Source organism: Hordeum vulgare, chromosome 2H, assembly GCF_904849725.1.
Source record: "Hordeum vulgare subsp. vulgare chromosome 2H, MorexV3_pseudomolecules_assembly, whole genome shotgun sequence".
Classification (NCBI taxonomy): domain Eukaryota; kingdom Viridiplantae; phylum Streptophyta; class Magnoliopsida; order Poales; family Poaceae; genus Hordeum; species Hordeum vulgare.
In genome coordinates this window covers 429,372,427-429,444,515 of record NC_058519.1, presented here as the reverse complement: position 1 = coordinate 429,444,515, position 72,089 = coordinate 429,372,427, and the positions used below count along the sequence as shown (strand labels likewise).

The 72,089-nt window shown below is 47.9% G+C and overlaps 1 protein-coding gene, 1 long non-coding RNA gene and 1 pseudogene across 2 annotated transcripts; all 3 read right to left on the bottom strand.

The window, feature by feature from the left end:
* Window positions 1–44,257: 44,257 nt before the first annotated feature.
* LOC123430200 lies at window positions 44,258–46,776 on the bottom strand. The gene is made up of 2 exons (XR_006622887.1): window positions 44,968–46,776; window positions 44,258–44,890 (listed from the first exon to the last, which is right to left on the bottom strand). It is a non-coding gene; the product is annotated as an uncharacterized LOC123430200 (long non-coding RNA).
* Window positions 46,777–63,655: 16,879 nt separating this feature from the next.
* Window positions 63,656–64,577, bottom strand: LOC123427897 (annotated as a pseudogene).
* A 317-nt stretch (window positions 64,578–64,894) lies between these two features.
* LOC123426525 (vacuolar protein-sorting-associated protein 11 homolog) lies at window positions 64,895–70,490 on the bottom strand. Its single transcript, XM_045110366.1, has 5 exons — window positions 70,105–70,490; window positions 69,375–69,548; window positions 68,929–69,252; window positions 66,517–68,295; window positions 64,895–65,589 (listed from the first exon to the last, which is right to left on the bottom strand). Exons 1-5 carry the CDS (start codon window positions 70,342–70,344, stop codon window positions 65,233–65,235), a joined length of 2,874 nt encoding a protein of 957 aa, XP_044966301.1. The 5' UTR covers window positions 70,345–70,490; the 3' UTR covers window positions 64,895–65,232.
* Between the last annotated feature and the right edge of the window lie 1,599 nt (window positions 70,491–72,089).

The window sequence follows — 72,089 nt, the reverse complement described above, 5'->3', positions numbered from 1 at the left end:
TGACCGTTGCCCTCCAGGGGGGTTACGATGTAGAGAGTGGAATCCAGTCGGTAAGTTTGATACGCTCCGAATGCTCATCTCCGACTGGATGATGGAGGAATCGTCACCGACTGGATGATGGGAAGTCCTTAATTCAGTCGGAACTGACTAAGGGCCTTATCCCTTATGAAGGGTAGTCCTTGGGTAGGACCCACAGGGCAGGCCTATGACCCTACCCTAGGACTATAACCCCATCATTAGTCCCCGAATGGATTGGGGTTGGAACGACGAAGCGATGCTTGGAGTACGGATCCGACTCGTACGGATACGACTTTGGCGTTGTTTGCCTCGATCCATTTTATCCTCTTGACCAGTGATCCGAGTGGATGTATTTGTGAAACGAACCGTCAGGGACCGAGTGCTTCCGTGGTATCTTTTGACGTGACCAGTCAACTGACAGCGGCGGATTTTCCGGCATCCTCAAATTTCGGTTGCCGCGCGCCCAGTGGGGATGACGACATCGTAATCGAGTAGTATCTGCCGCCTCAATTTCCGCGCCTTTATCTCCTCCACTAATATCGCAGCAACCGATCGGGGGATAAGATTTCAGGGCCACCTGCTAGTGACCCAGTCGGAACCTTATTTAAATCTCTACAGCGAGGGTTTTTCGTTGCACTCGCCTGATAGCTCGCACTTGCCCCGCTTCTCTCGCGACCTCCTGCGCATCCCAAGCTCCTTCCTTCTACTCCTCCCCCGCGGATCTGCAGCCTCCACCATGACAAAGGGGCAGACGAGCAAGCTCGAGGCGCGGAAGAAGAAGAAGGCGGCGGCTCCTGCTCAGCGGCGGCAGCGAGCACTGTCGGCGGGTTGGATCCAGGGGAATTTCCTCCCCTCCACGGTGACGGAGGAGGACATGCTGGAGCTGGTGGAGCAAGGCATGATCGAGCACAAGACGTGGAGGTTGCCGGCGGTGGGCGAGACGGAGTCGGTGCCCCAGGAGGGGGAGCGCGTCTTGCTGCTCAGTCACGTGCACTGAGGCTTCTCTCTGCCTCCTCATCCCTTCTTCAGAGGTATAATGAACCACTTCGGGGCGCAGCTCCACCATTTTCCTCCCAACGCAATAGCTCATCTCTCTGCCTTCGTCGTGCTGTGCGAGTGTTTTATCGGCTGTCCTCCCCATTGGGGGCTCTTTAAGCACATCTTCTCTGCTAGATCTCAAACCATCAAAAGACTTAGCCAGTCAGACGACAAAACTCACCTCCTCCACCTCTGCGGAGGCTTAGGCTTCCAAAAGAAAAGTAAAAGTAGCTATCCCGCTCTTCAGCTGTCCGAATCTGTTAGGAACTGGCAGTCGACTTGGTTCTACTGCCAGGACGTTGCTTGCCCGAATGCCGCAACCGGACTGCCACCTTTTAGCTTAGACCGACCGGCTCCGCCTAGGCAGCTTGCGCTCACGAAGATGGAGAAGATCCAGATCCAGCCTCTGGTCGATGCGTTGGTAGAGGTCGTCCGAAAGGGGGTCACTGGCATAGACTTGCTGGAGATTTTTCTAGGTAGGCGTATCCAACCTTTGCAAGCTCGACATCACGCCATGTGGCACTACACGGGGCCTGAGGACTCCACTCGGACTAACCCCGAGTGCGTGACCGGGGAGCTTGTGACGTCGTGGGTTCACAACATCACAGGCGCCTGCGATAACCCCAGAGGAGCCCGACGAGCGAAGCCCTTCCACGCGGACAACCCTCCTCCGAATGAGGTGAGTATAACTTGTCGAGTGCACACAATTGTCTTAGATTTATCAGTTTTTCTTGTATCACTGTCTGACGTCTGATGCTGTCGACTGTATCTCGTGCAGGCGTGGACCAACTGGTTTTCTCCTGTCTCGAACGGGAATCCGGCTGAGGAAGAGGAAGGCAGCCAGGAGGGCAGCGTGGAGAGCGTCGAGTACGTCTCCGACAGTGGGGAGACGGAGGAGGAGTCCGAAGAAGAAGAGGGGGAAGGTGAGGAACAGAACTCGCCACCCCCACCACCAGAGCCTCGAACTAAACGCCGCCACGAACACGTGGCTCCGTCGGTTCCTCCAGCGGCCTCGAGTGCCCCGCCAGCTCCTCCTGTGGTTCCGAGTGCCTTGCCAGCTTCTCCCGTGGTTCCGAGTGCTCGGAGCACAAAGAGGACCAGGGACTCTGCTGTTGAGCCCGCGGGCCAGCCCTCTAAGGTGGCCAAACCGAGTGGATCCAAGCCTCGGAAGGCTTTGCCGCGGATGAGGATCCCCGTTCCCGTCGCCTCGGCATAACTGTATTGTTCTTCTATCTTCTTCCAGTATTTGATTGAACTCATGCTTATTGGTCGAGTGGATTTTAATCGACAGAGCTGCCACCTCCGCCACTTCTCTGCCACGCCAGGGGGACGATCCCATGGATACGGACAACGTTGTCACGTCCCAGCAAGGTACGTCGTGGCGACTCCGAGAGCTTACATTATTGTTTCGCGAATTATGTCTTTGGTCTTGCCCTTTTTTCTGTGGTCTCACGTCGTTTGGTCAGGCTTCCTTCAGAGGTGATTCATGTGGAGGATGACGACCAGAAGAGGTTCGAGCAAGCTACGGTGCCTATCCTTGAGGCAGTTCCGTCTGTTACTACTCCCGCCATGGACGCGCCGCCAACCAAGACGATGTCGTCGACTGAAACGGCGCTTATCGCTGCTGAACCGACTGGAGCAGGACTCGGGATGCCCAAGGAGTCTCTTGTGGTGCCAGGTCCGTCGACTATCCAGTACGACGCCCAGCGCCTCCCGGAAGATCAGGTGGGAGCTGCCAAGGGGGGCATGGTGCAGGCGGAGTTGATGGCGGGTGATGCCAAGAGAGCGTACGACTCCATCACGTCTGTGTACAAGCGAAGCTTGGAACTCCGGGACGATATCCGAGTAAGTGGGCTAGTAAGTATTTGCTTTCCCCTTGTAACCCACTGGGTGTTTAAGGAAGATACTCGGATACAGAATGATTAGTTTGCAGTGGGTTCACTCTTAGTGAACCCAGTGGGTGTAGTCCCCGAGACTTCTGTCGAGTGCTTGCACCGGCAGTTGTCTTTATATAAATTTTCTTTAACTTGATCAGATCAAAACTAATCTGTTCGAATGTTACCGGTGGGGGCATTCCGAGTGCACCTACTGGATTAGTCCCCGAGAGTAATTTTACTCAGGTCGGGTAGTAGTAGCCTCATAGGCTTGTTTTTTGTTATGTATCTCAATAGGGCGGACCTGTTTGAGGTTCATGCCAGTGGGGTCACTCTCAGTGAACCCACTGGGTGTAGTCCCCGAGACCACTGTCGACTGCTTGCATCGGCAGGGGTCTGAAGAACTTCGAGTTTTTATTGTTGTCCTTGTTGAATTGGACTGATCATCTCTTGGCGTTGACTTGCAGAAGACTTGCGAGATGGGATCAGCATACAACACTCTGAAGGCTGAAAAGATTTAGTTTGCTGCGGAACTGGATGCAGCAATGCTTGCCTTGGCTGGTATGAAGGGTGTTCTGGCTGAACGAGAGAAGTCCTTGGAGGAGTCCCGTGAGGCAAACAAGGCATTGGTGGCCGAAATGGAGAAAATGGGGAAACAAAGAACCGAGTTGATGGGACCGATGCAGGTGATGAACAGGCGGTGCATAGCACACGAGAAGTACGTCAGTGACTGGGCAAGGAAGATGATTGTGCTTCTCGTTGGTAAGTTCTGTTTTTCCGAGTGCTTCTTGACTGTGTATTTCATTTTGCGCTTACTTTTTGCTTGTCTTGTCTTTGCAGATTTTTGCATGGACGCTGAGGCTGAAGTAGCTGACGTTGAGCGGTCGGTTCTTCCGAACGTTCCACTCAGCGAGGACGCCAATCGAGACATGCTCCGAGCGCACATTCGCCTGGGCAAAGTGGGAGCTTTCATCGGTCGACTGAGAGAGGTCATCGGCCGAATCGACAAGGAGCTGTGGCCTAAAGACGAGTCTCGGCAAGAGATGGAAGGGTTGAGACTCGGTTGGAGGAGGTCCCGAACCGAGTGCAGGCGTGGAAGAAGTCTGCAGCGCGCTGTGGTGCGGACGTGGCGCTGTCGCTGGTCCGAGTGCACTGCAAGGAGGCTCGCGAAGAGAAGCTGAAGGCGTTGCAAGTCGCCAACACCAAAAAGCTTCGATTCGAAGATTTCATGGAGACCTTCCTTGAGAGCGCCGCTCGCATCGCAGACGGGATCGACCTCGACACTTCCGTGGAGCCTGCTAGTCCCAGTGCCAGTCCTGACGATGCTTGAGAAAACTTTTACCTCAGTATGCCAAGTGTTAGTTGTATGAAACTTGGGCCACTGCTGTTGGCCGTCACATTCGTGGTTCGGTGTGGATAAGCTTGATCTACACCAAACCAACTTTCTTTAGACGAACTTTGAATTTGAATCGAAGCTTTTGCTCTTCCTTTGCCAAAGAGTTGTTCACACGATTTTGGCTCGTGGTTTTTGTTTGGCGTTTCTTGGTGAAGCCAATGGCAAACATGCGGAGCATGTAATTGTCAGTTGTCTTGACATCTGCATGAGCCTCACTGAGGGTTTGCTGAGTCTCCAAGTGGATCTGGAGGATACACTTGAAGGCAATTGTGTACTTAGGCGATTCGTGATCGCGGCTAAGTCTTCGAGTGCGATTGTAAGGTCGTACTCGGAGCGAGTTGTTACTCATGTATTTGTCAGTTGTCTTGACATCTACATGAGCCTCAATGAGGTTCTGCTACTCATGTAATTGTCAGTTGTCGTGACATCTACATGAGCCTCAATGAGGGTCTGCTAAGCCTCAGAGTGGATCTGTAAGATACACTCGAAGGAAGCTTTCTATTTAGGCGATTCTTGATCGCAGACAAGTCCCCGAGTGCGACGTTTAGTGCACATTCGGAGAAAGTTAGTACTTAGGCAATTCTGGATCGCGTCTAAGTCCCCGAGTGCGACGTTTAATGCACACTCGGAGAAAGTTTGTACTTAGGCGATTATTGATCGCAGCTAAGTCCCCGAGTGCGACGTTTAGTGCACACTCGGAGAAAGTTTGTACTTAGGCGATTCTTGATCGCAGCTAAGTCCCCGAGTGCGAGTTTAGTGTACACTCGGAGAAAGTTAGTACGTAGGCGATTCTGGATCGCGTCTAAGTCCCCGAGTGCAACGTTTAGTGCACACTCGGAGAAAGTTTGTACTTAGGCGATTCTTGATCGCGGCTAAGTCCCCGAGTGCGACGTTTAGTGCACACTCAGAGAAAGTTTGTACTTAGGCGATTCTTGATCGCAGCTAAGTCCCCGAGTGCGACGTTTAGTGCACACTCAGAGAAAGTTTGTACTTCGGCAATTCTTGATCGCAGCTAAGTCCCCGAGTGCGACGTTTAGTGCACAGTCGGAGAAAGTTTGTACTTCGGCGATTCTAGATCGCAGCCAAGTCCCCGAGTGCGACGTTTAGTGCACACTTGGAGAAAGTTTGTACTTAGGCGATTCTGGATCGCAGCTAAGTCTCCGAGTGCGACGTTTAGTGCACACTCGGAGAAAGTTAGTGCTTAGGCGATTCTGGATCACAGCTAAGTCCCCGAGTGCGACGTTTAGTGCACACTCGGAGAAAGTTTATACTTAGGCGATTCTGGTTCGCAGCTAAGTTTTTTTTTTTGAGACCGGAGTCTGCGAACGCGGAAGAATTTTGAATCTGCAAAAGCTCAATCTGCTTTGTATTACTTCAACGATACTTGTTCTTTACATTGCTTCAGTCGACGGTCACGTGTAGAAGCGCTTCAGGAGATCTCCGTTCCATGCTCGCGGCTCGTCCGTTTCCCTGTCGAGGTTGTAGAGTCGATATGCTCCGTTGTTCAGCACCTTGGAGATGATGAAGGGTCCTTCCTAGGCGGGAGCCAACTTGTGAGGTCTCTGCTGATCCGCTCGGAGCACCAGGTCGCCTGCTTCGAATGTATGACTCCTGACGTGTCGCGTGTGAAAACGCCGCAGATCTTGTTGATAAATGGTTGAGCGAGTCAGTGCCATCTCGCGCTCCTCCTCTAGAAGATCCACTCCGTCTTGCCTTGCTTGCTCTGCTTCAGCTTCGGAGAAGAGTTCAACTCGTTGAGCGATGTGAAGCAAGTCACTCGGAAGGACTGCCTCTGCTCCGTAAACGAGGAAGAATGGGGATCGCCCTGTAGATCTATTTGGGGTTGTGCGGAGACCCCAAAGCACCGAAGGCAGCTCGGTGACCCATGCGCCGGCGGCATGTCCCACTTCTCGCAGGAATCGAGGCTTCAAACCTTGCAGAATAAGTCCATTCGCTCGCTCTGCTTGCCCGTTTGTTTGCGGATGCGCCACAGATGCGAAATCCACTCGGATACCTTGGCCTGTAAATAAACCTTTGAATCTGTCCGAGTCAAAGTTTGTTCCATTGTCGGTGATTATGCTGTGAGGTACCCCGAATCTGGAGATGATGTCCCTGACAAACTTGATGGCCGTAAGGGCGTCGCTTCTTGATGGGCTTGGCTTCAATCCACTTTGTGAACTTGTTGACTGCCACCAACAGATGTGTGAATCCCCCTTGGTCTCTCCTGAATGGACCGACTGTATCTAATCCCCATACTGCAAACGGCCAAACAAGAGGGATTGTCTTCAACGCAGATGTTGGTTTGTGGGACTTGTTAGAGTAGAACTGACAGCCTTCACATCGGTCGGCCATATCTTTCGCCATTTCATTCGCCTGCAGCCAGAAGAAGCCAGCTCTGAATGCTTTGGTGACGATTGCCCTTGAGGAGGCGTGATGACCGCAGGTTCCCGAGTGAATTTCCTCCAGGATTAACTGTCCCTCCTTAGGGGAGATGCATCGTTGAAGGACGCCTGAAATGCTTTCTTTGTACAACTAGCCATCAATGACAGTGAACGACTTTGACCTGCGGACGACCTGTCTGGCTTGGACTTCGTCTTTTGGTAATTCTTGCCTCAGGATGTATGCAATAAACGGCACAGTACAATCGGGAATGATAGCAAGAATCTCCATGCTCAAATCAACCACAGCAGGGACTTCGACTTCAGTCGGATCTGTCGAGCTCTTTGGTTGTACTGGTTCCTCTGTGAAAGGATCTTCTTTAACTGAGGGAGGTGGAGGTGCTCGAGGCAGACGTCACTCGGGACTGGTCTCCGAGTGGATCCGAGTTTTGCCAACTCATCAGCTGCTTGGTTTTTCAGTCGCGGAACATGGTGGAGTTCCAGACCTTCAAACTTTTTCTCGAGCTTCCTCACTGCATTGCAGTATGTGGTCATGGTGGGGTTCCTGACGTCCCATTCCTTCATCACTTGATTAACCACCAAATCCGAATCGCCATAGACCATCAGGCGACGGACGCCGAGTGTGATGGCCATGCGCAGTCCATAAAGGAGAGCTTCATACTCTGCCTCATTGTTGGAGGAATCAAAGTGTATCTGCAACACATACTTGAGTTTGTCACCCTTTGGCGATATGATCACAACGCGAGCGCCGGAGCCATTCAACATCTTGGACCCATCGAAGAACATTGTCCAATGAGCCGAGTAGATGTGGGTCGGTTGCTGTTGCTCTACCCATTCTGCTATGAAGTCAGCCAGAGCTTGAGACTTTATTGCTTTCTTGGCCTCGAACTTGATGTCGTAGTATAACATCTCCATTGCCCACTTCGCCACTCGATATGATGCATCTTGATTGTGTAGGATTTCCGACAACGGAGCATCAGAAACGTCGGACACCGAGTGGTCTTGAAAATAATGAGCCACCTTCTTTGCAGTCATGTAAATCCCGTAGATAAGTTTTTCATAATGGGGATACCTCTGCTTGGAAGGAGTCAGGACTTCGGAGACATAATACACTGGCCGTTGAACCTTGTATGCTTTGCCTTCTTCTTCCCGTTCGACTGTGAGAACAGTGCTGACGACTTGATTTGTAGCCGCAATGTACAAAAGAAGGGGTTCTTTACTGAGCGGAGCAGTAAGAACCGGCTGGGTGGAAAGTAGGACTTTGAGGTCGTCGAATGCGATTTGGGCTTCGTCTGTCCACTCGAAAGTATCTGATTTCTTCATGAGTCAGTACAGAGGAAGTGCCTTCTCGCCGACTCGACTGATAAACCTGCTCAAAGCCGCTAGGCAACCTGTGAGTCTTTGAACATCGTGTATTCTGACCGACCGCTCCATTCGGACGATGGTCCCGATCTTTTCGGGGTTGACATCGATCCCTCGTTCGGAAACGAAGAAACCGAGTAACTTTCCGCTGGGAACGCTGAATGAACACTTGGCTGGGTTGAGCTTCATATCGTACCTACGAAGGTTGGCGAATGTTTCCGCCAAGTTAGTCAGCAGGTCGGAACCTTTGCGTGACTTGACTACGATATCATCCATATACGCCTCCACATTCCGACCGATCTGGTCAAGGAGGCATTTTTGCATCATGCGCATAAAGGTTGCTCCTGCATTCTTGAAACCAAATGGCATAGTGATGTAGCAGAAGCACCCGAATGGGGTGATGAAGGCTGTTTTTAAGTCATCGGGGCCATACAGACGGATCTGATGATAGCCCGAGTAGGCATCAAGGAATGACAAACGCTCGCAACCCGCAGTCGAATCGACAATTTCATCGATGCGGGGGAGCGGAAAATGGTCTTTCGGGCAGACCTTATTGAGATGCTTGAAGTCGATGCACATTCGGAGCGACTTGTCTTTGTTGGGCACCATGACAACATTGGTGAGCCACTCGGAGTGGTGTACCTCGCGAATGAAGTTGGCTGCCAAAAGCTTAGCCACCTCTTCTCCGATTGCCTTCCTCTTGTGCGCGGCGGACCGACGCAGGCGTTCTGGGACAGGCCGAGCGGCGGGATCCACATGCAGTCGGTGCTCAGCCAACTCCCTGGGTACACCTGGCATATCAGCGGGCTTTCATGCGAAGATGTCCCAGTTCTCACGGAGGAATTGGATGATCTCGACTTCCTATTTAGGATCGAGGGTGGTGGAGATGTTCGTCGGGGCAGCGGTGTCGTCCGTCGGGTGGATGCTGACCTTCTTCGTCTCTCCCGCCGACTGGAATGCGGACTCCGAAGCTGGCTTCTTCGAACGCATCAAGTCAGCGGGGTCGATTGTTTTCCTGTACTCGTCAAGCTTGAGGACAACCATCTGCTGATCGGCGATCCTCGATCCCTGCTGCAGACACTCCTCGACCCGCTGCCGATTGCCTGTGATAGTGATCACACCTTTTGGGCCTGGCATCTTTAGCTTCAGGTACACGTAACATGGTCAGGCCATGAAACGCGCATACACCGGGCGGCCCAGAATTGCGTGGTACGCACTCTGGAAGTCCACCACCTCGAACGTCAGCTTTTCCTTGCGGAAATTCTTGTCGGAGCCGAAGACGACATCCAACGCGATCTGGCCGAGTGACTTGGCCTTTCGTCCAGGAACGACTCCATGGAACTGCATGCTGCTCTCGCTAAGTTTGGACATCGGAATGCCCATCCCCTTGAGAGTGTCAGCGTACATGATGTTCAAGCCACTGCCGCCGTCCATGAGGACTTTGCGCAGTCGGACTCCTTCCACCACCGGGTCGACGACCAGAGCTTGCCTCCCTGGGGTGGGTACGTGCGCTGGATGATCCAACTGGTCAAAGGTGATCGCAGTCTGAGACCATTTGAGGAACGTAGGGTTGGTCGGCGTGGCCATGTTCACCTCCCTGTTCACCAGCTTCAGTCGACTCTTGCTCTCAACGTTAGCAAAAATCATCAGTGTTGCATGGACTTGGGGGAACGGATCCTCTTTGTCCTCCTCATCCTATTCATTGCCCTTTTCACTCGGTTTCCCTTCGCCGAACCCCTGGATCAGGAGGCGACATTGCCGAGTGGTATGCTTCGGATATATGGCATTGCCCTCTTCATCCATCTTCGTGAGAATTGGATAAGGCTGGTCCAGGATGGGGTTTCCGAACTGCTTCTTCTTGGGGGTGAACTAAGCCTTCCCCTTGCCCTTGAACTTGGCATTGGTAACGGCTGCAGCCTCTGCCTGCGGAGTGGACGAAGCTTTCTGCTTCTGCTTCCGAGTGATGTTCCCATCTCCATCGGCGACTTCTTTGTGCTTGCCACTACGAATGCGGTCCTCTTCTTCGCCATTTGCATAGCGTGCCGCTATCTCCATCATCTCACTCATGGAGATGTCACCTGTTCGACCGAACTTGAGGTACAGATCTCTGTACCGCACGCCTGCCTTGAAGGCGCATACTGCTTGGTGCTCTGTGACGTTTTCCACCGTGTGGTAGAGGGTCGTCCAACGCTGAATGAAATCGCGCAGGGGCTCATTCTGCTTCTGGACACAGTGCTGGAGCTCCACGAGACCAGCAGGGCGTTTGCACGTCCCTTCGAAGGTCCTGATGAAGACTTGGGCCAGATCTGCCCAGCTGTAGATGCTTGAGGGAGCCAACTGGTTCAGCCACGCTCGTGCCGAGCCGTCGAGCATCAGAGGGAGGTGTTTCATGGCGACGTGGTCGTCCCCTCCTCCGATCTGGACTGCCAGTCGGTAGTCGTCCAGCCACGTTTCTGGCTTGGATTCTCCTGTAAACTTGCTGATCCCCGTCGCCAATCGGAAGTTGGGAGGGATGTGAGCCGAACGGATGGCTCGACTGAAACACTCGGGACCAGAGACGATGGTCCTGCTTCCACTCGGACGATCCATATCGTGACCATCGCGGTGGGCCCGGCCCCTGTCGACCCTCCTCTGGGCGATATGCCCTCTCGCGTCGGGCCTGGGATCATAAGTGTCACCGACTAAACGCCGATCATCACGATGTTGGGGCCCATAGGGCCCACCCCACGAAGGGTGCGTGAACGGCGACGATCTTCAGGATTCATGGAACGGCTGCCTCCCCTGTGTCGCTGATGAGAACCGGGGATGTGAACTGACCGATGCGTGTTCGCGTGAACAGAACTATTGTGGATCTTGTTGTGCGACTGGGAGACCACCGAATTTTGCTGTTGTGCCGTGTGCAGTAGGGCACGGATTTGCTCGATCCCTCTGCCAGCCTCTGAATCAGTCGGCTGGAGGGAATCGGCTATCTTGGCGGCAGCAGCCAGGTTGAGGACGGGTGTGTGAAACACCTCGACGTTGCTCCGCCGAGTGTGCCGATTGGCAGAACGGCGGGGCTGACGGCGAGCGCCGGATGTTTCGCCGACCTCGTGCTCGTTCCGGCCAGTTTGGCGGGGACTTTCATGGGAGTTGGCCATGTGCACTTCAGCTGCAGGCCCGCGACCCAAGTACTCAGAAGGAAACTCAGTCGGAACTGAGTCCGAGCGCTGAGACGGTGGCGCAACCACAACGACTCTAGGACCGCCACTTGTGAGGATGCGTTCTGCCGCGCCTGGGCGTGTTGCACCCAACGCTGGAGCCGCGGACGGTGGGACCGCTTGTTGCGGCGCGTGACGGCGGCATAGGTCGACACCGGAGCCGACTACTGGAGAAGAAGAATACCGCGGGCGCCGGTACGGAAGTGCGTAGCCCCGCGACTGGGGAGCGCCTCGACGTCGAGAGGGGCGTCCCGAAGCCATGCCGAATCGTCGACGATGAAGGAGAGGGCGCCGAAGAGGATCTCATGACCCATGCTCAAATCTCCACCGGATGACATGACGAAAAGATGTAGTCGCAAACTCGCTGGAAGTCGCTTAGACGCCTGCCCCACAGTGGGCGCCAACTGTCGTGGTTATAAGTCTGACAGTAGATGTGTAGGGTACGAAAGGATGGGCAGAGCCTTAGCTACGGCGAGGTTGTATGAGTTCAGGCCCCTCTACGGTGGAGGTAGAAGCCCTACCTCTCAGTGCTCTTGGGAGCTTGTAGTCGAGTGGAATATGGATTACAGTGAATTGCTAACCCCTGCACCAGTGGGGAAGGGTGGCTTATATAGAGTGCGCTGCCCTTCACAATGGTTCGGTGCACAGGGGTGGAGTGGTGGCGAATAAATGCCTACGTTACAGGTAACGTATGTCTTAAATGCTAATAAAGGTACATGGAAACGTATGACCGTTGCCCTCCAGGGGGGTTACGATGTACATAGTGGAATCCAGTCGGTAAGTTTGATACGCTCTGAATGCTCATTTCCGACTGGATGATGGAGGAATCGTCACCGACTGGATGATGGGAAGTCCTTAATTCAGTCGGAACTGACTAAGGGCCTTATCCCTTATGAAGGGTAGTCCTTGGGTAGGACCCACAGGGCAGGCCTATGACCCTACCCTAGGACTATAACCCCATCAAGAAGAAAAACTATTCCAATTAAGTCCTTTTTATTATTGTAAAACAAAATAGTTGCTGGAAAAATTCACCTCAAGGTCTTATTAAATACTACATATTTTTAGAAGAATAGCAGTGGAAAAATTATATGTTTACACTCGTAAAATGTTTTTATAATAATCTTTGAAATAAGATTTTAAAAAATAAAGAAAAATGGGCTAAGTTCCTGGCCTGGCTCGGCCTGGAACTGGGTCAGCCCAAGGCCAGCCGACAGCCTGCCCAGTCGGGCGCGCCGTCAGGTTTGAACCTGACGTGCGGGGCCCTGCGGTCAGCGGCTGCGGGCAGCGCGGGGGAGGGAGCTGGGCCACCGATAGGTGGGGCACACCTGTCGGGGTCATCTCCTACCTCTGGGCAGAGAGGAGGAGGACCACGCCGGCGAGGCTGCCGACGTTCTCAAGCCCCAACGAGGAAAGAAATGGTCTCGGCATGACGCTGCCTACCTGCTGGTGGTTGGAACAATGACGGAGAGGCACGGGTTCGTCGGCGACGGGGAGGCCGCGGTGGAGGAGTTTCGAGAGGTGGTCGAGGAGGTAGCTGGGGGCACGGAAATGCTCGGTGAAGTTGGGGGAAAGCTTCCCGGGGTCGAGGGGATCAGTTTGGTGGGTCGAGGAACGTAGGAGCCGTCGTGTAGCCGGAGATCGACCGGAGCTCCAAGGCGGAGGGGCCTCGGTCGTTCTCGAGCACCGGGGCTCTACTGGCTTGCTTGGGTGGCTAGGGAGGTGCTAGTGGTCGTGGTGAAGCTGTCTGAGGGGTGCTGGAGCGAAGGGGAGGGCTATAAATAGGCCTGCGACGGTGAGCCGATTCGAGAGCGCTGGTGACTCACCGTGGCGCGCATGGGGGTGTAGGGAGGAGCTGGGGTCAAAACCACGGTCTCAGGACGTGGTTTTGGACAGCCAGAACCATCTGCAACAGAGGAAGAGAGATAGGAGTCGAGCATCCGTGGCCGCGCAACCTTGGCCGGTTCTAGTGCGCGCGGGCACGTGTCGCACGAGCTCTAGCGCGGGAGAGGAGGGGCCCGGATGGTTGCTCGATGCAGAGGGGTTGTCGGGGAAGAGGTTGGACACCTTGGGGGAGGCTGGAACTGGCCGAGAGCGTCGCCCCCACCTCGGTGGCTTCCTGTAGCGCGCCCAGAGCGCAGTTTTGGCATGCCACGGCATGCTAGTGCGCTCTGAGGCACTTTGGACATGTATAGCATGTTCTGACACTAACTGGGAGTGAGGCTAGCCATTTGGCTCTCGTGGGAGCTTCGCCTGGTCAAGGGAGACAAGGCATACTGGTGCTGTCAGCTTTGAACTGAAGCTTAGATTGGGTTTTTTAGCATTTCCACTTTGAACCAGTGAGGGGCTAGTTGATTGGGGTTGGGCATTGATATTGGCCACCTAATCAATGAGTTTGGAGCAAAGGGGTTGGGTTTATATGTGGCTAAGAGGCTTTTACCCATCTGTCAGAAGGTGCTCGACAGTGGTTTGAGGGGGTTGCACCCTGCCACTGGTGCTGCAACTTAACATGTTTGGGTTTGGTGCTAAAACATGGGGTTTCATCAAGTTTGAGCTCCATTGGACAAGTTTAGCTTTGTAAACTTGAAAACACCACTATTTGACCAGATTTGTCCCTTCCAAAGAGAGTGTGGGCAAACTAAGTCCCACAAATCCCATTTTTGGTGTGGAACCCTCATTTGAGGTATTAGGCACTCCTGCAAAGTTTCAGCATCATTGGACAAACTTTGCTATGTAGAGTTGTTCTAACTTCAATCTAGGCAGAAGGGGTTTTGGGTTATTTGGGGTCCTTAATCAACTTGGATAAAAGTGATACTTTATGTGGACACCAAATATGGCTTAGGGATACCACTGGAATTTTCTAGGATTTTATTGAGAATATTTCCTTTGGAAATATTTCAAAAGGTCAAAACAAACATAAATGGTTTTCAGGGTTTTACTCAAATAATTATAATATAAATAGGGGTTAAAAATCTTATGTATGGCAAATATATGTCCTTCTGATCATCTCCAAATTTAATCAGATTTTTCTAAGGCAGAAAATTATTTTTCTATGTAGGAATACCATTTCTAGACTCGAAAATGGACATGTAAATAAATTAAGAAAACAATTCTAAAAATAATTATTTTGTGGTTTTAGAATACTAAAATAAGTTAAAATCAGATCACCAACTTTGGGTAGAAACCAATCTTGCCATCAAGGGCAAGTAGCGCAACTCAAAGTTGGGTTTTACCCTGATCAGAAACAAGAAGGAGGTTTTGAAAATAATTCAGTATAGCGAAATGGGGTTTTTAACATCACATGATCAAACACACAAGCATACAATGACAACCATGGCACTCACATCATTAGTTTTGAAAAAGTTTTAACAAGCTCGGATTTTTGCAATACACAGAAAGTGGTAGTAAAAATGGGGTGTGACACTAACCCTCTCCTACAACCTTGTAGATGTGTAAGTGCATCTAGTGCCCCTTAGTGATTTTGGTGGTTTGAAGACTTATAGGTTAAGTATCTAATGTGTTTATAAGTGTACACATGATCTATAAGTCATTGAGGAGTTTGAGATATTTGAAGAATATCGACCCCTAAAAATATATGTGTTCAGTTGAAGAAATTGGTCTGAAGCTGAAGAAATGAATCACGAGGAATCTGCGATGAAATTGATATTCCTCATGAAGATATTGATATCGAGAAGATCGGTGGTTCCTGAAGAAAATCATTTTGAAGAAATTGAAGCGTGAAGATTTACGCTTTCTGTTTTTACTTTCTTCGCATTTGATGAATAGGAACACCGTACTGTTAAAGGGGGTCAAAGTAACGCTATGGAATGAATTTCCTCATGATGCTCAACCCAAGCCAAATCCTACCAAAAGCCTCAAGTGAGGAATATGAGTGAGATGAGGACTCTCACAGTTGAGGGTCCCGACCGTTTCGATAGCCACGCCAAGTCACTGGTCTTATCCACTCCAACGGTCATATTATTTAAGGACATTAGTGTCAAATCATGTCGGGATGCTCCCAGGCTATAAATAGCCGCCCCCCACAACCACTAGCTGCTTGGCTGCTCTGTTAGAAACTGACACTTGTCATAAGAGCAACCCAAATTCCTCAGAGCCTTCGAGAGTAAATCATCAGTGAGGAAATACACCCACCGAAACCACAAACCAAACCTAGTGATTGAGCATCACTCAAGAAGTTGTTCCTGTGTGGGACTGAAGCCTTTTACCTTTGAGGACTGTGCATCCTCCAGACGGTTAGGCGTCATGGTCTAGAGCAATCCAGCAGTCAATTGTGGATCGCCGGGTGACCGAGTTTGTGAGGGTTTGGAAGTCTCCCCTGAAGACTTACCACGAGTGTTGGGAGAGAACTGTGTGTCCTTAGCTCAAGGAGAATACAGTAGGGACTGTGTCCCGGGACTGGGTGTCCTTTGGTTTCAATACCAAGCCGCTCCAAACCAGATGTACAACTGTCACAGCAGTTGGAACTGGGTCATCAACAACAGTCTTCACCAAGAATCGGGTTCTAATTCCTCAACTCTTTACATTCTCTGTATTATGTGTTGATGACATTCACTCTGACTGTTTGAAGAATTTGCTGAAGACTTTCTCTGAATTTCCTCAACCCCAAATTCTTCACTTGAGTTAATCATCATCTGTATTTTGCGTGCCTGCTTACTGTGCAAACTGTTTTCATAATCTTCACTCTGTAATACTGCTGTTGTGAACGTTTGCACGACTGATCCTTAACTGTTTCCGCTGTAAGTTAGTCATCAGTGAGGAATTTCCTAAAAAGGAATTTCCTTAGTGATGAAATTCTAAAAATCTCCTATTCACCCCCCTCTAGTCGATATAACGCACTTTCAATTGGTATCAGAGCAAGGTACTCCCTTGTTCTGTGTGATTTTGGTTTAACCACCTGGAGTTTTAGTTATGTCGACTGCAAGCATGTTTAAGGTGACTGCAGCATGTCCTACCTACGAGGGAAAGAACTTTCCCTTCTCGAAGAACAAAATGCAAATGCATCTACAAGCTATAGACAATGATCTCTGGTATGTTGTGGAAAATGGTGTCCCCATCATTTCTGCCAGTGTCACTGCAGCTGATGTGAAGAAATTCAAGCAACTCGATTCTCAAGCTAAGAACATCATCTGTGGTCATCTGAGCCCTGGCCAGTTTGGAAGAGTAAGTGCCTTAGGCTCTGCAACACTGATCTGGGAGAGACTGTGCAAGGTAAATGAAGGAGTATCAACCCAACGTGACTCTCGTGTTGATATTGTTCGCAATCTCTTCAATCGCTTCAAGAGACATGAAAATGAAAGCTGCCAAGACACCTTTGATCGCCTCACTGACATATCAAATGAACTGCAAGCACTGGGAGCACGAGACATCACTGATCACGAAGTTGTGAAGAAACTGCTGAGATCTTTGGATTCTTCATTTGACACTCTAGTTCTGATGATTCAAGAAAGACCAGACTACAAGATGCTAGATCCAGCTGATATCCTCGAAACGCTAAATACTCATGAATTCCAGCTAGAGGAAAAGAGAGATCTATATGGACAAAGCTATTCCAGACCACGTGCACTGAAGGCAAGAGCAATTTCCTCATCTGAAGAAGAAGACACAGATGACAGCAGTTGTGACCCTGAAGAATTTGGTCAGGAGCTTGCAATGCTTGTGAGGAAATTCCAAAGATTTACACGACGAGGCCAGTTCGGTAAATCATCAAGAAGAGACATGAGGAAATCAGAATCTGCATGTGAGGACTACAAGAAACGGACCTGTCACAAGTGCAAGAAATCAGGTCATTACATTGCTGATTGTCCCCACCGGGGAAAGGAATCAAAGAAGAAGAAATACAAGGATGACAGTTCTGTTGACTCAAAGAAGAAGAAGAAATCTTCAAAATCCTCATCTTCAAAGTCCTCCTCACACAAGAAGACTAGCTTCAGAAAGGCTCGGGCACTTATTGGCAAGGAAATGGATTCCGAGGCAGAATCAGAGGAATGTGATGAAGAAGAAGGCTCTGGAAAAGACTCAGAATCCGGACAGGCTAGTCTTGCACTAGCAACCAATTTCGTCAGCAAGTCAATCTTCAATCTTGAAGAAAATGAGTGCACCATCCATACTGATGACTATGCTGACGACTTCTCTCCAACCTATTGCTTCATGGCAAAAGGTTCAAAGGTATCAAATAATTCCTCCTCCTATGATTCAAGTGACTGTGAACATGATGATTACAAGAAACCCAGTTACAGTAAACTTGCCATCATTGCCACTAAACAACAAACTGCTCTTGAAAAGCTTCAAAAACTGCTAGACAAAACTAATGATCTGTTGAATGATGAAATGAATCTTAATCAAATCCTCGCTGATGACATGAAAAACCTTCAGTCTAGATTTGATAATCTTCAGGATCGTCATGATACACTCCTCACTGATCATGAGAAGCTTTCCTACGAATTCCTTCAAAGAAAGCTTGATCTTGAGAAGCTAAGGATGTCTCATGATGATCTTCGTATGGAAAATGATTCATTACTAGCTCAACAGATTAGCGCTAGTCAAGTTGAATTTATTCCTCCATGTCTTAAATGCATTGAACGTGAAACTGCTAATTCCTCACCAGAATCATCAAATGCTACAAATTCTTCAACTGCACCTGCTGTGTCTATTTCCTCACTTGAGGAAAACACAAATGTTACTGATGAAAATGCAGGGTTGAAGGAATTGTATGTGACGGGCATGTACAAAAGCCTCAAAGGATACCAAATCCTTTGTGATGTGCTCAAAAAGCACATCCTGAACAGGAACCCGAGGAAAGAAGGAATTGCCTTTGAGAGAAAACTAAATGCTGATGGATCTTATTGGAAACCTGAGCAGTATCCCAAAACCTCATGGGTTGCTGCTACTGGGCCTCCTTTTGACCCATCTAATCTAACTGGCTTCTCATGTGAATTATCCTATTCCTTGGATGAGTCTTTTGATTCCAACTATAAACTGTTCAAAAATCAATCTGGTGAAGTATTTGCTCGATATGTTGGAACTAACTACAGGAATGGCCCTCCTCTGAGGAAAATCTCGGTTCCCAAAAGTTGTCTTGAAAATCTTCAAGTGAATGTTCTCATGACATCACCTCTGAAGAATCTGAACCCCAGATCAAATTTCTCAGGAGGACCAAAGTCTTCAAGGGGATCAAAATCCTCAACTGGTCAAAACTATGCTCGTACCCGTGCTTATGTGTCTAACATGCAGGGAAACTACAAGGAATATGATTATGAGCGCTACTCCTCAAATCATTATGTTCATAAATCCTCAAACCAGTTCTCTGCATACTCATATGAGTACTTTAACCCCCTACTGTTAAGAGAAGTGCATTAGCTTCAATGCCACCTTTCTCATATGGTGCTCGCAGGATGATGAACGCTTTGCCACCCCTTCAGATGTGGGTCGTGAAGAAATCAAACTAATCACTTCTGCAGGTCAGGTCTCCAGATGAAAATCATCATTTGAAGAATTTGCTGGAGACCTGAGGAAATGCTTGATAGGACGCAAGCTAATGATTGATGAAATAGAAATATTTCACACGTCCTTACATTTCTGTTATGATGAAATCACTGAACTGATGAAATTAGTATCATATCCTTCAAATCTGAAGCATATGAGATGGTAAGCTGTACTAATTCATCTGCAGGATGAAAAACCCAAAAATACTGAGTGGGTTCTCGATAGTGGCTGCACACATCACATGACTGGTGATAAAAGCCTACTGATGAATATGCCACTAACTCCATCACCTCTGAAGCAAATCACATATGCTGATAAAGGTAAAAGCAAGGTATTGGGACTAGGCAAAGTAGCTATTTCCAAGGATAGGCATATGGACAAAGTGATGCTTGTTGAATCCCTTGGTTTTAACCTCATGTCAGTCTCGATGCTTTGTGATCTTGATATGATTGTTATCTTTGGTAGATATAGATGTGTAGTCATTATGGAATCTGACAGATCCAAAGTCTTCGAAGGTGTAAGAAGAGGGGATTTGTACATTGTTGACTTCTCTACAGGTCCTCAACCAGCCACTTGCTTACTAGCAAAAACCTCAGAAGGATGGTTGTGGCACCGAAGACTGGGTCATGCAGGCATGAGGAATTTGCACACACTTGCAAATAAGAAGCATGTCATTGGCATCGAATCAGTCAAATTCCTCAAGGATCATCTCTGCGGTGCTTGTGAATCTGGGAAAATGACCAGATCCAAGCACCCCTCCAAAACCATCATGACCACTACACGTCCATTTGAATTGCTTGATATGGATTTATTTGGACCTACACACTATGCAACACTAACCAATGCAGCATCTCTATATGGCTTTGTCATAGTTGATGATTATTCCAGATACACTTGGGTGCATATTATAGTGTATAAAATGAAGTGCAGGAAATCTTCAAACGATTTTCTTCAAGGGCCTCGACGAACTTCGGCATCAAGATCAAACATATCAGGAGTGATAATGGAACCGAGTTCAAAAACATTGGTCTTGATGATTATCTTGATGAACTTGGTATTACTCATGAATTGTCTGCTCCTTATACTCCTCAGCAGAATGGTGTCGTCGAAAGGAAGAACAGGACTCTGGTTGAAATGGCAAGAACTATGCTTGAAGAATATCAAACTCCTCGTCGCTTCTGGCCTGAAGCAATCAACACTGCATGCCATATCATCAACAGGGTATATCTTCACAAATTCCTCAAGAAAACCTCATATGAACTCCTCACTGACAAGAAACCCAATGTAAGTTATTTCATCTTCGGTGCAAAATGCTGGATTAGAGATCCTCATCATAGCTCAAAATTTGCACCTAAGGCACATGAAGGTTTTAGGCTTGGTTATGGAAAGGACTCGCACACCTACAGAGTCTTCAACAACTATCACAACAAAGTTGATGAGAGTGTAGATGTGCGGTTCGATGAAACTAATGGCTCGCAAAGCTTAAGCCTACTGAAGACATTGTCCCCACTGAGGAAATTGGTGAAGAAACGATCCCCATCACTGATGAAAACCAAGAAGATGCTCCTGAGGAAATTGCAACAGCACCACTTCCTCAGTCCAGACAAAATCCTCAACCAGCTCATCCGAGGATTGCAAATGAAGTAGAACTTGACAAAATCCTCAACGACATTAACGCGCCAGGTCCTCTCACTCGCTCAAAAGCTTCACACTTAGTTAACTTTTGTGGGCATTTTTCCTTTGTATCCATCACAGAACCCTCAAAAGTAGCTGAGGCTTTTCTGGAACCGGAGTGGATCCAAGCCATGCAAGACGAACTTCTTCAATTCAAGCTGAATGACGTATGGGAGCTCATCAAACGACCAGATCCTCGCAAGCATAACATCATCGGCACCAAGTGGATTTTCCGAAACAAGAAAGATGAGGACGGTCAAGTGGTGAGGAACAAGGCACGACTTGTAGCCCAAGGCTACACCCAGGTTGAAGGAATAGATTTCGATGAAACTTTTGCACCTCTTGCTAGACTTGAAGCTATTCGAATTCTACTTGCTTATGCTAATCATCACAACATCACCTTATATCAAATGGATGTGAAAAGTGAATTCCTCAATGGTAAGCTTGAGGAAGAAGTATATGTTGCTCAACCCCCAGGTTTTGAGGATCCAAAGAATCTAGACAAAGTCTTCAGACTCAAAAAGGCTATGTATGTCCTCAAGCAAGCCCCTCGGGCATGGTGTGATACATTGAAGGAATTCCTCATGAAGAAAGGCTTCAAACCTGGTTCACTCGATCCAACTCTTTTCACAAAATCCTATGATAATGAGTTGTTTGTATGTCAAATATATGTTGATGATATCATATTTGGCTGTACTGACAAAAGATACAGTGATGAATTTGCCTACATGATGAGTGAAGAATATCATATGTCCATGATGCGGGAGCTGAAATTCTTCTTAGGTCTTCAAATTCGTCAACAAAGCAATGGAATCTTCATATCACAGGAGAAATACCTCAAGGATGTTCTGAGGAAATTCGACATGCACGAATGCAAAGGTGCCAAGACTCCGATGCCTACCAACGGCCACCTCGGCACTGATGAAAATGGTAAAGACTTCGATCAGCAGGTATACCGTTCTATGATTGGCTCCTTATTGTATCTATGTGCATCTAGGCCAGATATAATGCTTAGTGTTTGCATGTGTGCACGTTTTCAAGCAAAACCGAAGGAATCACACCATAAGGCTGTGAAACATATTCTTCGATACTTAGCTCACACACCAACACTAGGATTATGGTATCCCAAGGGCTCCAATCTTCATCTGGTAGGGTATTCTGATTCAGACTATGCTGGTGACCGTGTGGATCGCAAGTCAACATCTGGCACATGCCATTTCCTCGGAAGATCACTAGTTTGCTGGTCCTCAAAGAAGCAGAACTGCGTATCACTCTCCACTGTCGAAGCTGAGTACATTGCTGCTGGTTCTTGCTGTGCTCAATTACTATGGATGAAGCAAACCCTCAAGGACTACGGCATCAACATGAAGAATGTGCCTCTCTACTGTGACAATGAGAGTGCTATGAAGATTGCCTACAACCCAGTGCAGCACTCGAAGACCAAGCACATCCAGATTCGTCATCATTTTCTTCAGGACCATGTCCTCAAGGGCAATATCCTCATTGACCATGTGAAGACTGATGATCAACTGGCTGATATCTTCACTAATCCCTTGGATGAGAAAAGGTTTTGCTAGTTGCGGTGTGAGCTAAATATCTTAGAATCTTCAAATGTTTTGTAAAAACATGCACACATCCTAACACTTATGCAAAGTTGATGACTTAGATGTGCAACACATGATGAAACGATTTTCTTCAACCAATGAAGAAAGTCACTCTGAATTGGAAGAAATTAACGAAGAAATTGATTCTCAGGGCCCTACGACAATTGTACGCGGCGTCTGTAATCAACATTCTTATATGGTGGGTAACGCCACCGCCCAATGTGAAATTCCTCAAGTTGATTTTCTTCAAATGATCAATTTCCTCACAATGTATTTTTCTTCAAAACAGTTGTTCTTCATTGTGATGATCTATTACAAAATCTTCAAAAATACTTGATGACTTTCATTTGCCTAGGTAGACTGTGATTTCTAGTCCTCAACAGCATTCACTTATTGCTATTTCTTCAAGTTGATGTTTCTGCTAAGTGAATGTGATCGGACCCTACTTTCCCTCTATGCTATACTTATCCAGTCTATTCAATTCTTCATATGCGTTCTACTTGAAACTTTGTTCAAAATCCTCACTGCATCCTTGTCAGCTGATGATTTTGTAACAAAAATCCTCAAATCTTCAAAAATTGTTTTCTTCAAAGGAACAGTAACTGAACCCCCACTTCCCACGATAGGATAACCACGATCTCCACTATCTCCACCGCATCGTACGGGAGCTACACGTGTCCTGCGGAGACGTAGAGGCAAGGGCTATTCGGTCCGAAACTTTTGCGCCAAACAGTAACTTTCGGACTATAAATAGGTCCTTATCCCCCTCGGTATCTTCTTCTTCGCCTCATCGCTCTCCTGCCATCACACTCTCCATCGAACCCTAGCGCCACCGCTGGTTGTCTTGTCGCCGGCAAGGAAGAGCTTCACTGCATCAACCTTTTCACCGCCAGGATCATGCCGGAGTCGGAACATCTACGTCCGCCGCCGCCGTAGACGTCCTCTGCTGCCAAGTTAGGGTGCATTGGACACTCGACCGAAGAGCCTCTCCAACACCACCTTTTGAGTTCTTCGTTCGCACCTTCCAGGGTAAATATATCCCATTTTTACAGCAGATTAGATCTAAAATTTTACCTCTCCCATGTGGAATCTGTTTTCCTCAAGATACGATGCGCACATGATTCCTCAAACACTATCTATCACCACAATCATTGATGAACTAGCTAAGCATCTAAGTTTTTCACGAGATTCCTCAATTGTGCGAATTTTCGGATCTGTACAACTCTAGAACCCAAGAACAGTATGCTTAGGCAAATTCCTCAACCACTGGTTATATTCCTCAAACTGTCAAACTTTTTCATTTTCTTCAAATCTGAGAACGCATATGACCTCTCCAAATTCCTCGCAACTATACTCTGTTCACAGTTACACACATGTCAGCTGATGAATCTCTTGGTTCTCATCACATTAACTCATTTGCAGCGTTTCTGGAAGAAACTCCTCAAGGCTCATCAGAATCCTCAAGAGTTCAAAATCATCAGCAAATTCCTCGTCTGAAGAAAATGGAGGAAGAGAGGAAACAGAAGGGAGGAAAGAAACTGGAGCAGAACACAACTGCTGATATTCCTGATGACATATACCTGGACTACTGTACGCCTGATGAAGAACCTGAGACAATGGCCAAGAGAAAGATTAGGCTGCAGAAAATTGAATGCAGATGGGCAAAGGAGTGGAAGGAGTACAGGTTTGTGACTCCAAAATATGCGAAGAAATTCGCTTTGAAGCCTGCTGGCAGAAGGGCCCCACTTGAGGATCATCAAGAAGCACATCCCTCTAGCCTTATGACACTTGATGACTACCCAGATGAAAAAGAAAGGCATCTGGCCAAGCTCAAGAAGCAAGCTGAAACAACAGTGAAGAAATTCAATGAATCCTCAGCTGCTGCCTCCGGTGCTGCTCATTCCTCAGCAGCAGAAACTTCAGGCTCAGAGATTCCTCAAAAGCAGTCTGCGCCATCAAAGCCAAAGGCTCCAAAGCCTCAAGAGAAGTCTGCACAGGCTTCTGTCACAAAACCCTCAGCTCCAAAACCCTCGGTTCCAAAACCGTCAACACCAAAACCCTCAGCACCCATCTCATCTACACCAAAGTCCTCAGCTTCACCTCCAAAGCCAGTATAGAAGAAAGTCGTGAAGCCTACGACAACCAGCTCCAGCTCCTCACTCCCAGCTGCAACAAGCTCGGAGAGAAAGTCTTCAACACCACTTGTGAAGACTTTGGCAACTACTGAACGTGCACCTCTGCCCAGCCCCATCAAAATCATCACAGTCCCGTCTGCATCAGAAGGAAGTGATGAGTATGATGATGAAACCCTGCAAGCCATCATCAGAAACAAGCAAGAACGGGTAGCACAAGCATCAGGCAGTGCTATTCCTCTGGCCATGGACCCCAAGGTCCTCCTCGACTTCATCAATGTATGGTATGAGGACCCAAACACACCCATTGATGATTTGAAACTTCCTCCTGGCATCAGCCACATGGTGGCCACCTTCATAAACGAAGCCAAGTGGAAGGAACAGAAGGCCAAGCAGGCAAAGATTGCAAAGGCCAAAAAGGAGAAATTCCTCAGGCAAAATCTCCTCAAGCTGACGCCTGAAGCACTGGTTTCAACCCAGGCAGAGCTGCAAGTCTTGACTGACAAGTGTGACAAACTGTCAGACCGCAAAGGCATCAAACGCAATTTCATCAAGCTAGCCACTAGTGTTGTTGATGACTACAACAAACGACACCCACCACCAGCACCAACTCCTCAGCCCCTGGTTGAGCAGCCAGAAGATGCATCTCCTGATGAGGAGGAAATTCCTCAAGCTGAGGAACAACACCAAGAGCGTCGTGCTGATGAGCCGGCCATTGAAGAAATCATCACCGAGACCGCTCCTGATGAAACTGCAACCCCTGATGCAACTGCTCCTGATCCAGCTGCTTCACCAAAGCAGGCTGATGACTGTGTTCCAGCTGGTTCTTCACTACCAGCTGAAGAATCTGTAGAGAAAACACCTTCACCAAAAGCTTCAAAGGTGAAGAAGTTAATCCCGTCTGCATCAGACGCGAAAAAGACAAGAGATGCTGAGAAGGAAGCAAAGAAGAGAAAAGCTTCCTCAGCAGAAGAAAAGATTGAGGCAAAACGCCTCAAGGAAACTGAAGAATCTGCCCCTCTGGACCCGGTGCCTCTAAATGTTGCACCTTCATATGAAATGGTCGTCATTGGTGACCAAACTACAAGGGAAGATGAGGAAATGAAGGATGATGCCTTTGAGGAGCATACTGATGAGGAAATCCAGATTGATGACAGTCCTCAACCTCATATTCCTCAGACAGAGACTACTCAAGCTTCAGCTGCAGCAGCTGATGAATCTGGTTCTGCAACAAAGCCAGCTGAAGAAGAACAAGCTGATGAAAATGCACAGTCTGAGCAGGCTCTTCACTCTGAACAGGCTGATCAAACTCCTCAAGCTGAGAAGGAAGCAGAAATTCCTCAGCCTGAAGCTCAGCCAGAGCAAGAAGTACCAGCTGATGAAATTCCTCAACATGAGGAAACTGCTGAAGAAAATTTTCCCGCCCCTGACAATGACTTCATTGTGCTCAACCCAGAGACTGCCATGGTTGTTTCCCCTCCCATTCCTCAGCACAATATCAAGCCAGTTCAGCGCCAGCCATTCTCGAAGCGGCCAAAGTTTCAGAAAGAAAATTTCTTTGAGGAACGCATGTATTTCATCGGAGAGAATCCCTATGACAGGCCTCAAATGAGGCATCTGAAGTTTTGGACAAGGACTCAGATGAACTACTATGCTTCTGTGCTCTGTGGACGCAACAAGATATTCCAGCACAGGCACATTCCTCATGCTGAGCTTGAAGAAATTCCCTGCATGGAACCAGTCCTCAGTGTACTCCACGATGCAGGTTTGCTCCCTATGTGCTCAGATATATCAGACTGGAATAGTCAACTTATTCTTCAGTTCTATGCAACTCTGCACATCTCTGGCAATGCTGATGACATCAACACTTGGGTGTTCGACTGGATGACCCAAAACACTCACTACAAGGCTCCAGCGTCTGAACTCCTCAGAGAACTGCCCGTACCAATTCCTTCAGACGGGGCTGTGAAGCTTTATGGTGAGCGTGAGCTGCCAAATGGAATGATGGAAGTGCTCATGAAGCCTTTGGCTGCATGCAAACCCTCAAGAACCACATTCCTCATCCATGAGCTCAAGTACACACCCCGGTCTGTCTACCGCATTCTCTGCAGTGTACTCGCGCCAATCAAAGGCCATGACGATGAAGAATATGTCGTCGGCCTCATGAAGAATATCCTCTTCAACATCATTCACGGTATTCCTATGAATATCCATGATTTCTTCTTGAGGACTTTGGCTGACAATGCAATGTGCCCCTATGATCACAAAATTTATGCACCATGGATCATGAGATTCCTCAGGACAAGGACTGGCATCAACTTCCACGCAGATTTCCAGAACCATGTTGGTTATATGCCTCCTATCCGTGTCAACAAGAAGACTTTCGAGCCCATTGAGGGAAAAGGAAAGTCTGCGATTGACGAAGGTAGCAGGCCCCTTGATGGCCAGTTTAAAGAGCCAGACGCATATTCTTCATGGGACGATACTGAGACTCGTCCACCCAGCCCTGTTCCTCCTCGCGTGCTAAACACCAGAGAGCTTCTTCTCAGTCTTCATCAGAAGGTAGATCACAACCACAAATGGGTCAAACGCCAATTTGGTGCCATTGTGAAAACCCTCACTTAGACACAGAACTCTGTGAAACTTAATCATCACTATCTGCATGAGGTTTTCGATCGCACCTGGGCTACTCTTGCCCATCTGAAGACCCAGACTGAGCTTGAAGAAATGAACTTTGAGCAAGACTTTGAGTGGTCGTGGCCTCCCAAGAAGAAGTTCAGGCCCATTCCAGTGCCAGATCTTGAAGACAGCTCCTTCTCGTCATTCCGCACCGCCGAATCTGATGAGGAACAACTCGACACCGCAACAGGCCCAAGGAAGAAGACTACACCCAAGAAGCGTCAAGGATCTTCATCAACCGCCAAGAAATGAAATCTTCACGGGCGTTAGTCCTCAGTTTGTCCCTTTTTTATCACTTGATGACAAAGGGGGAGAAACTTGAGAGTTAGTCTTCAAACGAGATTTATTTTTGGGGCTTATGAACTATATTTAAGTTACAAACTCTTGGCTCTTCTGAAGTTTTTATGTAATGAGTTGTAACTTAAGCCCGATGGTACTCTCACGCTTTTGAACGTTTTTCTTTGCATGCTTATTCCTCAAGTTTTAATGCACGCATGCTGGAATTCGTCAGATACCATTTGCCATCATGCATCTTCATTTTCTTCATATGATATGTTATATGTATACATGATTTATAAGATTCAGGGGGAGATCTCCATGATATAAATCATCAATGTGCATATGCTATAAAAGCAAAATCCTCAAGGTATGCACATCTTCAGGGGGAGTCTTTGTGAATCTTGTTTTCAAATTCCTCAATTAAGTATTTACACTTCATATTTTTGATCCCTGTTGAAGACTTAACCTAATTGTCATCAACCACCAAAAAGGGGGAGATTGTAAGTGCATCTAGTGCCCCTTAGTGATTTTGGTGGTTTGAAGACTTATAGGTTAAGTATCTAATGTGTTTATAAGTGTACACATGATCTATAAGTCATTGAGGAGTTTGAGATATTTGAACAATATCGACCCCTAAAAATATATGTCTTCAGTTGAAGAAAATGGTCTGAAGCTGAAGAAATGAATCATGAGGAATGTGCGATGAAATTGATATTCCTCATGAAGATATTGATATCGAGAAGATCGGTGGTTCCTGAAGAAAATCATTTTGAAGAAATTGAAGCGTGAAGATTTACGCTTTCTGTTTTTACTTTCTTCGCATTTGATGAATAGGAACACCATACTGTTAAAGGGGGTCAAAGTAACGCTATGGAATGAATTTCCTCATGATGCTCAACCCAAGCCAAATCCTACCAAAAGCCTCAAGTGAGGAATATGAGTGACATGAGGACTCTCACAGTTGAGGGTCCCGACCGTTTTGATAGCCACGCCAAGTCACTGGTCTTATCCACTCCAACGGTCATATTATTTAAGGGCATTAGTGTCAAATCATGTCGGGATGCTCCCAGGCTATAAATAGCCTCCCCCCACAACCACTAGCTGGTTGGCTGCTCCGTTAGAAACTGACACTTGTCATAAGAGCAACCCAAATTCCTCAGAGCCTTCGAGAGTAAATCATCAGTGAGGAAATGCACCCACCGAAACCACAAACCAAACCTAGTGATTGAGCATCACTGAAGAAGTTGTTCTTGTGTGGGACTCAAAGCCTTTTACCTTTGAGGACTGTGCATCCTCTAGACGGTTAGGCGTCATGGTCTAGAGCAATCCAGTAGTCAATTGTGGATCGCCGGGTGACCGAGTTTGTGAGGGTTTGGAAGTCTCCCCTGAAGACTTACCACGAGTGTTGGGCGAGGACTGTGTGTCCTTAGCTCAAGGAGAATACGGTAGGGACTGTGTGTCCCGGGACTGGGTGTCCTTTGGTTTCAATACCAAGCCGCTCCAAACCAGATGTACAACTATCACAGCAGTTGGAACTGGGTCATCAACAACAGTCTTCACCAAGAATCGGGTTCTAATTCCTCAACTCTTTACATTCTCTGTATTATGTGTTGATGACATTCACTCTGACTGTTTGAAGAATTTGCTGAAGAGTTTCTCTGAATTTCCTCAACCCCAAATTCTTCACTTGAGTTAATCATCATCTGTATTCTGCGTGCCTGCTTACTGTGCAAACTGTTTTCATAATCTTCACTCTGTAATACTGCTGTTGTGAACGTTTGCACGACTGATCCTTAACTGTTTCCGCTGTAAGTTAGTCATCAGTGAGGAATTTCCTCAAAAGGAATTTCCTTAGTGATGAAATTCTAAAAATCTCCTATTCACCCCCCCTCTAGTTGATATAACGCACTTTCAAGATGGCCGCCATACCTGAGATGCTTCTGGAGACGGGCCTTCCCCTACTTTTGGGAGATAGCCTCGAGAAGTGTCAAGTACGGTGCATGCCCATCTTCCTCTACCACCAGCACTGGGTCAACGCCGACACCAAGGAATATCACGTGGACATGATTGTGAAGGCTAACGATTCCCCAACTAGTTGGTTCTTTGAAGGACCACAGATGGAGAATCCAATGTTGGCAGTGGAGACAGCCGCACGAGAGGCGCTCGTGTGTCTCCGCGACATCTTTCCCGAGATGGCTAACGAGCCAGCTACTCATCACTTGCCTTTTATTAAGGACGGGATTGACGGGAGTTGGACACCAAGCCCACCTTCAGAGGACGGGACGCCACTCAGGTTCCAGACCTACTTCAGCCTCTCCGCTGACACCTTGACTCACCTTCTGATCAAGGAGTCAATGACGCTTCGCCAAGAGCTCCACCAAGTCAAGGACCTGCTTCGCCTGGAAAAGATGAAGACCCGCAAGGTCAAGAAGGAAGGAGCACCCGGAGGATAGTCAGCCATTGCCTTCGAGGAAGTATACCATCGCTCCAGGCCACTCCTATTCAGAGTCGTCGTCTGACCGCGGAAGAGTACACTGAGCTCCTCACCACTTCACCGACTAAGAGACGCTGTGATGGACCACTTCTGTCTCCCACACCTCTGAAGGAGGGACATACTGATGAGGATGAAGACAAAGACCCTGCAGAGCCTACCTATGAGACCGAGCAGTCCACCGCTTAGAAGTACGACTTAGGAAATTAGGCGTCTTCCCGAAGCGTAGTTGAGTCCGTGTATCGGTTGATGTGAACCATGTGTGTTGTGTGAACATGTATGATGCAAGCCGCATTTCTGCCTTAGGCAGCTTGTAAGCGACTACATCACTTGTTTTAATCCAATGCATTAGCTTTCCCAAAAACCTTTGTTTAAAACTCTCACACTAGCACAGTACCAAACCCCCTTATTTAGTGCATCATCCCTTTTGATTCCCAACCAATTCGGCGTGTTGACCTGTCTACTCCCCTAACAGGATGGTGATTTCTACTCGCACCAGCACCTTCGGCAACCCCGGCTCTGCCTCCTCTAGCAAGCAGCAGGGAACCGGTGGGAACGCTCAAGCTGGAGATCACCACGAGTAGAAGCAAGGCTATATTCCTCCGCCACCGCCTCCTCCGGAGAGCCTGACTGTGGCTTAGTTCCTCCAATCTCTCCGAGAGGAACGTCAATCCAACAATGCCGCCATCCAACAGCTCGCTCAAGTCTTGGTGAACAATCCATTGCAAAACGGAAATGGCAACGGTCGCTCTACTCTATCTGAGTTTGTGCGGACTACGCCACCTATATTCACGGAGACAACTGAACCATTGGATGTCGATGACTGGATCCACACTATCGAAGACCTCCTTGCGCTGGTCAAGTGCACCAATGATCGCGAGAAAGTCCTTTATGCTTCCCACTGTCTCGGAGGCACGGCGGGAGCTTGGTGGGACGGGTTCCAGATCCTGCAAGAAGGGCAAGCTATCACTTGGACACTATTCATGGAAGGATTTCACGTTGCTAACATTCCTCCTTGAATGATGACCATTAAGAAGCGGGAATTCCGAGATTTAAGGCAAGGCAGTGGAACCCTCAAGGAGTACATGCAGAAGTTTAACCTCCTGTCGAGATATGCACCAGAAGATGTCAACACTGAGGCCGCAAAAGTGGAGCACTTTACGGAAGGACTGCAGCAGTCACTCCAGTATCAACTGGTTGTTTGTGAATGCTAGACCTTCTACGATCTGGTTAACAAGGCCCTCATGTTGGAGGATAAGAATCGTGCAATGGACGACACCCGGAAGTGCAAGATGATGGGTAGTGGAGGACCCAGTAACCCGAAACCACGCCCATGGCAGTCAGCTCCAGCAAGACCCAGTTATCAGCAACAGCAGTACAAGGCACCAACATTCCGCCAGAACTACCAGCCTCAGCAGCAAGTCAACACCAAGCCAGCATTCAACCCGCAGAATAACAGTGGAGTCAAGACCAACATTCCGGGACAGGTTACCTGTTTTGGATGTGGACAAGCTGGGCACTATTCCAGGCAGTGCCCGCAACAAGAAGCCAGATGCCACGCACCCCAATGCGCTAAATCAGGGACAAGGTCAAGGAGCGCCACGCAGGAACCAAGCTCCCCGCAACCAGCAGGACCACAAGAGGGGACATATTAATCACATCTCCGCACAAGAAGCACAGGAAGACCCGGACTACATTCTGGGTACGTTCCTCGTCAACTCCACCCCAACAACAGTATTGTTTGATTGTGGTGCTTCACATTCTTTTGTTACTCAGAAGTTTGCGAAAAAATGTGGTTTGAAGCCTACCATACTTAACGGGCAAATGGAAGTACATACCCCGGGAGCAGTGCTAAGGACCAACCTAGGATGTAGAGGAGTCGGGATCAATATTAATGGGATAAGCTTCTCAGCATATCTCATCGTCATTAAGTCGCAAGGCTTAGAACTGATTCTTGGAATGGATTGGTTGGCCAAGCACCAAAGCATCTTAGACTGTGCCAAAAGGACTATTACCATGACAAGCGACCAAGGGGTCAAAGTCAAGTATGTCCCGAAGCCGACATCCACTCAAGTCCCGTGAGTAAATTGCCTATCGAATACCTGGACGTCTTTCCTGATGAGTTATTAGGGATGCCTCTCGACCGAGACATCGAGTTCATAACCGAGCTCATTCCCGGGTCAAGACCTATTTATAAGAAGCCTTACAGGATGGGCTCCGAAGAGCTAGCACAGCTGAAGAAGCAGCTGGATGAGCAACTCAGGAAAGGATTCATTCGTCCGAGTGCATCATCTTGGGGATTACCTGTTCTGTTCGTGTCCAAGAAGTATGGGACTATCAGACTCTATGCCGATTAACATTCTCTTAGTGAAGTCATGGTCAAGAACAATTTCCTACTCCCCAAGATTGAAGACTTGTTTGACCAGTTAAATGGACCCAAGGTATTTTCCAAGATCGATCTCCAATCTGGATATTACCAACTGAAGATCCGACCAGAAGACATACCCAAGACTGCATTCGTGACCCGGTACGGTCTATATGAGTGCATTGTCATGTCATTTGGGTTGACAAATGCCCCACCATACTTCATGTACCTCATGAACAAGGTCTTCATGGAATACCTAGACAAGTTTGTCGTCGTTTTCATTGATGACATATTAGTCTTCTCCAAATCCGAAGAAGAGCATGAGCAACACTTGAGGTTAGTGTTGGAAAAGCTTCGAGAGCACCAACTTTATGCCAAATTCAGAAAGTGCCAATTCTGGCTGCACGAAGTTGGGTTCTTGGGTCATACCATGACGGCAAATGGGTTGGCGGTCGATCCCTCCAAGATTACCACGGTAACCAACTGGGAGTCGGCAATCGATGTGAAGGGAGTTAGGAGTTTCCTCGGACTTGCGGGATACAACCGCAAGTTTGTAGAAGGATTCTCCCGCATCGCTCGACCCATGACTCAGCTCTTGAAGAAAGGCAAGAAGTTTGAATGGACGCTGGAGTATGAAGCAAGCTTCCAGGAGTTGAAGAAGATATTGACTACTGCCCCAGTATTGGCTACTCCAGATATCACCAAGGAGTTTGTGATATATTGTGATGCCTCCAGAACCGAGCTCGGTGGAGTCCTAATGCAAGACGGCAAAGTCGTGGCATATCTGTCATGGCAACTGCGCCCGCGTGAGGAAAACTATGCTACCCATGATCTCGAGTTGGCAGCAGTAGTGCATGCCCTAAAGACATGGAGACATTACCTTCTGGGAAAGGGATGTGAAATATACACTGACCACAAAAGTTTGAAGTATATCTTTACTCAAAGGTAATTGAATATGAGGCAGCGAAGATGGTTGGAGTTAATTAAAGAATACGACCTCAGCATTCAATACCACCCCGGTAAGGCCAATGTGGTGGTTGATGCCTTAAGCCGGAAGGCCAGCACCTTGAATGTTATGCTCAAGGAAAAGCTACCCGCCTTGTATGAAGAGATGGAAAACTTCGGGTTGGAACTAGTTGAACCAGGATTCCTAGCTAACCTCGAAGTCAAACCCACGCTGGCAGACGACGTGAAGGAGGCCCAGAAGGGGCACAAGAGCATCAAAGGCATCAAGAAGATCCGGGAAGGCAAGGCCCTAGAATTCTCGGTGGATGAGCAAGAAGTAGTGTGGTTTGGGAAACGTTTATGCGTACCCAACAAGGCGGAACTCAAGGATTTGATCCTACAGGAAGCCCATGACACACCCTACTCTATTCACCCCGGTGGCACCAAGATGTATCGAGATCTCCAAGAAAGATTCTGGTGGCACAACATGAAGAGGGAAATAGCGTCTTACGTCGCCAAGTGCGACGTATGCCAAAGGGTCAAGGCCGAACACCAACGACATGCTGGACTTCTACAACCTCTCCAAGTCCTTGAATGGGAGTGGGACAAAGTCGGCATTGACTTCATCACTGGTCTTCCCAGATCAAGCAAGGGGCACAATTCCATATGGGTAATTGTCGACCACCTAACCAAGGTGGCCCATTTCATTCCAGTCAACACCACTTATGATGGTAGCCAGTTGGCTAGCCTGTATATCCATCGTATAGTGAGTCTCCACGGAGTTCCCAAGGAGATTGTATCTGACCGAGGCACGCAGTTCACCTCAAGATTCTGGAATAAGTTCCAAGAAGCCCACGGAACCAAGCTCTCTTTCAGCACCGCCTTCCACCCGCAGACGGGCGGACAGACGGAGAGAGTGAATCACATACTCAAAGATATGCTCCGCACATGTGTCTTGGCACATGGGACCAAATGGGAAGACTGTCTGCCGTTCGTTGAGTTCTCATACAACAAAAACTACCAGTCTAGTCTCCAGATGGCCCCATTTGAAGTGTTATACGGCGAAAGTGCCGCACCCCGCTCAACTGGTCCGAAACCGGCGAAGGATTGATTTTTGGTCCGGAAGTTGTGCACGAGGCAGAAGATAAGGTGCAGCTTGTCCGAGAGAAAACTTGAAGGCAGCCAAGTCGCAACAAAAGAGCTCTGCGGATTCTCACCGCAGAGAAGTGGAGCTCGTTCCCGGAGACCAGGTGTACCTCCGCGTCACACCTCTCAAGGGAACCAAGCGTTTCCACGTCAAGGGTAAACTTGCTCCAAGGTTCATTGGACCTTTTATGATCACGGCAAGGCTTGGGGAAGTTGCTTACCAATTAGAGCTACCTTTGGAACTTTCGGGTGTGCACAACGTATTCCACGTGTCACAACTCCGGAAGTGTCTACAAGCGCAGAACCGTCCAGATATTTATAAGGACATTGACCATCGGGCCATCGACCTCCAACCAGACCTCACTTATCGTGAGAGGCCGATCCGCATTTTGGATGAAGCAGAGCGTTGCACCAGAAGCCGCACCATCAAGTATTTCAAGGTTCAGTGGAGAAACCACACCGAAGCAGAAGCAACATGGGAGCGTGAAGACTATCTCCGATCCGAATTTCCGTACCTTTATAGCACCTAGTTAGGAATCTCGGGGACGAGATTCTAGTAAGGGGGATAGGTCTGTCACACCCTGTTTTCACCTCACTTTCTGTGTAATTTCAAAATCTGAGTTTATTACAACTTTTCACAAACCAATGTTGTGAGTGCCATGGTTGACATTGTATGATATATGCTTGATTGGGTGGTGCCAAAACCATATTTTTCATAACATAAATATTCCCAAAATTCTTTTTCTTATTTTTGACTATTTCAAAACCTTGCTTTGGGTTGCACTACAAGTCCTTGGCAGCAAGGGAGTGCTCTTATCCACAGATGGTGATCTGGTTCTAAAACCATTTTAACTCTCCAAAACCATAAAAAAAATTATTTTATAAATTATTTTCCTATTTTATTTGCATATCAATTTCTGAGGCCAGAAATGATATTCCTATATGGAAAATTACTTTTCTGTCTTACAAAATTATGAGAAAATTTGGAGATACTCAGAGGACATATATTTTCCATACATAAGATTTTCAACCCCTATTTATATTCAAAATATTTGAGCAAAGCCCTGAAAACCTATTATGTCTGTTTTGATCTTTTTGAATATTTCCAGAGGAAATATTTCCAATAAAATCCCATAAAATTCCAGCAACCTTCCCAAGCTATATTTAGTGGCCACGTCAAGTTTCACCTCATTCCAAGGTGATTTGGTTCACTAAATAATCCAAACCCCCTTTCTGTCCAGAACCAAGTTGAAACATCTCTACATTGTAAAGTTTATCCAAATGGGTTGAAACTTTGCAGGAGTGTTCGACACCCCAAATGAGGAGTGTCTGCCAAAAATGGGATTTGCAGGAGATAATCTACCCACAATCCCTTTGGAAAGGATAGATCTGCCATTTGGGGGTGATTTCTAGTTCGCATTGCCAAACTCATCCAATGAGGCTCAAATTTGGTAAGTATATTATTTCTTCATCAAAGTTAATCCTCTTAACTCTCACCACCAGTGGTGAGGTGTTGCTGTCCCAAATACCTATTGAACACCTTCTGCCATATTAGCAAAGCAGCCCCTACCCCACTCCACAGTTAAGCTCTTCCCTCCAAACTCTTTGACCAAGTAGCCAGAACCACTCCCCAACTGCTGGAGAGTGGCCCCTCTTTGAATCCAAGTAGAAAGCCCCAAAATCCTCATTCTAAGATCTGAGCCAGTGCTGGCATCTCTTCTTTCCTCTCTTCCATGGCCAGCAGTGAGTCCCTCGACTCCCAAATGGTTAAGCATCTTTAGTCCAAGCCCCAAGTCATCCCACAGACGGCCAAAGCACCCCATGCGCGCTAGCATGCCGTGGCATGCCAAAACTGCACTCTGGGCATGCTGGCGGGGTTATAGTCCTAGGGTAGGGTCATAGACCTGACCTATAAGTCCTACCCAAGAATACCTCATTATTAGCTTAAGGATCACAAGATACTCACCGACTGGATTAAGACAACCTCTGGTCCACTCGGTAAAGAACCACTCGGAGGATTATCTAACACACGACGACTCGATTCCACTCAGTAAAGACCGGAAGTCAGTCGACAAAGAAGGCTAGATGCCACTCCAGCGAGGCTAACGGTCATACATTATATTGTTGTAGTTAATGTCATTTATGGCAAACGTTACCTGTAATGTATGCATTCAACCTCACTTATTGCACCCTTGAAGGCTGGACACTTATGAGGGGCAGCGCACTCTATATAAGCCACCCCTCCCCTCTGGCACAAGGGTTCACATTCTCTAACATTCATATTCCACTCGACACTAAAGCTCTAGAGCACTGAGACGTACGGTTGTTACCTCCACCACAGAGGGGCCTGAAGTCATACAACCTTGCCGTAGCTAGGACTCTGCCCTCTACTTTCGTACCCTACACATCTACTGTCAAGCTTATATCCACGACAGTTGGCGCCCACCGTGAGGCAGGTGTCTAGGCGACTTCCGACAAGTTTGCGTTTTTTCCTCTTCACCATGTCTTCCGGCGGTGATTTGTGCCTGGGCCACGAGATCGTGTTCGGCACACTCGTCTTCGTCACCGACGATTCGGCGTGGCTTCGGGAGGCGCCTCTCGACGTCGAGGCGCTTCCAGTTCGCGGGGCGACGTTCTTCCGCGCTAGTTCCTGCGGAGTTCTTCTTGGCCAACCGTCAACTCCGTCGTCGACTGTGCTCCCCATCGCACGTCGCAACAAGCGATCCGGTCGCTCACGGCTCCAGCGTTGGGTGCGTCATGCACTCGCGCGTCAAGCGTCTTCTCCGCACGTGGCAGCCATTGAACCTGCTACACCTGCGTGTGTTGCATCTCACTCGGTGTAAGATCTGTATGGCTCTTCTTCCGAGTGTGAGTACCGTAGCCCTGCGGCGGAGGTTTTCATGGCCGGCTCACATGAGAGCCCGCCAAGGACCAATCGGGACAAGCGGGAAACCGAAGAGACTTCGGGTGCGCATCATCATCCGCGTCCTCCAGCATACGGTCGACGTTATCATCACGACAACATCGAGGTATTCCGCACGCCTATCCTCAACTTGGATGCGGCCGCGAGGATTGCAGACTCCATCCAGCCATCAAATTCATCAGCGTGCAGAGGAGTGTAGCAGATCCGTGCCCTGTTGCAGGCGGCATAGCGGCAGAATTCCACTGTATCTTCGTCTCACAACAGACTGCACAACAATTCCGTCCGAGCAGACACAGTTCGATCGGTTTAAAGCCCAGTTTCTCCCCAGCGTCGCAGAGGAGATCACCGAGAAGATCGGTAAAGAGACCAGGGGCGGAATCCGCTTGTCCCCGATTCAATCGTGAAGATCGCCATCGCTCACGCTCTCCTCCGCGGAGTGGTTCGTACGCGCCTCGGTGCAACGACGAAAGGCGATCGGTGGGCGACTACCGCGACCAAAGGCATGATGTAAGGGACTATCTCACTCAGAAGAGAGTTGATAGAGGTTGAACCCATCGTGACGGATACGATGGTGATCATCCGAGTGGAAGCGGCTTTGTCATCTCCGGACCCGAGTGTTTCAACCAAGCAATCCGCTCCGCTGATATTCCCCCCAACTTCAGGTTGGCGGCCGGAATAAGCAAGTTCAGTGGGGAATCCAAGTCAGAGATGTGGCTAGATGATTACCGAGTGGCAGTTCAGATCGGGCGCGGCAATGAAAACGTTGCAATGAAGCACTTGCCCCTGATGTTGGATGGTTCGGCCCATGCCTGGCTGAACCAACTAGCTCCATCAAGCATATATTGTTGGGCAGATTTGGCCCGAGTGTTCATCAAGACCTTCGAAGGCACCTGCAAGCGCCCCGCTGGTCTTTCCGAGCTACAACATTGTATCCATAAGCCAAGTGAGTCTTTGCACGATTTCATCCAGCGTTGGACCACACTTCACCACACTATGGAGAACGTCACCGAGCATCAAGCAGTCTGCGCTTTCAAGGCAGGCGTCAGGTACCGCGAGTTATACTCGAAGTTCGGTCGGACAGGAGATATGTCTATGAGCAAGATGATGGATATAGCGACCCGTTATGCCAATGGAGAAGAAGAAGACCGCCTCCGTAGCAGCAAAGGCAAAGAAGTCGATGGAGATGCCAATTCCAACCGAAAGCACAAGCAGAAGGTAGAACGCACACCGCCGGCAGAAGCAGCCGCTCTGGGAGCAAGAAAGTTCAAGGGAAAGGGTAAGAGTCAATTCCCCCCAAGAAATTGAAGAAGCAGTCGGGACCACATGTCCTTGATCAGCCGTGTGCAATCCACACGAAGATAGATGAAGAATGCAACACCATAGTGCCAAAACATACCACTCGACAGTGCAGGCTGTTGATCCAGAGATTTGGAGAGGATCACTTGAGTGAGAAAGACCAAGAAAAAGAGGACGAAGAACAAGAAGACCCCTTCCCAAAGGTCCATGCCACCCTGATGATCTTCGCTGATGTTGAAAGCAAGAGTCGACTGAAAATGGTCAACCGAGAGGTCAACATGGCAGCTCCTTCCGCCCCGAATTATCTCAAGTGGTCACAGACTGCCATCACCTTCGACAAGTCGGATCACCCGACCCATGTCCCCACTCCGGGACGTCAGGCTCTCGTTGTCGACCTAGTGGTAGAAAGAGTTCGACTCCGCAAGGTGTTCATGGATGGAGGGACTGGTTTGAACATCATGTACATTGACACTCTCAAAGGGATGAGCATTCCGATGTCCAAGCTCAGCCACAACAATATGTAGTTTCATGGAGTGATCCCAGGGAAGAAGGACAAGTCACTCAGCCAGATCGCGTTAGATGTCGTCTTCGGCTCTGACAGGAACTTCCGCAAGGAGAAACTCACGTTCGAGGTGGTGGACTTCCAGAGTGCCTACCACGCCATACTCGGTCGACCAGCGTATGTACGTTTCATGGCCCGACCATGTTACGTTTATTTGAAGATGAAGATGCCAGGGCCAAAGGGAGTCATCGCCATCACTGCGACCGGCGAAGAGTAGAAGAATGTTTGCAACAGGGCTCCAAGATCGCCGACCAGCAGATGGCAATGGCAGAGCTCGATGAGTACCGGTAGACAGCAGGTCCCGCCGAACTGATGCGCGCGAAGAAGCCAACTTCTGAGTCTGCATTCCAATCGGCACGCAAAATTAAGAAGGTCAACATCCACCCGACGGATCCTACGGCTGCCCCAACCAACGTCTCAACAACCGTTGACCCTAAATAGGAAGCCGAGCTCATCCAGTTCCTCTGTGAGAACTGGGACATCTTCGCATGGAAGCCCGCTGACATGTCTGGTGTACCCAGGGAACTGGCTGAGCACCAGCTGAGGGTCAACCCAAAAGCTCGTCCTGTCAAAGAACATCTGCGTCGGTCCGCCACGCAGAAACGGAAAGCAATCGGCGAGGAAGTGGCTAAGCTCCTGGAGGCCAAGTTCATTCGCGAGGTTTACCACTCCGAGTGGCTCGCAAATGTCGTCATGATGCCTAAGAAGGACAAGTCACTCCGAATGTGCATCGACTTCAAGCATATCAATCGGGTCTGCCCGAAAGACCACTTCCCACTCCCCCGTATAGATCAGATTGTCGACTGTACTGCGGGATGTGAGCGATTGTCTTTTTTAGATGCTTACTCTGGGTACCACCAGATCTGTCTGTATGGCCGAGATGAAATAAAAACAGCCTTCATCACCCCGTTTGGGTGCTTCTGCTACATCACTATGCCATTCGGTCTCAAAAATGCAGGAGACACTTTTATGCGCATGATTCAGAAATGCCTCCTCGACCATATCAGTCGGAACGTGGAGGTGTACATGGACGATATCGTAGTCAAGTCACGCAAAGGTTCCGACCTGCTGACTGACTTGGCTGAAACGTTTGCCAACCTTCGAAGGTACGACATCAAGCTCAACCCAGCCAAGTGCACATTCGGTGTCCCCAACAGCAAGTTACTCGGTTTTCTCGTTTCCGAACGAGGAATCGATGTTAACCCCGAAAAAATCGGGGCAGTCGTCTGAATGCAAAGCCCTGTGCGAGTGCACGGCGTCCAGAAGCTTCCACGATGTTTGGCAACATTAAGAAGATTCATATCTCGACTCGGAGAGAAAGCCTTACCATTGTACCGACTCATGAAGAAGTCAGATACCATTGAGTGGACTCCCGAAGTAGAACCTGCATTCGTCGAGTTAAAGACTCTGCTATCCACCCAGCCGGTTCTTGCTGCCCCGTACAGCAAAGAGCCACTCCTCTTATACATAGCGGCTACAAATCAAGTTGTCAGCACAGTCCTGACAGTCCAACGAGAGGAGGAAGGCAATGCTTACAAGATTCAGCGCCCAGTATATTATGTTTCTGAGGTATTGACTCCTTCCAAGCAGAGATATCCCCACTATCTGAAGCTCCTTTATGGGATTTATATGACTACGAAGAAGGTAGCTCATTACTTTCAAGATCACTCGGTGTCTCTGGTCAGTGATGCCCCATTGTCTGAAATCCTTCACAATCGGGATGCATCGGGCCGAGTGGCAAAATGGGCAATTGAGCTATTATATTGTGACATAAATTTCGAAGCCAAGAAAGCCATCAAATCTCAGGCTCTGGCGGATTTCATGGCTGAATGGGTGGAACAGCAGCAACCAACCCCTACTCACTCGGCACATTGGACTATGTTCTTTGACGGCTCGAAGATGTTGACTGGTTCCGGTGCAGGCGTAGTTCTTATATCCCCGAAGGGCGACAAGCTCAGTTATGTGTTGCAGATTCACTTTGATTCCTCTAACAATGAGGCAGAGTATGAAGCTCTCCTTTATGGGTTGCGTATGGCCATTTCGCTCGGCGTCCGCCGCTTGATGGTATACGGTGACTCGGATCTAGTAGTTAATCAAGTAATGAAAGAGTGGGATGTGAGAAACCCTGCCATGACTGGATACTGCAACGCAGTAAGAAAACTTGAGAAGAGGTTTGAAGGTTTGGAACTTCATCATGTTCCTCGACTGAAGAATCAAGCTGCTAATGAGTTGGCAAAAATTGGATCCACTCGGAAAATTGGGCCTAGTGATGATTGTCTAGAGCACATACATACCCCTTCAGTCCAAGAAGATCCATTCATTGAGGAAACTCCCCAACCTACAAGTGTAGATGATCCGACTGAAGTTGAAATCCCGGTAGTTGTCGACGTGATCATGGAGATTCGAGTAGTCACGCCCGATTGGACAGTGCCATATATTGCATATATGCTGAGGCAAGAACTACCCAAAGACGAAGATGAAGCTAGACAGATTATTCGCAGATCAAAAGCTTTCATAGTCAAGGGAGATCAGTTCTATAAGGAAAGTGTGTCTGGCGTAGCTCAATGGTGCGTTTCCCCTGAGGAAGGCCAACTAGTTTTGGAGGAAATTCATTCGGGAACCTGTGGTCATCATGCATCCTCCAAAGCCATCGTTGCTAAGGCATTCCGAGATGGATTCTTCTGGCCACGTGCAGGCGAAATGGCTAAAGAGCTTGTAGTCCACTGTGAAGGATGTCCATTCTACTCCAACAAATTGTATAAGCCGTCATCTGCTCTGAAGACAATCCCCCTCATATGGCCTTTTGCCGTGTGGGGCTTGGACATGGTTGGGCCCTTTCATACAGGGCAAGACGGATTTACTCATTTGCTAGTTGCAGTCGACAAATTCACCAAGTGGCTAGAAGCCAAGCCAATCAAAAAGCTAGATGCTCGCACTGCAATCAAATTCATGAGAGAAATCACTGTCAGATTTGGAGTCCCACACAACATCATCACTCACAATGGATCAAACTTTGACTCGGACGAATTCAAGAGTTTTTGTTCCAACCAAGGAATCCGAGTGGATTACGCGTCCGTTGCTCATCCCCAAACAAATGGCCAGGCGGAACGAGCAAATGGACTCATACTTTAGGGGCTAAAACCTCGTCTCATGAGAGAGATTGGACACACTGCAGGTGCTTGGGTCACCAAGCTACCTTCTATGCTCTGGGGACTTAGAACGACCCCGAACAGGTCGACTGGGCGATCTCCATTATTTCCCGTGTATGGTGTGGAAGCTGTTCTTTCGAGTGATCTACTTCACAATTCACCCAGAGTTGAGCTCTTTTCAGAAGCCGGAGCTGAACAAGCCCGACAAGATGGAGACGATCTTTTGGAGGAGGAGCGCGAGATGGCCCTGATTCGATCGACAATCTACCAGCAGGACTTGCGACGGTTCCATTCCACGCACGTCAGGAGTCGGACGTTTCAAGCAGGCGATTTGGTGCTCCGAGTGCATCAGCAGTGACCACACAAGCTCGCACCCGCCTGGGAAGGACCCTTCATCGTCTCCAAGGTGCTGAACAACGGAGCATACAGACTCTACAATTTGGAGAACAGGATCAACGAGCCGCGAGCATGGAACGGAGACTTACTTAAGCGTTTTTATGCGTGATTTACAACTGTTCTGATGTAACGAACAGGATTCTCTAAAGCAATTTACTTGCCACAAGTTTTGGTTACCACAATATATCCGTCGACTCCGGTCTAGCGAACTTCTCCGAGTGAAGAGCTACCCTCTCACTCGGGGGCTTAGCCGTGAACCAAATTCGCCTAAGTTAGAAAACTTCTCCGAGTGAATAGCTACCCTCTCACTCGGGGGCTTAGCCACGAACCAGATTCGCCTAAGTTAAAAAAAACTTCTCCGAGTGAAGAGCTACCCTCTCACTCGAGGGCTTAACCGCGAACCAGATTCGCCTAAGTTAAAAAACTTCTCCGAGTGAAGACCTCCCCTCTCACTCGACGGGCTTAGCCGCGAACCAGATTCGCCTAAGTTAAAAAAAACTTCTTCGAGTGAAGAGCTACCCTCTCACTCGGGGGCTTAGCCGCGAACCAGATTCGCCTAAGTTAAAAAACTTCTCCGAGTGAAGAGCTACCCTCTCACTCGGGGGCTTAGCCGCGAACCAGATTCGCCTAAGTTAAAAAAACTTCTCCCAGTGAAGAGCTAACCTCTCACTCGGAGGCTTAGCCGAGAACCAGATTCGCCTAAGTTAAAAAACTTCTCCGAGTGAAGAGCTCCCTCTCACTCGGGGGCTTAGCCGCGAACCATATTCGCCTAAGTTAAAAAACTTCTCCGAATGAAGAGCTACTCTCTCACTCAGGGGCTTAGCCGCGAACCATATTCGCCTGTTAAAAAAACTTCTCCGAGTGAAGAGCTACCCTCTCACTCGGGGGCTTAGCCGCGAACCAGATTCGCCTAAGTTAAAAAACTTCTCCGAGTGAAGAGCTACCCTCTCACTCGGGGGCTTAACCGCGAACCAGATTCGCCTAAGTTAAAAAACTTGTTCAAGTGAAGAGCTACCCTCTCACTCGGGGGCTTAGCCGCGAACCAGATTCGCCTAAGTTAAAAAAGCCTCTCCGAGTGAAGAGCTAGCCTCTCACTCGAGGGCTTAGCCACAAACCAGATTCTCCTAAGTTAAAAAACTTCTCCGAGTGAAGAACTAACCTCTCACTCGGGGGCTTAGCCGCGAACCATATTCGCCTAAGTTAAAAAAACTTCTCCGAGTGAAGAGCTAACCTCTCACTCGTGGGCTTAGACGCGAACCAGATTCGCCTAAGTTATAAAACTTCTCCGAGTGAAGAGCTACCCTCTCACTCGGGGGCTTAGCCGCGAACCAGATTCGCCTAAGTTAAAAAACTTCTTCGAGTGAAGAGCTAACCTCTCACTCGGGGGCTTAGCCGCGAACCAGATTCTCCTAAGTTAGAAAACTTCTTCGAGTGAAGAGCTAAACTCTCACTCGGGGGCTTAGCCGCGAACCAGATTCGCCTAAGTTAGAAAACTTCCCCGAGTGAAGAGCTACCCTCTCACTCGAAGGCTTAGCCGTGAACGAGATTCACCTAAGTTCAAAAACTTCTCCGAGTGAAGAGCTATCCTCTCACTCGGGGGCTTAGACGCGAACCAGATTCATCTAAGTTAGAAAACTTCTCCGAGTAAAGAGCTACCCTCTCACTCGGAGGCTTAGCCACGAACGAGATTCGCCTAAGTGACGAAATCTCGCCCAAATCCCTGCCCAATTGGGAATCAAGCTTCGCTTAGGTGGGAAGACTTTGCGTATGCCAAGAGCATCCCCGAAAAGAAAATTTTCATTCGACAAAGATAAACTCAAAGTCAGTCGAAGTGAGAAAATAAATAATACCAGGCGTAGATCAAGCTTATCCGCGCAGGACAAAAGCACTCGGGTTATTACCCGAACAAAGTATTAAGCGTTTACAAGAACCACTCGGCATACCGAGGCAAATAACTATTTTTCTCACGAGTGATCAACCTCCTCAGGACTCACCTGGACTGGCTGGCTCCACAAAGGTATCGAGGTCTCTGACGTCAGCGATACGAGTTGCGGCACCAATGAAGGTCTCCATGTAGTCTTCAAAATGAAGCTTCTTCATGTTCGCAACCTGCAACGCCTTCAACTTCTCCTCTCGAGTCTCCTTGCAATGGACCCTGACGAGTGACAAAGCTACGTACGCCCCACACTGAGCAACAGACTTCTACCACGCTTGAACCCGTTGAGGAATCTGCTCCATTCGAGTCATCATAGCCTCCAGGTCATGCCGGAGTTCATCCTCTGGCCATAGCTCCTTGTCAATCTTGCTCACAGTAGCTCTCAGTCGCGTGACATACTTCTCCACCTTCGTCAGTCGGGACCTCATACGAAAAAGATTCAAAGCTGGGCCGTCACTGAGTGTAGTGTTGACTAGATCAAGCGATGGCTCAACCTCCTCAGTTTCCTTCTCCAAGTCTTGACAAAACTCTGTGGGAGAGAAGTTTTAATATCATCAACAAAACACCACACAACCAATAGCATTATTCATTCGACGATAAACTTACCAGTGAGTAACTCCAGCATCTTGGTGGCAAAGTCCTCCACGTACTTCTCTTGAGCATTCGCCCTCTTGCTCATATCCCTCAGTTGGGTCATCCACTTCTTTCGCTCATTCTGCATTTTCTCCACATCCACCTGCAAACTCTTACTGGTTGCCTGAGCCTCTATCAGCGCTTTGTACTTCTCCTCCAGTGTTTTCTTCACACCAGCTACTTCATTTGTGGTCGTCTCCAGGTTCACAGTCAGTTGAGTCTTTTCTGCAGCTAAGGTAGCATACGCAGAACCTACTTCACAAGCTTCTTGAAAGAGTCAGAATACAAACATCAGTCGACATATATAACACCTCCGAGTGATATATAGTCAAAATAACATCACTTCCGAGTGATAATAACTTCATCCAAATTGAAGAACAAGACATGTTTCCGATCAGACCCCTGCCAGTGCAAGCACTGGACAGCGGTCTCCGGGACTACACCCAGTGGGTTCACTCAGTGTGACCCCACTGACTTACCACTCGATCAGGTCTGTCCTGATGAGCTAAAAAGATTATACACTCAAAAAACTTCAGACTATTATCATTCACTACAGAACTAATAATAGTCTCGGGGACTACACCTAGTGGGTGCACTTAGCGTGCCCCCACTGGATTCAGAAATAAACAAAATCAGCTCTGGTTGATTGTGATCAACAGCAAAAAAAAATCTACCGATTAAGACCCCTGCCAGTGCAAGCACTCGACAGTGGTCTCGGGAACTACACCCACTGGGTTCACTCGGAGTGACCCCACTCGAACACAAACAAAACAAAGACATTTCTACAAAACCACCCACTGGGTGTGAGTCATAATTCAAACTTACGGTCGAACTTACTCGGATGTTGTCTTGGAGCACCACGCTGTGGTTATACACCGAGACGATGGCGTCATAGGCTGTTTTTGCTTGTTGCGTCCTCAGCTCTGCCTGGATCATAGCCTCCTTGGCGGCACCAATCTGGTCTTCAAGGACACGACGTGTGGTGTACACGGTCGCGGGTGATATCAATCCTGAGGCGGCAGCAGAAACGACTGGAACACTCGACTGCAATCGAGTCGGAGTCGTAGTGACAACGACTGAACTAACAGACGGAGCAATCGCTACATCCATTTCCGCCGTAGGAACCTCGGACACAACAGGTTCCATCGCAGCAGCTGGTTGCCTTTGATCGTCATCATCCAGCTGAATGACCTCCCTTGCAGCAGGCGTGGCTGGCAGACAGAAACTCCAGAGATTACAAACAAGAAATCATACACATGGAAGAGCAATACCTAGTTGAGAAGTGGCTTCATTTGCGGTGTCAACCTCCATGGGGTCTTCGCCACCTCGCAGTGGTGACGTCACAGAGGTAGCGGCTCTGTCGATACAATTCTAGTCGGTCATCACCAACTAATTTTTTTTCACTCGGATAAGAGTACAAGGTCAAGTACTTACGCAGAGGCAACTAGCACGGCGATCCTCATCCTAGGCAGAGCCTTCCGAGGTTTGGGTCCGCTGGGCTTGGGCACCTTTGCAGATTGCTCCACTAGTTCACCAAACGATCCCCTAGTACGTTTGGCACTCCTGCCACTCAGCGCCAAAGGCTTCCTCGGGGTGACCACGGGATCGTGATGCAGCTTGGACCGAGGTTCGTGGCGACATGGAGATGAGTCTTCTTCTTCACTTTCCTCCAACTCGTCTTCCTCAGTTTCTTCGCTGTCTTCAACATATTCCTCGTTGTCCACACTGTCCTCCATGCTCCCCTCGTCAAGGTCGAGTGTGTTGCCATTCAGGACCGGAGAATGCAAGTTCGTCCAATCCTGCAAGATACAATCCACAAACTGAGTCGACAAGGAAATTACAAGTACTCGGCTTGAATGCAACAATGTTCAACAGAGCAGAATTAACCTTGTTTGTCGGCGGATTGTCAGCTGAGAAGGGCAGGACCCTTTTTTGCCCCCATCGGATTATCACAAGGACCTGCTATTCCGCGGATCCACTTTGCTACTATGTCTTCACTCACTTCCTCGGGATGAGATCGAGTGGAGTCTTCAGGACTCGTGTAATGCCACATGGTGTGATCTCGAGCCTGGAGAGGCTGGATGTGTCAGCCCAGGAAAGTCTCTAATAGATCCATTCCTGTCACTCCGTTGCGGACCTGGCCAATTAGTGCTTTGACCAAGGGATCAACCAGAGTTTTCTCCTCCTTCGTCAATGCTAACATCCTTGGAGCACTCGATCGCTCTAGAGTAAAGGGAGGGAGTCCACTCGACATGTTCGGGCAAGCTACATCATTACATTAGAACCAAGTAGATTGCCAATTGCGAACCGACTCGGGAAAGGTCATGGAAGGATAACTACTTTTGGCTCTTTTCTGAAGCCCTAAACCCGCACACAACTGGATGACATTAGTCTTGTCATCAGTCGGATTAACTTTCTTCATCGACTGAGATCGCATGGTGAAAATGGATTTGAAGAGTCCCTAGTGAGGAGGACACCCCAAGAAACATTCACACAAGGTGATAAAACAATAAAGGTGGGAAATAGCATTCGGCGGAAAGTGATGCAACTGCGCCCCAAAGAAGTTCAGAAAACCCCGAATGAAAGGATGGGGTGGCAGAGAGAAACCACTTTCTACATGAGTCAGTAGGAGCACCCACTCTCTCTCCCGCGGCTCAGGCTCAGCCTCATCTCCAGGAAGGCGCCAAGATTTTTCCACCATCATGTCGTGCTCAACGAGGTCGAGGAGATCCTCCTTCCGCACAGTGGAGGGGAGGAAATCCCCCTAGATCCAGCCCGGCGGCAAAGCTTGCTTCTTCGACTTGGCGACGCCCTTCTTCTTCGCCTTCTCCAGCTTGTCGGTCTGCCCTTTCGTCATAGTGGCAGCGGCGAGATTGGTCACTTCGGTGTGTGCTGGTGGCTAAGGAGGAGGAAGAACAGAAGAGAGGAAGAAGACGATGTCGTCCCAAACCCTAGCGATGAAGGCCTTTATAACCAGCCGACTGAGTCTCTGGCAAGTGGACCCTTGGCCTATCTCTTTGCGAGCCACCACAAGATACGTGGCGGAGATTGAAGCGCAAGAATCGACGCGACGGGATCCACTTGATGGCGATGACATCACCACCTTGTAATACGCGGCAACCGAAATTTTCAAATCCCAGAAAATCCAAACTGACAGGGCGATTGGTCACATCAAAAGATCATGTGAGACGCGCCATTTTGTTTGCTCACTCGGATCTTCGAATCCACTCGGATATTTTATACCAAGCAGAATTGATCAAGGCGGCTAATGAAGATTGCAATCGCCATCCAATTCAACAAAACTTCGAAGAGCGTTCAAATTCAGTCTGTCATATGAGGATTTACAATTACACCTTCACCACTCGAACCTTGATCCATTCGGGGGGTAATAACGGGGTTATAGTCCTAGGGTAGGGTCATAGACCTGACCTATAAGTCCTACCCAAGGACACCTCATTATTAGCTTAAGGATCACAACATACTCACCGAATGGATTAAGACAACCTATGGTCCACTCGGTAAAGAACCACTCGGAGGATTATCTAACACACGACGACTGGATTCCACTCGGTAAAGACCGGAAGTCAGTCAACAAAGAAGGCTAGAAGCCACTCCAGCGAGGCTAAGGTCTTAGGTTATATTGTTGTAGTTAATGTCATTTATGGCATCGTTACCTATAACATATGCATTCGACCTCACTTATTGAACACTTGAAGGCTGGACACTTATAGGGGCAGCGCACTCTATATAAGTCACCCCTCCCCTCCGGCACAAGGGTTCACATTGTGTAACATTCATATTCCACTCGACACTAAAGCTCGAGAGCACTGAGATGTAGGGTTGTTACCTCCACCGCAGATGGGCCTGGACTCATACAACCTTGCCGTAGCTAGGACTCTGCCCTCTACTTTCATACCCTACACATCTACTGTCAGGCTTATATCCATGACACACACTGCTGGGTGCACCCAACGCTAAGGTGGCCAACCCGGCCGGTTCAAGCCTCCCCCTGATGCCCATTCGAGTCCCGGACTGTCTCTTTGTATCAAGGCAGCCCCAGGGGCCCTCCTCCCTCGCTCTGTTGACCGGAGCGACGTGTGCCCACGCGCGTCAGATCCAACCAGAAGATCATGGCCACGCATGCACGCTCCTCCTTGCTCTCTCTCCCTCTCAGTGGGTCATGCAGGTCCTAAACCACCTCTGCATACCATGGTTTTGACCCCGTGCACTCCCTGCCTCTCCTGCGAGCAGCGATGAATCCACCGGCGCCACCGGCTCGGCACACCGTCGGGAGCCTATAAATAGGGCCTCCCCCTAGCTCGAGCACCTCCATCCGACCTCTCGAGTGCCTAAATTCCACCCCTAGCCTCTCCATTTGAGCACAGCGAGCTCCTGTGCTCGAGATCGACCGAGGACCCGCCGCTTCGGCGGTTCGACGATCTCAGGCTACGGGCCAGCTCCGGCACTCCTTTCACCTCCTGTGTGATCCTAGCAACCTCAGGAAGCTTCCCCATCACCTCCCCGAGCTAATCCACGCCCGTAGCACCTAGTTCATCAGCCTCCCGAAACAACTCCGTCGTATCCACCTCGTCGTCGGTGAACCAGGGCCTCTCCGCGACACCTTGACCACCAGCAGGTAGGCGACCGTGAGCTGGTTCCATTTCTGCCTTCGGTTGGGCTCGAGGGCGTCGATAGCGTCGCTCACGTGCCTCCCCTCCTCTTTGTCCTTAGGTGGAAGACGACCCCGACATGTGGGGCTCACCTGTCGGTGGCTCCTGTCTCTCCCCCTCTCTCGTCTCTTCCACTAACCGCAGGGGCCCGTGCGTCACGTTTGAACCTGGCCACGCGCGCGCCTGGGCTGGCTAGCTGGCTGGCTAGGTGGGCCGGCCCAAGCCACACGCCGAGCCACGCCTGAGCCCTAGCCCCTTTTTCTTTTATGTTTAATCTAGTTTTAAAGGATTTTTTATAAAAATAATTATTCGATATATTTTTATTATTTTTCCACCATAATACTTCTAAAAATGAGTGGTATTTAACACAGCCTTTGTGCAATTTTTGAGACAACCTTTCTGTTTAATAATAATTAAAAAGGCTATTTGGAATAGTTTGCTTATGTTAAAGTGATTTTAAAAATAATCCTTTCACTAAAACCATAGACAAATATTTTTAAAATAACAATATGAATTTATCAGAATTAAGCAACATTTTTAAAGTGATTTTGTGATCTATTTTTGAGTGAGCTACTTATTGCTTTTTATTTGTTACGACAATAGAAACCACGTTTGACGAAGGAGTTGGACTTGAAGACCCCGAAGACCCCGGATACTTAGCTGATCAAGGCAAGCAGCCCTTTGACCATGTATGAGCTATTACTATATTGCATGCTAGTAAGAGCAAATATTTCCGTTGCATGTGATCTTAAGTATTCGGTAAATCATTGATATGATGTTACCGATGGCTCCTCCGGAGCACTTGCATTATGAGCATGATCCTACCACCTATGAGGGTCACATTAATATCATGTTGACAAGTATAGCTAAGCATAGTAGAAGCATGAGTATGATGATGGTTTATATCAAAGGTTTAAGAAAATCCCGTCGGGTGCCACTAATGCCCGAGGGTGATGATGAGTTAGGTGGCCACTTTTGGAGAAGTGGTGCACCGGGTGTATTTTGGTGTGAGTGGTTTCGGAAATGGGATTAGATTTATGATATGTCGAATGTCCCAACCTTACATGTGCGACCACGTTACCCCTTTATGGGACGGGGCTTTGTTGATTACTCTGGTCGGTGCTAGCAAAGATCCACATTACTAGTGGCGGGAGTTATGTGTGGTCACTCTCGTGACGGGGTCGTGCCAAGTAGGACGACTATGCCGCTTTTACGTCTTCCGGTCACACCGTTGGCCCCTGCATGGATGATACTGTTGAGAGTCGGGGCTCGTAAGACATACATGATGTGGGCTGGGTACCAATCGAGTGGACCTCTTTGTCTAGTATCGTCAGGGGAAAGGCAATGTTCGGGTACTTACCTCGGGTATGTTATATATCGCGAGTCGTGGATGACACGGAAGTTTCCCGGATCTCGTGGGTACATCGTACAATCTCTGCAGGGTGTAAAACTATTCGAATAGCCGTGTCCATGGTCAAGGACAGTTGGGTGGTGCTGCTTAAACTACGTCCAGTCCTTTCCGCATAAACCAAGTGTGAGTGTGTGTTCAAAGTGATATCTTAGAAAGAATTGATATGATCAAGTTTGGTGACTTGGCATATCGGGTGAACCCGGAGTGTTCAGCCCTCAACAGATATTTTGATATCTATAACCTGTTCTTCTAAATACCATCTAGCTTATGTTGCACATCCATGATCATGTTTATTTACAGTTAAGCTGCTATCCACCAATACTACATATTACTTGTTATCCTACCAGTTGCATTATTCATATCATGGGTTGTTTGCGAGTACATTCAAAGTACTCATTGGCTTTCCACTGGTTATATTATTTGACCAGACATGGAAGGACCGGAGTTTGGAGAAGACTATGTCATCGGAGATGGCCTTGCGAACTAGGACGCTTCCCAGTCAGAATGTCTGTTGGTGTAGGCCGATGGCATGGGCACCCGCTTAGCCCCGAGATTTCCGCTACTAGTTGTATTGGTGTGATTTGGCCTTATAGGCCCTACCTTGTGGACTTGACCTTACTGGTCATGTGTTCTATTAATTCGGTACGTTGGATGTAAGACTCTTATTATTCAGAATTTGTGTGTTTGGTGAGCATTGATCTCTGGGATCACTGAGGACGTACATTCGGCGATCTCGACTCGTAAGTCGGGGTCCCCACACTTACAGCTTAAGAGACTAATGTGTTTGTGAGTGTACATAGGCTCTATAAGTCACTGAGGAGTTTGAATTATTCGAATAATATCGACCCCTAAAAATGAATGTCTTCGACTAAAGACTTTGATAATTCCTCGAAGACTTTGAAAGCGAGGAAATTGGTGTATCCTTGAAGATATTGATGCGAGGACATTGAAGCGTGAAGACTTTTGTTTTCGTAGTTTCATTTCCTTTTTTGAGTAATAGGAACATCGTACTCCTAAAGGGGGTCGAGGTAAAACTAAGGAAAAGTTTCCAAGTGATGCTCATCTCAAAGCCTACACATATCCAATCCTTCGAGCAAAGCCTTTGGAAATCTTTTACAGTTTAGTCAATTTCTTTAGTGATAGAGACGAAAATCTCCTTCTCTCTGAGGAAATTGCTCTAACTAAGGAGTTAGGTTTTCACCACTCCGAATTACCTACAAGTGAGGAATATGAGAGACATGAGGACTTTCATAGCTTGAAAGTCCCAACCATTGTTGCGTCGCACGCCAGCTGTCCCCAAACCTTATCCACATAACAGTCATATCATTCGAGCATTTATGTCAAATCATGTTGGGATTGCTCCCAGGCTATAAATAGCCCCCCCCCCCCCTAACCACTAGCTGGTTGGCTGCTCCAAGAGAGAACTTCACACTTTCAATTAAGAGCAACCCATACCTCGACGACTTTGAGAGAAAATCATCAGTGAAGAAAAAAACACAAACACCCAAACCAAAACCCAAAAACCCAAAGTGATTGAGCAACACTGAAGACATTGTTCCTGTGTGAAACTGAGGCTTGTTACCTTTGAAGACTGTGCATCTTCGAGACGGTTAGGCATCACTAGTCTAGAACACCCAGCAGTAAATTGTGGATTGTTGGGTGACCGAGTTTGTGAGGGTTTGGAAGTCTGCCTTGGAGACTTGCCACAAGTTGTAAGTGCATCTAGTGCCCCTTAGTGATTTTGGTGGTTTGAAGACTTATAGGTTAAGTATCTAATGTGTTTATAAGTGTACACAGGATCTATAAGTCATTGAGGAGTTTGAGATATTTGAAGAATATCGACCCCTAAAAATATATGTCTTCAGTTGAAGAAATTGGTCTGAAGCTGAAGAAATGAATCACGAGAAATCTGCGATGAAATTGATATTCCTTATGAAGATATTGATATTGAGAAGACCGGTGGTCCTGAAGAAAATCATTCTGAAGAAATTGAAGCGTGAAGATTTTCGTTTTGTGTTTTACTTTCTTCGCATTTGATGAATAGGAACACCGTACTGTTAAAGGGGGTCAAAGTAACACTATGGAATGAATTATGACAAGCCTCAAATGAGGCATCTGAAGTTTTGGACAAGGACTCAGATGAACTACTATGCTTCAGTGCTCTGTGGACGCAACAAGATATTCCAGCACAGGCACATTCCTCATGAGGAGCTTGAAGCAATACCCTGTCTGGAACCAGTCCTCGGTGTCCTTCATGATGCAGGTTTGCTCCCTATGTGCTCAGATATATCAGACTGGAATAGTGAACTTATTCTTCAGTTCTATGCAACTTTGCACATCTCTGGCAACGCTGATGACATCAACACTTGGGTGTTTGACTGGATGACCCAAAACACTCACTACAAGGCTCCAGCGTTTGAACTCCTCAGAGAACTGCCCGTACCAATTCCTTCAGACGGGGCACTGAAGCTTTATGGTGAGCGTGAGCTGCCAAATGGAATGATGGAAGTCCTCATGAAGCCTTTGGCTGCAGGAAAACCCTCAAGAACCACATTCCTCGTCCATGAGCTCAAGTACACACCCCGGTCTGTCTACCGCATTCTCTGCAGTGTGCTCGCGCCAATCAAAGGCCATGACGATGAAGAAGATGTTGTAGGCCTCATGGAGAATATTCTCTTCAACATCATTCACGGTATTCCTATGAATATCCATGATTTCTTATTGAGGACTTTGGCTGACAATGCAATGTGCCCCTATGATCACAAGATTTATGCACCATGGATCATGAGATTCCTCAGGACAAGGACAGGCATCAACTTCCACGCAGATTTCCAGAACCATGTTGGGTATATGCCTCCTATCCGGGTCAACAAGAAGACTTTCGAGCCCATTGAGGGAAAAGGAAAGTCTGTGATTGACGAAGGCAGCAGGCCCCTTGATGGCCAGTTTAAAGAACCAGATGCTTATTCTTCATGGGACGATACTGAGACTCGTCCACCCAGCCCTGTTCCTCCTCGCGTGCTAAACACCAGAGAGCTTCTCCTCAGTCTTCATCAGAAGGTGGATTGCAATCACAAATGGGTCAAACGCCAGTTTGGTGCTATTTTGAAAACCCTCACTGAAACCCAGAACTCTGTGAAGATTAATCATCACTATCTTGATGAGGTTTTCGATCGCACCTGGGCTACACTTGCACATCTGAAGACCCAGACTGAACTTGAAGAAATGAACTTTGAGCAAGACTTTGACTGGTCGTGGCCTCCCAAGAAGAAGTACAGGCCCATTCCCGTGCCAGATCTTGAAGACAGCTCCTTCTCCTCATTCCGCACCGCTGAGTCTGATGAGGAACAACTCGACACCACAACCGGCCCAAGAAAGAAGACTACACCCAAGAAGCGTCAAGGATCTTCATCAACCGCTAAGAAATGAAGTCTTCACGGGCGTTAGTCCTCAGTTTGTCCCTTTTTGTCACTTGATGACAAAGGGGAGAAACTTGAGAGTTAGTCTTCAAACGGGATTTATTTTTGGGGCATATGAACTATATTTAAGTTACAAACTCTTGGCTCTTCTGAAATTTTTATGTAATGAGTTGTAACTTAAGCCCGATGGTACTCTGACGCTTTTGAACGTTTTTCTTCGCATGCTTATTCCTCAAGTTTTAATGCACGCATGCTGGAATTCGTCAGATACCATTTGCCACCATGCATCTTCATTTTCTTCATATGATATGCTATATGTATGCATGATTTACAAGATTCAGGGGGAGATCTCCATGATATAAATCATCAACGTGCATCTGCTATAAAAGCAGAATCCTCAAGGTATGCACATCTTCAGGGGGAGTCTCTGTGAATCTTGTCTTCAAATTCCTCAATTGAGTATTTACACTCCACATTTTTATTCCCTGTTGAAGACTTAACCTAATTGTCATCAACCACCAAAAAGGGGGAGATTGTAAGTGCATCTAGTGCCCCTTAGTGATTTTGGTGGTTTGAAGACTTATAGGTTAAGTATCTATGTGTTTAGAAGTGTACACAGGATCTATAAGTCATTGAGGAGTTTGAGATATTTGAAGAATATCGACCCCTAAAAATATATGTCTTCATTTGAAGAAATTGGTCTGAAGCTGAAGAAATGAATCACGAGAAATCTGCGATGAAATTGATATTCCTTATGAAGATATTGATATTGAGAAGACCGGTGGTTCCTGAAGAAAATCATTCTGAAGAAATTGAAGCGTGAAGATTTTCGTTTTCTGTTTTACTTTCTTCGCATTTGAGGAATAGGAACACCGTACTGTTAAAGGGGGTCAAAGTAACACTATGGAATGAATTTCCTCATGATGCTCAACCCAAGCCAAATCCTACCAAAAGCCTCAAGTGAGGAATATGAGTGACATGAGGACTCTCACAGTTGAGGGTCCCGACCGTTTCGATAACCACGCCAAGTCACTGGTCTTATCCACTCCAACGGTCATATTATTTAAGGGCATTAGTGTCAAATCATGTCGGGATGCTCCCAGGCTATAAATAGCCGCCCCCCACAACCACTAGCTGGTTGGCTGCTCCGGTAGAAACTGACACTTGACATAAGAGCAACCCAAATTCCTCAGAGCCTTCGGGAGTAAATCATCAGTGAGGAAATACACCACCCACCGAAACCACAAACCAAACCTAGTGATTGAGCAGCACTGAAGAAGTTGTTCCTGTGTGGGACTGAAGCCTTTTACCTTTGAGGATTGTGCATCCTCCAGACGGTTAGGCGTCATGGTCTAGAGCAATCCATCAGTCAATTGTGGATCGCCGGGTGACCGAGTTTGTGAGGGTTTGGAAGTCTGCCCTGAAGACTTACCACGAGTGTTGGGCGAGGACTGTGTGTCCTTAGCTCAAGGAGAATACGGTAGGGACTGTGTGTCCCGGGACTGGGTGTCCTTTGGTTTCAATACCAAGCCGCTCCAAACCAGATGTACAACTGTCACAGCAGTTGGAACTGGGTCATCAACAACTGTCTTCACGAAGAATCGGATTCTAATTCCTCAACTCTTTACTTTCTCTGTATTATGTGTTGATGACTTTCACTGTGACTGTTTGAAGAATTTGCTGAAGACTTTCTCTGAATTTCCTCAACCCCAAATTCTTCACTTAAGTTAATCATCATCTGTATTCTGCGTGCCTGCTTACTGTGCAATCTGTTTTCACAACCTTCACTCTGTAATACTGTTGTTGAGAACGTTTGCACGTCTGATCCTTAACTGTTTCCACTGTAAGTTAGTCATTAGTGAGGAATTTCCTCAAAAGGAATTTCCTCAGTGATGAAATTCTAAAAATCTCCTATTCACCCCCCCCTCTAGTCGATATAACGCACTTTCACAAGTATCGGTATCCCCAAGTATGTGATCGAAAACTGGTCCAACCTGCATCTGAATAGTTCAGCATATAGGTGGGCGTGGTCTTGAGCATCGCCAGAGCAAAATAATTGACTTCTGTGACAATTGATCTTAAGACGTGAGAGTTATTCGAATGCTAATAAAATCAGTTTCATATTTCTCGCTTTCTCGAGGTCCCACTACTACAAAACCCATGCAAAAATTTCTTTTGAATTTTTTCCTTTTCCTTTTTCTATGTATTATGTCACTTCTATGTATTATGTCACTTGACTTAGATTTTTTCTAAGTCGACTCGGACCTAACCACACATTTTATTGAGAAATTTGCACGCGTATACTACAAGTTGCTTAGAAAATATGAGAGGGGTATTCACAAATGATGGGGGTATTAGGGCATCTCCAACACTGGCCCGCAAATATGTTCCGGCATCCGTCCGCGGATGAGAGGGGGGCAGTGTAACGCCCAAGATGCGACCCTATCCTTATTTTCGCGCGAGGGCCTCGACGGGGATAGAAGCCCATCTCATCGTTTCGCGAGAATGGATATTGTTACAAGTACATGTACTAAAGAGAAGAGTATATGGAATTGGCTTACACTCCCACAAGCTACATCAGAGTCACATCAGTACAATACATAAATATCACAAGGAAGAGCAAGTCTGACTACGGACGAAAACGAACGAGAAAAGAACGACGTCCATCCTTGCTATCCCAGGCTGCCGGCCTGGAACCCATCCTAGATCGACGAAGAGGAAGAAGAAGAAACTCCAAATGAACAATCATCGCGCTCACGTCTTAATATCACTTTACATGTACCTGCAACTGGTGTTGTAGTAATCTGTGAGCCACACGGGGACTCAGCAATCTCATTTCCAAAGGTATCAAGACTAGCAAAGCTTAATGGGTGAGGTAAGGTTAAATGGCGAGGCTGCAGCAAGCAACTAAGCATTTATTTGGTGGCTAACTTACGAGTACAAGATTAAAACAGGGGAAAGATCTACGTATAACGGACATGTACTAATACTGATCAAATGAATGATCCTGAACACCTACTTACGTCAAACATAACCCCACTGTGTCCTCGATCGAAGAAGGAGCTCACGAAAGAGACAGTCACGGTTATGCACTCAGTTGGCATATTTTAATTAAGCTTACTTCGAGTTATCTAGAACCGGATGTTAAACAAAGTTTCCACGTTGTCACATAACCGCGGGCACGGCTTTCCGAAAGATTTAACCCTGCAGGGGTGCTCCAACTAGTCCATCATAAATTACCACAGGCCGCATAGAAAGCTTCGGTCACGAAACTCGTGACTTCGTCGGATTCCTTAGTGGAAAACCTCAACTCTGAGATTACCCAAAACATCACCGGAATCCCGATGCACAAGACATTCGTCAAAGGTAAAACTAATCCAGCAAGGCCGCCCGACGTGTCGACGATCCCGATAGGAGCCGCGTATCTCGTTCTCAGGACAGGACGGATGGGTAGGACGTCGGGTTGGCTAAACCCTGGGTGACTAGGGGGCGTCGTACATCGCCCGGTTTGGACCAACACTCATGCGGAGCACTGGCCCGGGGGTTGATTAATTACTCTGCGGGTGCCGGCGGGTCCCTATGCATTTTATTAGGTTATTAGGAAAATGTAGTACCAAAGTTGGGCCTTGCCAGACCAGTTTTAATCTAAGAGGAATTATCAAGGGTGTCCCCATAACAACCCCGACTGTGTTAGGAGCGCTCAATTATGGAACATAACACCGGTAGCCGAAACTAAGGCGGCAAAGGTGGAACAAAACACCAGGCTAGAAAGGCCGAGCCTTCCACCTTTTACCAAGTATATAGGTGCATTAAATTAATTAGCAATTAATAGGGTGATATGACAAGGAACCCATGTTATCACATGGAAGCAACTGCACCTGCAACTAGCAATGCTAACACATGGTTAAGCAAGCAGTAACATAGCCAATCAGTGGTTTGCTAGGTTGTGAACAGGTTGAAGGTTTTCATGGCAATGTTGGGAGGCTGATATTTAACATGTGGTAGGCAGCAAGACATAGCGATAGAAACGAAACAACTAGCATGGCAATGATAGTAATGGTATGTGGGGAAATGGTCATCTTGCCTGAGATCCCGCTTGGAAGAAGAACGACTCCGTGAAGCAGACGAACCAATGTAGTCGAACGGGTCCTCACTTTCCGACACGCTTGCAGAACTCTATTGAGACGAAGCAAACCGGGAACAAGCATCAACACAGATATTCACCACGGCACATGCACGACAAGATGCAATCCACATATGATGCATGATCAGTTTGAATATATGTAAGACATGGCATGTCAATTTACAACAATCAAACACTACACATTAAGTGAAGTTCAATATGCAACGAGTTGCATATTGACGAAATTCCACATACGAATTATTTAGTTCTATCCCAATTAGGTACACGGCAATATTAATTGTGGTTGAACACGGCAAGAGGTGAAGCGTAATTAATCTACCTATCTAGGGATTTTAAATGAGGTCAGAAACGACTTATAGCATCTCTGAATTGACCTCATACGTTAATTTATAATTCTGTCCAGATCTAAACTAACACGTTTTAATATTTGTTAAACAGCAAAATAAATAGATTCACGTGATTCTACGCGTCGTTCCAATCAATTTACACACAGAGAACATTTCCAACTGAGCTACGGTTCAAAAGATATGATCACTGCAAGATATGATGTCATGAATGCAATATGTATGCAAATGGCAGCCACAACATTCCAAACCAAGAAGGTAGCAACACAATATGAAACTACACGAGATTCTAAGCAAGTTTCATATAGGACACGATTAAAACGGAGCAACGGTTCAACAAATACAAGCTACACAAGAAATAGCTATAATCTGCCCAAAACCACAATATGCCCAAAACGAAAATCTAGTCAAGTTACATATATAATTCGCCTCGATCCGACGCACGAATAAAAAGATACGAACGTTATAATATCTAATATTTCCTGAAATATTAAATTCGCAGGGATAATTGAAAAATGCCACGGGCCGAATTGGTGGGCGCAGGATAACTAATCAATGCATGGGCGCAATATAGAGGGGCGGCAGGGGCTCACCTGTGTGGCCTTGGGCCGGCTTGGGAAAAGAGGCTGGGCCGATGGGCTTGGTGCAGCAGGCCGGTGCTGCAGGTGACCTCGGGCGGAGCTGGCCCACGCCGCGGGGCGGGACGGACCGGGTCGGCCCATGTGCGGGTCAACGCCATAACCGCTCATCCCTCCTGAGCGCGCATGACCAGGAGGCGGCCATGGCGTCGAGCGATGGCGCTGGCGCGGCACGCGGGCTGCGACGCTGGGCGGAGGCGACGGCGGAACCGAGCACACGTCGGTGGCGCGGAGGTTGGTCGGTGGGATGCTGCAGGTCCGACGATGGCGGTAGTCTAGCGGCACGGAGGTTGAGGCAACGGAGCGAGCTCGGCCGAGGCAGCTATGGCGACGGTGCTCCGGCGAGCAAGGGGCGCTGCGGCTCGGCTCGTGCGGCGACGCGCTGGTGCTCCGGTGGGGCAACGAGCCGGTGGCGAGGCACGGGCTGCAAAGCCACGGGAGGTGCTGCCATGGAGATCAAGACCTTCCTGATCCAGATCTGAGAGGGCCGGCGGCTGGGTTTTCGGGCCCAGGCGGGCAGGTTGCGGGCCAGAGCGGGCTCTGCGTCTGGAGGTGGAAGGAGGGCTGGTTCAGGTGGCGGCTAGGGTTTGGGGTGGCACGAGAACCGAGGAGGGATTAGGGGAGTTGTCTATTTATAGCAAATGGGGCTAGGGTTATCCGAATCCGGCTCCGTTTTCGACCATGTGATCGCGATCGGACGGCCACAGACGCGGGAATGGCTAGGTGGGCTATGTAGGATGGCTAGCCGGAGACGAGAGGGAAAACAGGCACCCGGCAATGTATTTCTTTTAAACACCGAAAAAAGTCCGACGATAACCGAATACGATGCCGCTACGGTCGACCAGACACACTCGGATTGCGACGAAAATTGGCAGGCGGCCTACCTATATTAAAATAAGACCGCACGCCAAGTTTCGACTCAATCCGAGAATATTTTGTACACACTTTTAAAACCAAGTATTTTAACGATGTCGCGGTCGCGTGCATTTGTGGTCGGGCTTAACACGGTCAACGACGGACACAGAGAGAACCCGCAACTAATAACGGATGCAGGTTCGAAAACTGGCAGCAACGAAGTACCGATGCAATGCACATGATGCGCATGATGCGATGATGAATGCGGCAAACAAAATAATAAGACGACGACAACGGAAAAGAGGGGAATCTTCTGGAGCGTCGGTCTCGGACTGTCATAGGCAGTGTGCGGACATGGATGACAGAAACGATCATCCAACGTTGTTCGCATACATTTCAAACACTTCTTCAACAAATGGGATGAAATTCATGCAAACACAACAAATGGGATGAAATTCATGCAAACACAACGGATTTCATAAAAAATGGAGGAAGACATTTATATTTTGGACACATTTAACTTAAAAATGTCAAACTATGTGCATGTCCGGCCACGCGAAGTTCCATTCCACGACAGGGATACACTACACTAGTCTACGGTCAGCCGCAACGAATCCATTTGTCTTCCTCATGTTCGGCAGCTTGCTCATCAGACCGCAGGAGCCCAAATAGGTATATTCCTTCCCTGTATCTTCCCTATGTCCGGCTGCACCGCTCATTGGAGTGGCAAAGGGGTGCTTCAGCCGGAGGGGGAGGGGCATCCGCTCCCGTGAAGCGCGAATCATGGATGGTTTTGGGGGCGGGGGACGACGGTGGCCCACGAGAGAGGGCGAGACACCGGATGTGTATGCTGACGATGCGATGGTGGTGGCCTTCGTGGGACCCAAGCGACAGCTTCCTCCCAGGTTATACTTTTCCTCGATGTTGGCGACGGTCGCAGACGTGCTGGCTTCTTTCTCCGTCGGTAGGGCACTGTTCCGCGAACGTTGATGGCAGATGGATCGTGTCCGACCTCGTCCATGGCAACATAATGCCTGTTCTGCATTGCTGGCCTGGAGCAACTCGCCACTCCTCCATGAAATGGCTTGGAGTGGCGAGTTGCTCAACCAGGTGCCGCCTTGGAGCGGCCACTTGCTCCGTCGGGCTCGACGAGGGAGGTGGAGTAGCATATTGTGTGGCTCGTATCCGGCGGGCTCGGTGGGCCACCCAACCGGCTTTTATACCGGATAACTGATCTTCGTGCTCGCCGGATGCCATGCAAATGGTGAAGAAAATGGTGGAAGGAGAAGATGAAGAGCGGAGGAGTGGTGCGTTTCTTGCCCAACGTTTGGCCTCGTTTAAATGGCGGGCGGACACGAGAAGCTTGCCCAGCGTTGTGTTTAATATCGACCGGCTCAAGAACGAACGTGTGGCCGAAGTAGGTTTCTCGGCACACGCACGAGTTTAATGGAGGCATTCGAATGCGTCGATAAGGCATGTTCAGCCGGATGTGCGGCATGTGGTGCTATTTCAGTCGGCGTGCCGCTTCAATGTTGGTGTCAATTAAAGATCGTGTTCGCTCTCGGCCGGCTTAAATGCAAAGTGGCCGCTGTAAGCTGGTGTCGGAGGGGAACGTGCGTGAGCGAAGGAGGGACATCTTTGATTAACCAGGGTGGCCAAAAGCGGATGTGGTTGTTGTCGAGACATACACAAAGCCCCTTAATATGTCTTCGTTTTGCAAAGGAAAATGTGTCTGAAATGCCACATGGGTCGTTGCAAGACCACATTAAATGACAAACCACATTTGAATCGTGCAATCCGAAGATTAGAACAGTTTGGAGGTCAGCGTCCCTAGCAAGAATGCAACACTGGGTAGTGCCAAGCCAGCTAGGCCGACGGCTGCGACATGGCCGTCAAGCGGCGGTGTCTTATAGGCTTTTTCGCCACGACGTAGCAAGTTTGTGAACGATGACGGCACATTTTGCAACTTTATGAATGAGTAGTGCTCATGCATGCCAAGCTTCTGGACTGCGGATGCTATTACCTACTTTTTCTATACCTAAATACTTGTAGTTGAAAAAAATGTTTAGTTTTTTTTAACTATAAGTATTTAGATACAAAGAAAATATTTCCTTCGTCCAGTAATATAAAAGCATTTTTTAATCCCTAGAATAAGAATTTTTTGACACGGAGAAAGTATTTAACACGGAGGGGTATTTATTAACTGTTCAAGTTACAGTCCAGTGCAAAGCTTGAATGTTTACGCTGAAGATGATGTGCGTGGATATGATTGTCCACTCTACCTACTAGTATAGACACGTGATCCTAGATCTCTACCATTCTCTTTCTGTAGATGCAATGTATCCACTCCGACGCAAGTCACGCAACATCTCCATGTTCTCTCTGGGGCCAGCAGTAGTCCAAAGCTTGCTGGTGGTTCAGATGATCATGCAGGAAACGAACTACGTAGTACTCTACATCCGTTATTTTCAGAGACCCCACCTACAAGTGAATGAATGCCCAAATTTCACATGGCAATCAGCTCGAATGAAGACAAATTTAGGAAGAAAACGCTAGAAAAATAGAAATAAGAGGAAAAACCCAAAACAAAAGATTGGACAATTTTGAACCACAAAATCTGACGCTCTTTATATGAGATGAGAGACAACCTTAAATCATAACTCCCTCCGTCTCAAAATAACTGTTTCAAGCTTAGTATAATTTTATACTAGAGTTAATATGAAGTTGAGACACTTATTTTAAAACGAAGAAAGTATATAATAAAATATATAGTTCTGAAACCTGCAGTTTTACCAGATAGCTAAAACTCAAGTGCATGACAATTTGTCTAATAAAAAAATGCATAGTTTTTTTTTTCAAGAAAACATGAAGAAGACATTGGGGGGTACAACCTCCAGAAAGGAGGGAGACACACACACACACGACCGTCCTCACCAAGCGACTACAACTAGGTAAGGAGGTGCCCTCAGCTACAGACACACAACGACATTAGGCCTCGCCCAGCCGCCATTGCTAGACACCTCCAGGAACAATTGCAGCTCCAGGACTGCCCAGGCCAACGTACCTCACACCCATGTGCCTAGGGATCGGCGGGTGAAAGGCAGGGCCTGATAGGAACTGGTATAGCAATTGTTGGGGGAGAGCCGGCGCTGGCAAACAACCTGCTCCCTGTTCAGCCGTCTACGCCAACGGTGCATCACCAGCCACCATCTGCCGCATCAAGTACTCCGCTTGCAGCCAAAGCAACGCCCTCAAGAGGGTATCGGCGTTGAGACGCCGCCGCTGCCCGGTCCAGGAGGCCGGACCTAGGATTTCTCCCGGTGCTCGAGGAGGAGGTCCGATCAAGGGCCATGCCAACACCTCCAAGGAGGTGACAGCACCCTCGGGCATCGCCGTTGACAGCGCAGGCCGTCGCTGCGCGGGGATTTCGCCCCGACCCATGAGCAAGGACCTCAGATGCAGATGCAGACCGGACATGGCGAAGAACGTCGGAGAAGACAGAAGCACATAGAGAGGGAAGCCTAGGAACGTTGGTAGTCGCAGGTTTGGGCACCGGCCAACGCAGCGCTAGCAGGCCGGCCACCGTCGGGAGCGCGTCCAGCACGCGACAACAATCACCTGCACCGCGCCGCCTCCGCCGCCGGGATTCGCCATGGCACAGCATCGCAGCAACCGTCAGGGTCGCCGCACGCATGCACAACCCAACGACAACCACCGGTGGCGGCTGGGAGGGGTGGGAGGAGGGAGAAGGTGGGTGGGGACAGAGTGGTTGGCACGGGCCAAGGCGGGCCCGCACAGCCTAGATCTGGCCGCCCCCAGCTGACAACCACCGGTGGCGGCTGGGAGGGGTGGGAGGAGGGAGAAGGTGGGTGGGGACAGAGTGGTTGGCACGGGCCAAGGCGGGCCCGCACAGCCTAGATCTGGCCGCCCCCAGCTCTGCCGCTCGCTGCAGCCGCCGTAGCAGCGCCTCCGCACACACGCACCGCGTCATCTCGACCTTCCATGCATGCGGACAACTTTCCGACGCGCCACCACACGCTCCAGCGCGCGAACAGGGGCCTCGCTGCCGCCGTCCACCAACGAGGGCTTCGCCCACCAACATCCTCCGACGGCGGCGAGGGGAGGGAGGGGAAGGAGGGGGCTTGGGTGGCGGCTATGGTTTCACCGCCCGAGTCGCCCTGGGAGCGACGCGGGGGCCTCACAAAACTCACTCCAAACTCCCGTGCCAAAAAAAATGCATAGTTCTGAAATCCGCAGTTTTACAACATATAGCTAAAACTGCAGTGCGCCACAGTTTGTCAAATAAAGCAATACACATAAGAATGATGAACTATGACGGAAATACACGAAGTAAGCTGTAATTCTAATTTAACAAAGCACCACAAGATGGTGCATTCAAACAGAAAAAAAAAATGGCGCTAACACTTAAAAATGCAATTAATAAGAAACTTATGCTGTCCAACATAAGGGCACATACCGAATAACCAAACTCAAATGCTGGAAGCAGCTCACTCCGGGCAACCTATTTCCAGCACCCAGCAAAACAGGGTGGCTGGAACAAGTATTTACAACGCCATTGTACACCAAAGAATCAGAGCATAGATCAAATAGGCCAGTGAGAACAACTTAGTACATGGGGGAGGCTCGGCATCACGGCCCGCGCATGCTCGTGATTGATGGAAACCATAAGCACACTTTAATCAAAATAAACATGATGCATATGCTGTACAACGCAAAACAGTGGCAGTAACTCTTCCCTACGGAGCATTTTCAGGTGGAATCGTCGTTTTGCTCACGACGCCCTTGCTGAAGTAGTCCGCTACCACAGAAAAGCCATCCTTCGAACCCTTTAACTGTCTGAAGAAGAGATCATGATCCCTGGCATTTAGTTCTAGCTTTTGCTTTGCCTCCATAACAGATCTGTATTCAGGTGCACATTCTGGGCATTCCTTCTCATTGTCCCCGAGGCAGCGAAGATGGAACGAATGCATGCACATGAAATGGACAGCAGGAAGATCAAGGGTGAAGGTGCATGCTGTACACTTGCTTAGTTGAAAAACCTTTGCGTTTGTCTTGAGGTCTTCTATCTCCCTTTTCATCAATTCTGTCTCTTCCTATAATAAACAAAAACATCGTTTCATTATGCGTTCCTTGTTTTGATCACTGAAGAGTGCAAATGAACTCCAGCTAAAGTTTCAAATATTTGCTCAGATCTTGCTACATCAGAGAAACCTTTTATAACAATCCTTCCCTTTAGCAAGACTCTGAAAATATGACTGGATCACCAATTTAATTGGCATGGTCAAAACTTAATTCATCAAAAGCATGTGATTCTGTTAGACATGTCGGTAACATGAGTGAACTTTTGATAACTGCCAGCTTCAAGCACTTTACTGCTAGCGTGGAAACAAAATTCCTTACATGTTACCCTCTCAAGTCCCAACGAAAGACAAACATGATTATAATTATTAACCACTCCTATTATGTGGTGTGCATGATAATTATGTTTATGCCAATAAACATATTAACTCTAAAGTGAGTTCAGGGTTCACTTGTGGCATGGTATGCAGAAGTCAATTGTCGAACATCAGCAAACTAGGACAAAATGGCGTGCTACACATCCTCCTTTTCGCAAAGAAAACTTGATACTGATTTAGATGTAAAAAAAAAACTTGATTTCTATTGAACCATGGGTTTTAGGTACATAGGTTCATCGAACGAAAGCCAGCACACTAGACAAACTCAGCTAAAATTTTCAGTGAAAGCTTCAGAGTTGTTGTTCGAACAAACAGCTGAACAAAAATTTCCCTACTATCTACTCCCTCCGTCCCAAAAACGCTCTTATATTATGGGACGGAGGGAGTAGCTTGAACCTATTTTGCATTACATAGAACAGCACATATATTGATCCTTTACATAGTAATATACCGTCACCAAACTATGCTACACTAACATGATTGCCTAAAGATTGTAAAAAATGTTGAGAATAGCAATAGAGAAAAGAAATGCTGCAGAAGCATCACATTCAAACTACTACTAACCTGGTACTTGTCGATAGATTTTCTGTCATCTTCAATTAGCTTTGATTCTTGCTCAAGTTTACGAGCAATGTAATCCTTGACAACTGAGAGAGTCAAGCATGGGTTTTTTGATAGTGTCTGTAGGACAACAATTGGAGGCAGAACATCCCCCTTCTCAATGTAGGTCAAGACCTCTTTAACTTCCTTAGAGCAATCTTCCCCGACCTCCCCAAAATATTTCAACAGGTCACCCCAGAGAGATGGATCCCCTCCTTGAGTTAAGTCCCCTAGCTTCTTACAGCATGCAATTAAACCTTCATGGTCATGAGCTTGCTTGTAGCAACTGATAACCTCTTTGTAGAGTTTTAATTTCTCATACAGAAATAATAAGCCATCTTTAAATGCATTTGCATTACAAATGATAAGAGCAAGATCAACGGAATACAAAGGTTGTTCCATCTCAGGTGTCCAGGCAGACTTCAGCAATGCAAGCCCTTTCCTTTGTCTGTCAACAATATCCTTTGCCGTTCTATTTTCTTCTTTTCCAAGTTTCGCCTTCTCCCTTGTGCCTGATTTATAGCCGTTTGTAATTTCCTTACCTTTTCTTTCTTTACTATTGTGATCATCAAAGCCATTTTCTTGTGACATAGATGGGAAGCTTAAATCTTTTGATATATACAGCTCCAGAAGGGTGTTATGGATTTCTGTCTGAGCAGGCGAGTCCTTGACTGCTTTGATATAGTTTTCTAGAAATTCCATGAGATATTGTGGGCTGTGCACAAATATATTTACAAAGTCCATTGGTGAAGGTATCATAAGCAAGCGCATGCTATTGGAACCTCTCCTTGTCGTAGGATCTCCCCCATCAGTACAAAGCCTCAACAGTATTTTAACAGTTTCAGCAGGTCTATGGTCCACAAGAATTTTTCCATATTCCTTTACAGTAAGACCAGCTTGATTTGCCTCAAGGCCAGATATATACTGCAGCGCCTCATCATATCTAGCAAGATCCTCAAGTAAAATCTTCAAATACAGCTCATGTCTCCCAGCCTTTTTGGCCACAAACATAGCATGTTCATGATATCCAGCTGCACGACATACTCTTATGGCAGTTTCCACATCAAACTTAATTTCACCTACCCCATCTTCATCTTTGATGAAATGGTTCAGCTTCTCAACATCTTTCAATTTGGTATAGCAGTTCAACAGAAGGGTGGTGTGGTCTTTGGATGCTAATCCTCTATCATGTAACTTTTCTAGATAATTTGTCAGGTTGTAGATGCGCTTTGCATCAAGAAACTTCTGTATAACATATGACGGTTCAAGATGACCAATGGTGTGGATATATTGAGACATGGCCTCATCATATTCTTGTTTTCCATACAGATGGTCACCATACTTACGTAGAACCTCAGCAGTTGAAGCAGGATCAGCCTGCTGACTTTGTACAAGATTGATTGCGACTGTATACAGATTTTTCTTAAATAACATGTCAAGCTTACTTTCCATATCTTTCTCCCCAATGCAGAGTATCCTTTTATCACTCATTATGAGAATAATATAGCCCCACTCAGTGACCAAATGTGAAACATCCCCCACAGGCATGCTATGCGCAATTAACCGATTCTTAAGATCGTAAACATTAAGAGTATTCTTTCGGCTTCTCTGATCTTCAATTATGCAAAGTAAATAACCCCGAAACCAACCGACGAACTTCTTCTCACCATCGAAAGCCCAACAAGGGCCTCTACCATCAACTTCGTAGAAATACACAGCTTCTGGTCTACCAACAATCAGATCCTGCACAGATACAAATAAAAACAAATAAGGTTTGCAGTAGAGCAAGATAAAATCGGGCTGTTACAAAAGCATTAGGCGTTAATTGTGTGTTTTGCCACCGCCTTGCACTTTTCTGACCAAAGCGTGTACTTATGCGCAGATTAAGCGCTAGACGTTTTGCTATGGCCTAGAGCCTAGGCGCACTTAAGCGCCCGCCTAGGCTCGCCTTTTTTTAACTAAAAAACCTAAGAGCAAAACGCAGGTAGGAATGTAATAAATTGAGTAATTGACTGAGTAGCTCCAGGTCAAAAATACTAGCTAACTCTTCCTAAATTTTGCAGCAGACTGTTCATGTGGACTTGGTTAGTTTCAGTGATCAGGTGGAGATCTGGTACGGCTTTTTTAGTGGCTGTGCAGAACAACTATACTGACCAAGGGCCTATGAGACTAACAGGTGGCCTAACCAAACTTGCCATGTTATTCCTTGTACACTGCTGTGTAGTTGCGAACTACTGAGTTGGGGCAACTACCAAATAGGTCCCAACACAACACATAATTACCAGCACATTTGTGAACAAGTATGTATAGCTATATGATTTGAAGAATAACAGATGAACAAGCACAAAAAAAGAATATATGATATATCACACTAACCATGCGGTCACTCATTGCTACGGCATTGGTCTCACAACCAATTTGGTCAAGTGTTTGCCTCCTTGGTGGTTGATGATGCAAGCTGAACAAGGTTATGGAACTAGGAGTTATGGCAAAGAGCTGATGTGCCTGCCCCTCAACTCGGAACCCAAGACCAGTAATAGGTGAACTTGTGCCGTCTGAAACAGGTTCAACTTGCAATGCGAAGCGTGTGATACGCTCACGTGCAATATCACCTTTGATGCAATAAATGCAACCATTGTCCAATCCGATAGCAATCAACAGGATGGGAGGAGCTTCTTCTAGAACCAAAAATGATGTAATCTGCAGAATTGAATACAGTATTTCAAATTAGAATAGGATGTTATTGTATGCAACATATATTCAAAATTTCTTAGAAGAAGAACGCACAGGGTGACCTCAAGGGGAGTGAGGACAGGATTTACCTTTGCCTCGGGAAACTGATTGGTGAAGACCCGCAAAATTTGAACACAGAAAGGAGTTGTCGTACTTGAACCCTCTTCTTGTACTTTATCAAGGTCGAAAACTTTTAGACAGACTGCCGAAGACTGTGAAGATGCTTGATCATCATCTCCAACCGTGACAAGAACATTTCTTTGCTAATCATACAAAGGCATTAAGTTGTAAGCATCACTTTTAACTATTATTATCATGATAAAAACAACACGAACAAATAACATAGACGAAATGCATTGCGAACAGAACAGGGAGAGGTACAGAGGTAGAGTAGGTAAGAAACTAGTGGGGAAAAAGTAAGCACCATTTTGTCAATAAGACATGACAAATTAGCATATAATCAATGTTATTGGATATTGGCAACCCAGTTGAGCTGAACTTCATCGGTTCCAAAAATAAACAAAAAAGATGAGCTCCGAATTCTGAAGCCTTAAGCAGACATCAACGCCAAGTTTTGTTGCCGAATCTTATCATAAGTTTCTGGAACTGTTCAGAGCTGGGCGACAGAGCAATGCTTGTCATCCCATCTGGGATTGACGAACTATGTTCACTAGGCATAATTAGAAGTTCATTTCGAATAATAAAACCGTAACATTGTTTATTTTGTCTCCTGGTTGTACAGGACAAATATTGAACATTTGAATACACATATGGCGAGAAATTCCACAGTTACAGATGCGATTCAATGGGTGCACGTACCTTGAGCTGCTGGAGGAAGAGGACGGATGAGGCGTAGGCCTGGAAGCCGTAGGACAGGCGGAACCCGCGGTCGAGGAGCCCCACGGTGCCGTCGTCGCAGCCGATCGCGACGCGACCGCGGCCGCCCGAGCAGCAGGTCACCCGGCCGGCGATCTCGGCTGGCACGGCCGGGGCGCCGCCTCCCCCACCACGCCCGGCCCCCTTCTCCTCGAAGAACTCGAACTTGCGCCACTGGTACATGCTGGACGCAAGGGGAGGCAGATCGGGAGCGCACTGCCGGTCAGCTCGGGTGGGATGGATCGACCTCCGCGCCGGCCGGTGGGAGGGAGGGAGGGAGGGAGAGGAGAAGCGGCCTGCGGTCGGGCACGACTGGACAGATCGGGTCGGCCTCCGTTGCGGCCTTCGGTCGGGCACGAGCACAACTGGACAGATCGGGTGCGGCCTCGCGGGGAGGTGCGCGGCGCGACCACAACAGGTTAGGATCGGACTCGTACGCAACACGGGAGCAGTGGGTCTATGATTTTTTTTTTTTCAACAAGACCACCTACCGAATGGGATTGACAGAAAAGACCACCTCTGAGTCAAATTGCCAAAAAAAAAAGACCAGCTGAACCGTGGCGGCAGACGCGCCAGCCGGCACGTGGCACGTGCCGCCACGGGCGCTGGCGGCAGCCCAGACTTAACAAGTTTTTGCGTCCATGAGCCGGCTAAAACAAAACGGGCTGAAAGTGACGGGGCTGGTATTGCTGCTACGCGCATACCGCGACAGGCGAGATGGGCCATGCCGCCATGGCCAGAGGCGGCAGTGGTTGCTGCTGCTCCTGATATGTAACCATGAACAAATGTATGATATTATAGTTCAATTATTTGTGTCAGTCTGTCACATGGTGATGGATCTGCTCCTGATATGTAACCATGAACAAATGTATGATATTATAGTTCAATTATTTGTGTCAGTCTGTCACATGGTGATGGATTCATCCCATAGTAGCTAATGAGTGGATGGTGTTCATGTATTTAACATATGGAGGATGATTTATTGTCACATGCATGCTTGTGTGATTAGTAATCAAGCTTGCTTTGGATTATCAATTACGTCTCTGACAAAATATGCAGCAGTAGCGGTTGCTGCCTTGGGCCGTGGCGGTAAGGCCCATCTAGTCTATCACGGTACGCACGCAGCAGCGGTAGCAGCTTTGTCAATCTCAATCCATTCGGTTTTAGCCGGCTCGTGAATGTAAAAACCTATTAAGCCCAGGTTCAAGGTTGCCGCCAACACTAGTGACGGCAGGTCTTGCCGCCAGCTCCCATGACGGCAGGTCCTGCCGCCAGCTCCCGTGGCGGCAGGTGCCCCGTGTCGGCTGACGCGCCTGTCGCCACGGCTCAGTTGGTCTTTTTTGACAATTTGGTTCAGAGGTGGTCTTTTTTGTCAATTTCATTTGATACGTGGTCTTTTTGAACAAAAATTCGTGGGTCTATAGGACATCAGTCGATGTCCTCAGCTGTCCCATCTAACTTAAACAGTAGTCCGGATTCCACTATTTTATCTCAAAAGATCCATATACTCGACTTTAGAGCATCCCAGCCACCGACCCACCGTTGGAGGGCGCCTTTTTCACGGCCGGCGTCGAAAAAATAACCCTGCTGCATTCTCACACCCTTTTATCTGGTTCATTTGGATCGAAATTATAACTGACGAACCCAGCCAAAACCTAGCATCGGGGCCGTCTGGAGGCACCGGCTGAAGCGAAAAGGCGCATGGATCCACATTGTCAGCGACACCGACCGAGTTTCCCGTCGTTTTTTCCCTTTCCCTCCATTTTCCCATTAGGCCTTGTTTGGTACTAGGGTTTTTAAGAAGATTGGTGGGGATAATTCCCACAGGGATTGGGTGAAACCCCAACCTTCACCCAATTCCTTCAAATCCCCATTTATCCCCAATCCACTAGGTAGGGGTAGTGCATTGGGTATTGAGAAAAATGTAC

Bases quoted from the DNA above. Each gene is read 5' to 3' on its own strand.
- LOC123426525 (XM_045110366.1), bottom strand. From the start codon at position 70,344: ATGTACCAGTGGCGCAAGTTCGAGTTCTTCGAGGAGAAGGGGGCCGGG. The intron at 69,253-69,374 runs GTAAATCCTGTC...TCAATTCTGCAG, and splicing joins ATCAGTTTCCCGAGGCAAAG to ATTACATCATTTTTGGTTCT. The intron at 65,590-66,516 runs GTTAGTAGTAGT...TGTTTATTATAG, and splicing joins AATCTATCGACAAGTACCAG to GAAGAGACAGAATTGATGAA.